A 60,948-nucleotide genomic window follows, 5' to 3' on the forward strand; every position below is an offset into this window, starting at 1 on the left:
TTCAGATTGATTTCTGACCAAAAGGGGAAACTGAGGATGGAAAAGGGGCCACACGTTAAACCTGACAAGCTCAGGAGACTGAAAATAACCACATAAGATGGTCTGAACATAAAAATTACTAACCAAAAGCGAGTCGTGGCCAGTAGTCACGTCCTTGGCCTGTAGCTTCCTTAACAAAGGTCAATCTTTACCTTAAGTGAGCCTGTCCCTCCTTTTTTTGCATCTAAGATAACAGACCCCCCGAGGGCATAACCCACCACACCAGAGCAGGAAACTACAAAATCCCTCATTGTTATCTTGTTCCCCCAATACCATCTCTATGTGTTGTGAAATGCTATTAACTATCCTGTACCCACCAATGTAAAAGAAGTGTGTCTCTCCATTTTATTTTTTATCTAATCCCATAGATTCCCCATTTGCTTTCTTCACCCCCTTAATCTACAACCAATGGATTTCATGTAACTCTCCTCCTTTGATTTTTTTAAATTAATGTTTGTTAGGGTGACAATTTCCTCCTTTGATTCTAATGTATAAAATAAGTTGCAAAATGGCCATTTCCCAGAGCATTTTCTCAATCCATTGAGACTTTGCTTCCCGGCAATTGTCTCAGTTTAGCTCAAATAAACTCCTACAAGCCTTTTCCTTAGGCTGGATGTTTTTTTCATTAATGTGCCTTTACAGTAAGGTCTGTGTTGCATCTTCACTTAATTTTCGTATATGATGTGACCTCTTCCCTTTTAAGGACCTTTCTGGGAAATGGCATACACCACTCTACCTTCATTCACCAGGCAAAGCTAAGTTACAGGGCAATACCCATCTGTGTATGAGACAGGAAAATGTGTATATCAGGCATCCGATATCAAATTTAGCAGTTGATAAACCTATTCAGCCATAATCTTAATCCAAGCGTCAATTCTATTGCTTCGTTTTTCAAATAAATTTACTTGCTGACTTTCACCCATAAGGATTTAGCGGGACGACGTAGCGCTAACCGCCTCTGGTTCTCATTCCCTCGCGGACCCGCCGCAAGGAACACGGTCCCCAGGGACTTACCTGCCCTTTTCCCCAGAGAATGTGGGCATTAGGTATTTTTCCCTTTGGGGAAACGAAACCGTGCACTTCGCAGCTTCCCGATTTCCCGCGTGTTGCGGGTGGCCGGGGGCGCCCCCCGCGGGTCCGCCCCTCGCCGCGCCCACTCAGCCGGGGAGCCGCCCTCCCTGCGGACGATAACACACGAGGGTCACGGCCACAGGCAGAGCAGCTGTGCGCCATGGCTGCGTCCCCTGGAGGGACCCCGGCCCCTGCAGTTGAGCCGCTGCCACCCCAGCCGGCAGCGCACACCCCGGAGCCTGGCTCGGTGAGCGCAAAACGAGGAGCGAGAGGAGAGCCTGGGGTTGGAAACCGGGCGGAGAGGGGTCGCTGGGGTCTGGCGCTGGGGTCTTGCACCGGGGCTTGCCCCAGAGACCTGAGGGTGTCTGATCGCAGCCGTTTAACCAGCCAGGGGCAGCACTGCGGGAGGGGGGGTGTCCCCCACCCAGCCTTAGGCTTCTGAACTGCCCCTAGTGGAGTCAGACAGTTGAGAGCCCAGAGGCTGAGGATAATTCGGGAGCCCCAAAGAGAAAAGGATGGAAAACAAGTCCTAGACAAATGAGTAACTTGCTGAATTCGATCAACTAGTCAGAAGCAGGACCAGTCTCTGGTCTTGATTCTCAACCTAGAGCTCTTGTCCAATCTCGCCAGGTCTTCCCAGAGATCTCCTGAACCCTGAGCAGGTAGGACTTGCAGTTGTGCCTGAGGACACAGGAGCCTCTCTCCCCCAACTCCCAGGCCGGTGGTGTGGGCTTAAACACCCTCTCAAACCCTGGCCTTGTCCAGGCACCGGGCTCTCCTTTGGGAGACTACCCCAGAGCTGCACTTCCTGGCAACCAGGCCCCAGAGTGGGGGTAGATATGGCAGGTTGGAACCCAGATGGGGCTGGGACTCATGCCACAAGGGTGGGAGTAGTGGAGGGGAGTTAGCACCTCTGAGCTGCCTGCTGAGCGCAAAATCCATTCTCCCCTCCAGGTGAATGCATTCACCCTGGCTTCACTTCACCACCTCAATTCCCTATGCTTCCTCTCAGGCACCTCAGAGCAAAGGATAGTGGCTCCCAAGAAAGTTTGATAAGGAGTCTCTCTGGGACTCTTATTTCCCCGTGAAATTTAGAAATTCAGGGTGAGATTAATGGCAAGAGGGAAAACTAACATTGCCTATTAAGTGTCATTTAATTCTCATAACAACTCTATAAGATTGTAAATCTCCATTTAACATGTGAGAAAACTGAATCCCAGTTACGTTAAGTAACTTGCCCTGGGTCACACAGCTAGAAATGGCAGATGCAGAATCTGAATCCAAGTGTGTCTAACTCTAAAACTTGTGCTCAGTCAACTGTCGAGGGCTTATGATTTAAGTACTTAAAAAACTGTCAAGATTCCAAGATTGTATCATAAATGCAGTTTCAGCTGGAATTTCTTTTTCTATCTTTTAAGTGCCTTCTATATGCCAGAAACTTGCTAGGCATACAGAGGGTACCAAAAAAAATGTATACACATTTTAAGAAATGAAAAAAACTGTATTAAAAATTGTAATACTCAATATACATTGATAATGAAAAGATGAATACAAGTCATGTGTATACATTTTTTTTTTTGGCATCCCTGGTATTTAGGGGGAAACAAGAATCCCATTATGGTGTGGGGTGGGGAGGGCTATCATGATGGATTCTGTCTATTGTTAAAGTTTTCTAGAAGTGAAATAATGCTCACACAAATGTCTGAAGAGGAGACCACATCCTGCCTTAAGTGTGGTTTTCTTCTGTGGTTAAGAAGAATGTGCAAAGGATATGATAAACCCTTATCTAGGAAGACCTTCCCTTCAAAAGAGCCCATCTGGGTGTCCTGCAAGATACCAAAATGGGTGAAGCCTTAGTCTCTCCACTTCCTCAAAGCAAAAATGAGAAAGAAGGATTCCCAGCATCTTTCGAAGAAATCTAATTTTACACAATGTCTTCATGGCATTATTCCTTCAAGAAATATATACTGAGCATCTACCATGTTTCCCCCCCAAAAAAGACCTAGCTGGACAATCAATTCTAATGCGTCTTTTGGAGCAAAAATTAATATAAGACCCGGTATTATATCATATATTATATTGTATTGTATTATATTATATATATCATATTAAAGACTGGGTCTTATAGTAAAATAAGACCGGTTTATATTTTATATTATATTATATTATATTATATTATATTATATTATATTATATTATACCCGGTCTCATATTATAGTAAAATAAGATTGGGTCTTATATTAATTTTTGCTCCAAAAGACACATTAGAGCTGATTGTCCAGTTGGTCTTATTTTTGGGGAAACATGGTACTATATGCCAAGCATTGTTCTGGGTACTGGGAACACACTGGTAAATAAAAATAATAGGTTATGCTCTCAGAAAACTTATATTCTGATGAAGAGAGGCAAGAAATAAATAAGAGTATATCAGGTAGTAAGTACAATTGAAGACGAGACTTGAGTGGCCAGGGAAGGCCTCGCTGAGATGACATTTTGGCTTAGAATTGAATGACAAGGAGTCAGCTCTGCAAGGACCTGAAGGAAGAGCCTTCCAGACAGAAGGAATAGGAAGTGCAAAGACCCCGAGGCATCAACGAGCATGGTCATTTTGAGGAATAGGAAGGAGACTCCCCTGGCTGAGGACAGCTATTTGAAGTGAAGTGGGAAAGGGAATGGGGCGGGTTGGGGGGTGCTTGTAGACTATATGACGAGGACTTGGAGTTTTACTCAAATGATAATGGCAAACTGTTGAAGGGTTTTAAGCCGAGAGGAGACAAGATTCTATGTCATGAAAAGGTCACTTTGGCTGGAGAGTCGATAGTAGGGACCAAGAACAGAAGCAGGGGAGCCACTTAAGAGGCTCTCATTGATGGGTTAGACGGGGCCTGGGAAAGAGGAATCAAGGCTGACTCCTGGGTTTGTGGGCTGAGCTGCTGAGTGGACCTTGGAGTCATTTCATGCAATGGGGACAACAGGGTTAGGAGTTGGTTGAAACAACGGGCTAGAAATCAGAAGCTATGAGTTTGACCGTGCTGGGCCAAAATGTCTGTTAGGCAACCATGTAGGGCTGAGAGTAGGCAGTCGAATATTTGAGTCTGGAGTCCATTGGATATCTTAGGGTTGATATATATATATATATATATATATACACACACACACATTTGGGATCATAAACATTTCGGTGGTGGGCTGGTAAACAGTCTTTCCAGAAAAAAATTAAAAAGCTCTGATTTGTAATGTTTGCTGCTTTCTATGGTGTAAATACTCTCACCATGGCTGATTTCAGGCTGCTAGTCATTCAACAACTGGCTGCAAAAGTCCCTGGAGCCATTGACTCATCAAAACAAAACAAAACAAAAAAACCAAACCTGTTAAGTTGGCAGGACTATTACATTTGACAGATGAGGCTTGGAGCTAGAAAGTGGTTTATTCAAGGTCACACAGGGAGATGGTGGCAAAGTTGGGGTCTCCTAACCCCCAGTTCACTCTGGCTTGCTGACTCAGAAAATAAAACAGACTACAGCAGAAAGCACTGAGGGGGAAATATAAGGAAGAACTTCCCCCTGGAAACGTTTAGAGGTCATAGTTTAGGATTTTTTTTTTCTGTCTCACTTCCCTTTAAGCTGACTTGGGACAAATTAGGACTGAGAGGTTGCCGGAAAAGCCTTCAAGACATAGGGACCCTGGATGCTTATGGAAGTCAGGGAAGTGTGGGGAGCTGTTGTGTGTCTGTGGAGCTGGGGGCTTAGCTCCTGTGTCTCCCCCAGGACAGCAGAGCTGGTCGCCTCTCATTCTATACGAAGGTGTGCTATGGCATTGGTGGCGTCCCCAACCAGGTGGCCTCCAGCGCCACAGCCTTTTACCTGCAGCTCTTCTTGCTAGATGTGGCACAGGTGAGTATGGGCAGCAGCCCAGGGCTCCCTATTTCCATCCTCCTTGGTGTCTGGTCCTTCTATCACCACCATCCTAGACAGGTAGCACTTTTGACGTAAGCCAGACCAAAAAAAAAAAAAAAAAAAAAATGCTATTGAGGCCAACCTCCTCAAGGATGTTTATTGCAGGCTGTTTGTAGTGGAAAATGAGAAACAATGTGAATGCCCAACAATGTAGAAGCAGTTGGATAATAACTTTTACTATACCCATATAATGGACTATTATGTAGCCATTCAAAAGAATGGGTTAGATCTATATACCGGTTGACTTGGAGGGATTTCTGTGAAGCACTATCAAGTGAGAAAAGTTAGTTTTAGAGAAGAGTATATAAAATTACCCCATTTTAGCAAAACAAACACATGCCCCATATATGTATGTGCATGTGTGTCAGTACATGTTTTAAAATGAGCATGGAGAAAATGTACAGAAAATTACACCAGGCTGTTAATGTTGGCTATACAATGGAATGGTGGAGGATACAGGGTAAGCGAGAAAAGAATTTTTAATAAGTTATTCATGATTTTTTCAAATGACACTGATATGGTTGCATTTATATACAGTTATAAATTGCAAGTGTATGTATATAAATGCATGAAACTGATCATCAAAATGCCTCTGGCAATTGTCTCAGGGTGGTGGGATTTCAGATGAGCGTTGCTCAGTATTTTTCTGTACTGTTTGAATGTTTTTACAATCAGTGGTATCCTTTATGTAATCAGAAAATTCAATAAAACATTTTCATTATGAAACGAAAAGTCTACCTCTGCCTGTCAGGCTAGGTGCATCCTTCTTGCCCTGAGCCACCTCAGGTGAGGGTCTCTCGTGTCTTCTCCAGAAGTGACTGGGCATAAGTGTGCCCGTGTGCGGCTGTCAACTACTCCCGCCTCCTCTGTCTTCACTAGTACAGCTGCCCTGAGAACCTTCTGGATTAGTGTCCTGGGAAGGAGGCTGAATAGACCTTTACACTAGAGCTCTAGCCCCAGCCAGGTCCCCAGATCTCCCTCCTGGGGGGTGGGCAGGCCTGGGTATGCCCTCTGACTCTGCCAGGCCTTGGCTTTCGCCTCCCTTGTCCATTTCAGATCCCTGCTGCCCAGGTGTCACTTGTCCTGTTTGGAGGGAAGGTGTCTGGGGCAGCTGCTGACCCTGTGGCTGGGTTCTTCATCAACAGAAGCAGGAGGACAGGGTCTGGACGACTCATGCCCTGGTGAGCAGCCCAAGTCCTTTGGATCTGGCACCCACCTCGAGCTTGAGGTCACTATGTTTGTCACAGTCCTGCTTCTTAGTAGAAAACCCTGTGGATGGTTAGAGGGCAAAATTGGACAGTAGGTGACGGGACCAGACTGTGAGGGCAAAATTGGACAGTAGGTGATGGGACTGGAAAGTAGGTGACAGGACCAGACTGAGCCATGCAGGAGTTAGACATTCCTGGGGACTTCCCTTCACCAGACGGCTCTTGAAGACTCCCAGACCTGACCTGGAGGGTGGGCTGGAGGCCATGGAAGGTCTCAGAGTAGGTAGGCCTCTTGTGCTCCAGGGTTCTTGATACAGGGCATGGAACCGCCAAGCCCCCAATTATTCTAGAGTCCCAGCCCCACGCCCAGCTACCTCCATGTACCATTAGCCACTTCTCCCACTCCATGGCTCCCACCCTGCCAGCCCCAACCCAGGGCCTTTTCAGGGGCAGAGGGCTTATGCCCAGAGGGGTGAGGTTGTTCCAGGCCCTGCCTTTGTGTCCCCCAGCCTGGTGCTGCGGGCACCCTACCTCCACTGTGCTCCCACAGGGTGCTGGGCTGCACGCCCTTCATCGCCTTGGCCTACTTCTTCCTGTGGTTCCTGCCCCCCTTCACCAGCCTGCGAGGCATTTGGTACATAACCTTCTACTGCCTATTCCAGGCCCTGTCAACGGTGAGCAGGTGGCCCCCCCTTCCTGGGCCTAGACCACAGGAACCTCATTGCTGGCCAGTGGCCACTCTGAAGTGTGTGTGTGAGACAGGGGTGGGTGTCCAGGAGGGTCCCACTGCCCACGCCTTCTCACCAGGACTTGCAATCTACCATTAGCTCCCCAACCACTGGGCTCTGGGCTGGGCGACGCCTCCTGCTCTCAGCCTCTGACTCCTGGCTTGAGGGGATTAGTGGGGATATGCCAGCCTGGCACAGGGATTGCGCTGCCACAGGGCGCCCTGGTTGGCGAGCTGGACGGAAGGGGACCATCTAAAGTCTGCCGGCCATCCCAGTTCTTCCAGGTGCCCTACACGGCGCTCACCATGCTCCTGACCCCCAGCCCGAGGGAGCGGGACTCGGCCACCGCGTACCGTGAGCACCGGCATCGGGTGAGGGTAGGGGATGGCGCTGTCCTGGGCCCCGCCAGCTCGGTCACCTTGAGCCCTCGCTCTGTCCCAGGGATGACCATGGAGATGGCGGGGACGCTGATGGGAGCTGCGGTCCACGGACTCATCGTGTCGGGCGCCCACGCGCGGAACAGGTGCGAGGACGCCGTGCTCCTAGGGCCGGTGGCGATCTCCCCCGACGCGGTGAGTACCCACACGGCGCGTCCCCGCCCCTCCCACCCAGGACCCCTCTACGGGGTCCCCTCTTTCCTCTGGAGTCGTTTGGGGCTCAGCTCTGCACACCGCGCCTCATTCCTTCCCTTCCCTTCTCCTGTAGCTGAGCCCATGAACTAGTGAATCCCCGCTAGACCTGCTTCTTCGCCCGGGTGCCTTCTAAACATAAACGCACAACGGCTCAGCAGGCCATCCCGAGGGGAGGGGAGGAGGCAGACCCCAGAGCATGGACCGGGTTGGGGAAGCACCACGTGCAGGGGCAGGGGAGAGGGCAGCAGGAAGGTAGAGCCCTGGGAGTAATTTTTTATTCCTCCCTCTCCCCTCAACCCTCCACTCCATCCAACTTATTACCAAATCCTGTCCATGTTTTAGGCCAAAATCTTCTGCACACACTGCCATATCCTGGCCCATGCCTCTACAAGCCCATTCCCTTCACTGTCAGGGTGGAGGAATGGACGGTGGCAATGGCCTTGAGTTGGGGAGGGGGAGACCAGCTGGGGTGTGAGGTATGTGGTGCCCAGAAGGGGGAGCAGAAGGCTGAGAACCCACCCCGGAGGCCAGGTAGTGTTCAGGCACCTCTTGGTAGCTCCAGCTCTTTTATCGCATCGACTTCACTTATAAGACACAAATTCATAGCAAAACTCAAGAACTTCAAGACGGCGACAGCATTACCCTCCAAGCAGCCCTTCTGAGCCTGGGGCCCTGTACACCTGTGCTGGACCCACCCCTGTGAAGACTGCCCATCTCCCTCTTTCCTCCTGCCCCGGAGGCAACCTTTATCCAGATCTGGGTGACAGTGCCTCCCACACGTCTTTACATGTATTTTACACACTTGTACCTTCCCCTGAATGATAGAGAGCATGGTCTCTGTTTTTGACATTTATGTGGGTCACCGTGCATCAGACTGTGTTGTAACTCTGCTCATGGATCTGCCTTCCTCCCACACTCCAAGCTCCTTGTTGCGGATGTACAGAGTTCACTTACATCCTCAGCGTCTAGCATACAGAAATCAGCAACAATGAATGTTTGTTTTAGAAAATGAAAGCATGCGTGTGCGCTCAGACCCCTGGTAGCATGGGTGCACGCAGGAGGCACGGGGTCAGCAGAAGGACCACCCTGGGCCCCCAGCTCTCTCTCTCCTGCTGGGCTAATTGGGAGGAGGGACCCCCAGCTCCCTGAGTCTTTGGCTGAGGGTCCGTCTGCTCCACTGAGAGGTGCTCCTGCCCAGCCCCTGGATGTCCCTACCTGAATGGGTGGGAGACATCACCCCCACCCCCGTTCTGTCCTGTCCCACAGACTCGTCTCTACTCCATTGCAGCCGCTGTGGTTGCTGTGACTTATCCTGTGTGCAGTGGCGTGCTCCACCTGGGGGTGAAGGAGCAACCAGGTACAAGGGTGCAGGCAGTGTGGGAAGCAGAAGCTGGGGGCCAGGCTCCTCTTGGGTATGAGTTTTGGTCTGAAACTTGGCCAAGCCGAGATGTCACCTTCCTGTGTTGCAGAACCCTCTGCCCCAGCCTCCAGCCAGAGCCTGGGCTTCCTGGCTGGGCTGGGCCTCACTGTCCGGCACCCACCCTATCTGAAGCTGGTGATCTCCTTCCTGTTCATCTCAGCAGCAGTTCAGGTGCTTCTGGCCAGGCCAGTTCCTATTGGTTCAGTTCAGTCTCTCATCCCCACCACACCACAGTTAGACTTGAGTTTCAATGGGCAGAGACCAGCGGCTGGCATGTGGCCTGGAGAGGCTCGTGCTGGGAAGAGAGAGACCTAGCTAGAGCTTGTGGTTTGGGGAGGGTCAGAGCCCAGACACTAGGAAAACAGTGTCTGGGATGAAGTCCACCCATTCTTAGCTGTGCAAGGGGAGGAATGGTCTTTATACCTGTGTCAAGGATGGGTGTCCTTTGTAGGGGTGGAGACTGCATGATGGCCGCAGCAACAAGAGTTCAAGTTCCCAAAGGGGAGGCCAGACTTGAGACCTAGGCCTTGCCTTTGACTTCTGAGATCCAGCCATTCCCTGTACACAACCACTTCCTGTCAACCTCTTCAGGTGGAGCAGAGCTACCTGGTCTTGTTTTGTACACACGCCTCCCGGCTACACAACCATGTCCAGAGCCTGGTGCTAACCATCCTGGTGAGGGGATCTGGGGTGGCAGAGCCAAGGTCACTTGGAAGCCTGAGCTGGGGACGTGTGGTCCTTGACATGACACATGTGGCCAGAGTCCTGGTGGTCAACATTCTGGACTTGGCTGTGGTCTCAGTCACCTGCATTCCAGCAGACGGTGGAATTGGGGCCAGGGTAATAAAGTTCAGAACCACTGGTTCCAACCAGGAGGCAAGGTTGTGGTGGGGAGTCCCACCTAAAAGGGCTTTGAGAACCTGGGCGGAGGTGCTGGCAGCACAGCCGGCCGGTTGTGAAAGTTTTTTCTGCTCACAGGTCTCTGCTATACTGAGCACCCCGCTGTGGGAGTGGTTTCTGCAGCGATTTGGGAAGAGGATGTCAGCCTTTGGGATCTGTGTGAGTGAGGCAGGAAGCAAGGCCTGGGCTGGGGGGCGGTGACCTTGGAGTCTGAGCCTCCTGGGGGCCAGCAGGGCGGATCTGTATTCACTTGTGTCATCAGTGCCCAGCATAGGACCAGGGCTTGGTGTGTTAGTAAAGCCTAGTGAATGTGCACATGAAAGAGCAAGGAGGGAGGGCAGGTGCAGGGAGCAGCTAGTGTGTCTGTCTCCCCAGGTGATGATGCCTTTTGCAATCCTGTTGGCTGCTGTGCCCACAGCCCCTGTGGCATATGTCGTGTCCTTTGTATCTGGCGTGAGCATTGCTGTCTCCTTGCTGCTACCCTGGTAGGCTGGGTGAGGGGAAGGAACATGGGAGCTTCACGTCCCTCCTCATGGGTCTGCCGTCCTTCATATCAACCTGCTGTCCCAGGCCCCTTGTGCCTAGCACGTGCTGGGGAGCCACTCTCCCACTTGCAGGAGATGGAGGCCACCAGCTCCATCTGGGAGCCCTCCTAGAAGAGCACCAGGAATGGTGGGCAGCCGGGCGGGGGTGGAATGTAAGCACACACGGCCTGGCTCTCTGTGGGCCAGTCCCAGGATGACTCTGACATGGTCTCCATCAGAGCTTGAAGGCTGGTGCCTGTCAAGGGGACAAAAGGGGTAGCTCTGCAGCCCTCTCCCCAGGTCCATGCTTCCAGATGTGGTGGATGACTTCCAGCTGCAGCACCAGCACGGCCCAGGCTTGGAGACCATCTTTTACTCATCCTACATCTTCTTCACCAAGATTGCAAGCGCAAGCGCCCTGGGCATCTCCACACTCAGTCTGGAGTGAGTCCTAGAGTGGGGCTTTACCAGATGCACAAAAGATTGTGGGGTGGGAAGAAAAGGGCAGAGTTTCCCACCCCAGCCAGCCGGGGGCCACTCATGAATCCGGGACAAGCTCTGCTCTTTGGAGAGTGTGGGGGAACCACTTGCCCCAGGTTTTCATGTGAACATGACTGAGAGGGGTCTTTCTTGGGGGCCATACCCCTCTGAAGCCTCAGCTCCCACATTCTCAGTTCTCTTCAGAACACCTCCCTGACCAGGCTATTCCCTCAACACTCCCTTCCACCACAGTTAGGGTGATCTGGCCAAGAAATGAATCCAAGTTTCAGGATAGTGTGGAGCTGAGGGACCTGGGACCCTCCCCCAGGAAGCAGGACTCAGGAGGATCTGAGCTGAATGCATGGGGCACCTTCTCCAGGTTTGCTGGGTATGAAGCAGGAGCCTGCAAGCAGGCAGAGCAGGTGGTGGTGACCCTCAAGGTCCTCATCAGTGCCGTGCCCACCTGCATGATCCTCACTGGTCTTTGCATCCTCCTGATTGGCCCTGCTCCCAAGCCAGGACACCTCCCGCCAAGCCAGGACACCTCCCGCCAGCTGAGCCTTCGGAGGTGAGCACCCCATGCACACAGGTACACACAGCAGGGCTACCAACTCCCAGGGGGGCACCCAGATGTGTGCTGGTGTAGGACTAACCAGTCTGCAGGTCTCCCTGCGGTAGTAATTCCACCATTCAACAGTCCTGCCTTTGGAGACTCTTTCCTTAGCTTCAGTGATGCTGTCTGCTTCTGGATTTTCTTCTGCTACTCTGGTCATCCCTGCTCAGTCTCCTTTCTTCCATTGTCTGTTGGGTGGTGGTACGGGAGGGCTCCCTGTTCACCCGTTCCTTCTGCTTGCTCTCCATAATCCCAGGCACTCATCTACTTGCTTGACCTCGAACACCTCTTGTGCTTGGTGACTCCTATAGTGGCCCCCCTCCGGCCCCTATCCCCCGGACTTCAAGTTCAGGTCTACATACATGTCTGGCTCTCATTTGGACATCTCCACCTGATATCCCACAAGCATGGCAGGCAGTCTTAACGAGCCCCAAACTGAATTCACCTTCTTCCCCCAATCAGTTTCTCCTCTTTGCCCCCGTCCCAGTAAATGGCACCATCCTCCAGCCTGGGAGTTGAAACCTGAGGGACGTCTTCCACTTGTCCCCGCACAGGCTGTGCTGAGGCTTGTCCTTCTCCCTTCCAGAGCACCAATCCCGCTGCAGGGGACGATCTGCTCACTGTCTGGCTTTCCCAGTAGACTGTGGGGACCTTGAAGGCTGTGGCTGTGCTTATTCACTTTTATGTCCCAAGAGCCCAGCACAGAGCCTGAGGCCCAGCAGGGGCTGCAGTATCATGTCTGGTCCAGCGGACTTTTACGAGCACATGTGTATGTTTTTGCAGATGCTCGCACACTTACAAACGTGAGCACACAGACATACAGAGGACCACAGGGGAGGAAGAAGTGGCATTATTATCAGTCCCTCCCTGCTCAGTGTGGCTGGTCTCAGACTCTAGCCAAGTAATGCTGACGTCAAGCGTTACACTCAGGGAAGGACTTGTGGATGGGGAAGTGCGTGATGGGACTTGGGGAAACAAGCCTTGGAGCTTTATTCACAGGGTGGTGACAGGGAGGATTTCCTAAGAAGACATGAGAATAGCCACTGACACTTCCACAGGGGTGTGTGGCAGGACAGAGAGCCCACCCCACCCTCATTCTTCTCTGGCTTCTTTCCCTTCTTACAGGAGGACCAGCTACAGCCTGGCTTGAAGTTTGAGCCTTCTGTGAGTTGGAATAGCAGGAGCCAGCGTCTTCCGGTCTCCAAGTCCCACTTTTTTCTCAGCTGTTTAACACTCCCACTTCGCAGCTTACACATGACCTTTCCCCGGGGATGTGGAGTCTTCAGCGGCCTCTCCAGAAAGGACTGGCCTTGGCTCCCCGTCATTTCTTGCCTGTTGACCACAGAGCATCTGAGAGAGGCCTGTGGCCGGCTACCAGCTCCAGGCAAACTTTGACCTGGAAAGCATCCCAAGAGCAGCTATTCCTGGAAGGAGAAAGCCCTAACCGGCCTGGCATGCAGACTCCCCACGGGAGCACCAACAACCTGCTGACATGACAGGACAGACATACAGACCTCTTGTTCCTCCTGACACTCCAGTGGACATCTGAGAGACAGGCTGACAGACACCTCATAAACGGGCAGAGGGGGGACAGGTGGACATGCTGGCGACGTCCAGTTAGGAGAGACAGACAGATGCAGTGAGGCCAGCAGACCGCAGAGGGATCGAATGGGGACACCAGTGGGGTTGAGAAGACTGAGCAGGGCATGAGAGGTATTTCTCAAGCTTTTCCCTTTGTTCAGATAGGTTGGCGACACTCTGCTTCTAGAAGTGGACACAAGCCACTGAAGAGCAATCATTTTTATGAACAATACTTATTTGTGTGGAACTATTTTTCCGAAATTTTATCTTGTAAAAGCACAGGAACCAGTTTTCTAGAGGTCATGCCTCTGGGGAAGAAAGATCCACTGAGATTTGTTTTTTCAAAAACAAATTAAAGGGTTTGTCTTCTACTGAGTCTGTAAAATGTGACTGGCCGGCCCTCTCATCCCACCTCCTGGGAAACCCTTCCTGAGGAGGGGAGGGGAAGGGCCTGATGTTACTGAACCTGGCTACCGTGTTTCCCCGAAAATAAGACCTAGCCGGACAATCAACTCTGTCTTTTAGAGCAAAAATTAATGTAAGACCTGGTCTTATTTTACTATAAGACCGTGTATAATATATAATAATATATAATATAATACAATACAATACAATACAATACAATACCAGGTCTTATATAAGACCGGTATGTCCCCTCAGCCATATATCCCTGACTATGCATCTCCTCAGACCAGCCAGAGACAAACAAAACAGCCTTTTCCTGTTCCCTTCGCTTTCTCCTCTCCAAATACTCTGCTTCACTCTCCCCCTTCTCCCTGCCACCATAGCGTCGCCTCATCCTTGTCTGTCGTTCCCTCCTTACCCATTAAACCTTGTCTCGCCTCCTCACTGAGGAGACGGTGCAGCCTCGCTGGGGGAACGCCAGCACTGGTGAAAAGGAGGCTTGGTTTTGGTGAATGGATAGATGCCAACATAATTTACTGAAAATGCATGAGGCAGAGCAAGTGTGGGGAGATGACGATGGGTTCCACACTGGACATGTTTTAACTGCCCGAAGTAAGAGTCTGTATGTTGCTTTCATCTTTTACGTGTGTGATTAATCAGCTTAGTCAACAAATCTGAGCTTCCGTTATAGAACAAATGTCTATACCATTACCTGCACCTCGGGAAGGCTGTAAGGATTGAGGTTAATACCTGACTAAGGAAACCGTCAATGACTGGGAGCCATTAATGCTGCTCGCTCCTTTTCAAAACTCGTCCCTTGGCTTGCGCGACCCCATGCTCCTCTACCACCTCTAACCACTCATTTCGTCTTTTCCTTTGCTGCGTCTTCCTGTGCTGTTCTGCAGTGGTGGCAGATTCCCGGCGCCCTGCGACCTCATTTACCATCAGCACCTACACACCATTCGATTTCCCGTCCTGAGCTCTTTGCTGACCTTCAGATCCTCAGAGCCAAAGATCAGATGCCCCTCTGAGGGTTCTTCAGGCAGTTAAGACGTCTTGTGTCCAAAGTGGAACCCATCATCTTCTCCCCATTCTTGTTCTACCTCCTGCGTTTTCAGTAAATTATGCTGGCATCTATCCAGTCACCCAAACCCCAAAACTTGGTGTCTTCTTAGTTTCCTCTCTCCCCATTCACCCCACCACCTCATCCCCATATACACTGAGTGTGGACTAAGCAACAGAAAGAAAGGGTTGCAGCTTGTGGGTTGTTACCAAATACTAGAAGTTATCTGAAGCTGGACAGAAAGTTTAACACTAGATATGGATGGATGTGGCTCATAACAGAGTGAACTCACATAACTGCTAGATGCTTGAGACATGTATGTATGTTTCTGTATTCCTACGGGACTCAGTTCAGATGGGTACAGTTTTCTGTGTTTGCCTAATGTTTCTTCAGGATAAAAGTCGTGGATAAGCAACAGGAAATTCATGTTATGCTCTAACTGTTCCCTAATACAGCAACTGTTCCCCAAATAGAACAAATTTGTGTTTTTAAAACAAGCATTGTAACAGAATTGAGTATAGATGTGTGTGGGTATAAATATACAGAAATCCTACATGGTCCCATAAATATTAAAGGAATGAAATAAGTATTTTAAAACATTCCCACAAAGAAAACACCCAATTCAAATGATTTTACACAGTTCTATCAAACTTTCAATCAAGGATCCTTCCTATCTCATGAAATGTCTTCCAGGGAACAGAAAAAGACACATTCTGCAACTCATTATACCAGGCCAGAATAAGCTTGACACCAAAACTAGACAAGTAAAAAACAAAGGAAATTTATAGGCTAATCTTACTCATGAACATAGAAGCAAGAATCCTAAACAAAATATAAGCAAACTAAGTCTGGCAATGTCTAAAAAATAGATACATCACGAACATACTGGGTTTATTCCAAGAATGCAAGATTTGTTTAATGTTAGAAGAATCTATCAAGCGAGACTGACCACATTAACTGATTAAAGGAGGGGAAAAAAGTATAATCTTGAAACAGAAAGAATCATTTGATAAAAACCTAACACTCATTCAATAATAAAGGTACTCATGGAAGAAAAATTTTAAATCTGAAAAAGGGTATCTACTAAAAACCTGTAGCAAACATCATTCTTAGCAGTGACGTGAGGAATAAGGCAAAGGTACCACTCTCACTACTTCTGTTCAACATCAGGAGACCTAGCCAGTACAGTAAGGTAATAGTGTAAGAATTAGAAAGAAACAAGATTATCAGTATTTGTAAATGATATTATTGCCTACATAGAAAACTGCAAAGAATCTACAAGTAAATTATTAGAATTAATAAGAGAGTACATAGCAAAGTAGTTGGATATAAAATGGACAAAAACAAGGTGCACTCTTATATGCCAGCAACAGTTATAAAACACAATTTTAAAAAGATAGCTTTAAGAGTAGGGACAAAAAATATAAAGTACCTAGGAATAAATGAACAAGATGTGCAAAGGCTTCTGCTTCCGGTCATGATGGAGGAACAGAGACCAGATCTAGCCTCTTGACTGAAACAATAAGAAAAACTGGACAGGATATATGAAACTAGTTTGCAAGACACTGAGCATCAGGGAACGAAGGAGCAATGTCTGAAAGATGGGAAACAAATGAGGTGAATCAGATGACTGCCCCAGCTTACTGCCTTGAGAGTTTCCAGGTGACAGTGAAGAGAACCCTTTGGAGCCCGGAGGAATCCCGGAGCTGAGATGAGTCTGGGGAGACCAAAATGGCTCGAGTTTACAGGACAGGACAATGGAGAGGAGTGAGCTAAACACAGAGAAAGCGGGACATCTCCAGAGGGTCCCCTTAGGTACCCAACAGAATATTGATTAAAAAATCCTTACAACTCAACAAGAAAAAGACAACCCAATAGGAATTTGGGCAAAAGACACAGGTATTTCGCAAAAGAGAAAACTCAAATGGCCAATAAACACATGAAAGATGCTTAGTTTCATTGGTGGTCCAGAAGTAAAAATTAGGACATCAACGAAAAACCATTTAAAACTACTAGAGTGTCATAAACTAAGAAGCCTTGAGCATTTAGAACAACCGGAGCTCTGTTACACTGCTACTGGCATAACCACCTTGGAAAATAATCTGAATTGACACAAACCCTGTGATTCATCAATTCCGTATCTAAGTAAAAGACCCTAAAGAGACTTTTCGAACACTTGTATCAGGAGGTATTTAACAAGGATATTCAAAGCAATATTGTTTACAACTGCAAAACAAAACCAGAGAAAAATCCAAATGTTGCACAGCAGGAAAATGGATAAATTGTAGTAACTCAAAGCAGTGAAAGTAACAGAACATAGACATAACAAGTATGAATCTTAGTAACAATATTGAGTGGGGAAAAAAAAGCACATCACAGAAGACTATAAATGATATAATACCATTGTATAAAGCTCAAAGTCAAAGGAAAAAAATAAACACTATATTGTTTAGGCCAAGTTGTTCACTTGTAATGAACTTCCTTTTTAAAAAGAAAGAAAAGGAATGAAAAATGGTAATTACAACAGTCGAGAGCTTAGCTAACTCTGGGGTGGAATTACTCCTATGGGGAATGCTCCAGGAGCGGCACATGAGGAATTTGAGCAGTGTCTTATAATGTTCTGGTTCCTAAACTAGCTGGTAGGTGTTTCATTTTATTACTGAGCTTTCCTGTACTTTATATCCACTGCATGCATCAAATAACACCCACACAAAATTCAGAAAAATTTGGGCCCAAAATGGGATTTGTAAATAATGTCTTTCCTTATGCAAAACATTCTCAATATCACATTAAACAATAAATTAAAGAATCTAGTTCTTCTCTCCCTGTCTCCAAAGCCAGCAAATACTGGATTGTCTTTTACTGTTCCAATGACTATAATAATATCAGAGGCCAAGGAAACATCTTTTTTATGACAGTTGTCATGGAATCAGATTTGTTGTAAAGAACAAAATAATTTCTATCTTGGACTGTCCACCAGAAGAAATACAGGGACAAAGCACACATACATGAAATCTAGAATATTTCTGTATACCAGCAATAATCACAAAGAAAATACCATCAAAACATTCACAACGTCCACATCACCCATGAGTGATTTTATTGAAGACTCATCACAGGATTCTGATTATTCCAGGGTCCCTCAGGCCCCCTCTTCAGGCTTCACAGTCGAGTGCTTTCATCCCACCCAGCCGCTTCCTTCGCAAGTGGAGCCAGGCCCCAGGCTGTCCTCAGCCACTGCTCTCAGGCAACTGATTACAGACAAGAGGCCTCCACTTCCATTATCCCAGCAGCTCTCTAATGCATTTGAACCACAAAATGGGCCTTTCCTTGCTTCTTTCCTATCCCAGCTTTATCTTCATAAAGTGTAACAGGCAGACAGGAGTCCCCAAGGGTACAAAATATTTCTTTCCAGATAATTTTAAAGGGAAGGGGGGAAATGCCTGTGTGCTAATGGGGCTTCTATGGCTGAAAAATGTATCTGTAGATGTGCCCTGACTAGCCAGCCACAAAGTGATCTATTGGTTATGCTGCAGTAATTGTAATTTATAATTGTGTTTGAAAGCAATGAGAAGTGCTGTGTCTATGTGAAGTTGGAATTAGGGATCTTTCCACCATACTAAGCTGGCACTTTAGCCCATAATTATAATAACTAGTGCTTTTTAGAACTACCTCAGATTCAATGAGATGTCTAACTTTCTGAAATACTTTCTCTCATAAACTATTCTGGTCTCTAAGACTGGAATTGAGGGAAATAAAAATATCAAAATTAAAGTGACAATTTAACTAAAAAAGTTGATGACAAGGGGAAACGTAGATTTTTATAATCCTCAAACTGAAAAAAAGGCGTTTCAGGGAGAAAATCCGAGTGGCAACAGCACAAAACCATGCCTTAGACCTCACCAGTGCTGGGCATTGCACTAGTAACACCAGCACATGCTTACGTGGGGCCCAGAGGGGTCAAAGCACTTGAAACGTTATTGAAATCTGCCCAGGGCCGGTTTGTAGGAGTTTCTGGACCTTTTTCAGCCAGAATTTTCTAAGGAAGCAAGTGGATTAGGTTTAAATTCTAGGAGGTCCAGCCAAGGATAGAACTACTTTCTGTTCTAGGCAGCCCTGGGAGCAGGTCAATTGGGTTTTTTTTTGTTTTTTGTTTTGTCTTCCTTTGAGCTCTGCTGATTCCTGCTGGTTTGGGGGTAAAAAGGTCATGCTGGCGCATATGTGCTCCAGCACTCCTTACCCTCATCTTTTAAGCCAAGAGAAAGATCTAGACAGCGCTGAGGTACCTTTGAAGTGCTTCTAAGACAGCTTTAACATAGTTTTGGGCAAGGGACAAAGCCTAGGAAAAACCATAAAACACAATCCACATGGCACCATAATATTGTTTTGTTCTGGGAATTCTGCCCTTAGGAAAAAAACCACGCAGTCATGAATACATAAACCACCACTTTCTGAGCCATCTAACCAAGATGGAGCTCTGCTACAGAGCAGTGAGCCTCCGCCTGGGGGAACGGAGGGAAAGGCAGCTGAGCCAATCATGGCAAGTGCGGCACCTCTGTGCAACAGTGCAAATCCCAGCTGTGGAGTCCACGGCCATACACAGATCTTGTTTGCAAAGGTCTCATCTGAACAGCGACGCAGCAAATATTCTACAAGAAAACATCAGGCCTTACTGCCTAACTGGTTAGAACAACCAGTGGCGTCTAAACTTTGGGCAGTAACGTCTCTGAAGACTTAAAAGACAAGGAATGGAATCAAGACTCTGAGGCAGAGTCGCTGAAAACATTTGACATGGGTCTGCCATCTCTTATGATTATTTCCTGTGTGGCTGTGAAAGTTAGTGGGATGAAGCCTTCACTATCAGTAGAGAGAAGGATCCAGCGGGAGTCTGCAAAGTAAAATAAACACATAGGCAATTTAGGATATCTCACCTTCTTCTATGAAGAAAAACAACAAATGTGACTTTTTGAGGGGAAGAATATAGTAGTTGATGACAGGGAACCTGATCGTCACAAGACTTCACAGAGAATGCGGAGATGGAGGGACTGTCACGTAGGGGCTGGTTACATGGCAGGAAGGGGTGTTGATGCCTTAGGCACAGCGAAGGGACATACATTTTCACTCAGGCGAGGCATTTATTACTCAGCAGTATGCATGAGCTTGTGTCTGCACACATTAGGGGTCGTGTGTGAAGTATCCCTACCTTATCTACACGCTGTTAAGCAGTTTCTCCAGAAAATATGTGAAGTTGGGAACAGCCACTCTCTGGAGGAACCTTTTTATTCTTTACATCCATTCCAACCTCTAGACACCCAAGGAGGCTGAGGTGACTAGAGCTAGACTAGAATGGCCCAGGTAATCCTGAATGCTGCGTTCCAGGGGAACGAAGGGCCACTAGCGTAACACATACCTGGACCTTCTCTGCTTCTTTCAAGTCTACTGTCTTACCTTTTGACCCTATAATTTTATTTCTGAAAATCTATACTTTCCAAAAAACAACATGTGAAATATGCAGAGAGGTTTTTATTATTGTTATTTATAATGGTGACAAATTGGGACCCACCTAAGTGTCAAAGAAGACAGCAAAGTATAATATGGTATACCTCAGAACAGAATGTTAACCCCACCCAGTACAAATACAATTATGTAGTATCATAAATGTATGTGTCAAAATAGAAAAATGCGGATGCTACAATGTTAAGGGGGAAAAATGAAATGAAATTTTACGTTCAATGTAGTGGCTACTATGACAAGAATGAGGCTAAGAAAACAACCATCTGATGCAACGTGGGCATGACGGTCAGTCCCTCGCCATCTCCGAGTGTCCTTCGTGTCCACATGTTTGCTGAACATTAAAACCACTCCTTTAAGGAATATTCTCCAATGCTACTATGATCTTTATGCTTTAGTGAGACCGGTATATATAAGGTTTTTATGTCATTTCTTTGCTAGTTGTTATATGTGGCTTTGTAACTCTTTTCTAGTTTTTCATGTGCATTAGGTTTTCCAGCTAGGCTGTAAGTTCCTTAAGAGAAGAATCTGTATTTACCATGTGTTTGGTGTATAATACATTATGGGTATATACTAGGCTTGGGTATATAGTAGACAATTCATAATACTTGGTAGCTGTCTGGGGGACCACTGAATGGTTGGTACACATCATTTTCATTACCAGTGAAGGTTACAAAATAGATGGTGGAGGGAGGGGGTGTTGGGTAGGGTGAATTGCTGAATTTTACCTACCATGCAGCATTTCAATAAGATGGAGGTCAAAAGTCTGCTGAACCGTACTGAGTCTTAGTTTGCCATTGCAGAGAAGCACATCTCTTTTTTGAACAACAGAACCTACACCAAAAGGTTTCTTCAAAAATAAAAATAAATGTTGTTAAACCAATTGCAGAAGCAATGGAGTTACCATTTCTTAAGAATAGAAAACATAAATAGCTTTTTTTTTAAAATCCTTAGATATTAGACTTCAGTTTTATATAAGGAGCTTTTTGCTGCATTATTTAACACAACCAAAGGGTCAGAATGAAACAGAACTCCTGATTTACTCTTGCGTTTGCTCGGCTTTTTCCCTAGGGTTCTGTCTTTATTACCAGGAACTGGCTTTCCTAGTATCTGACTAATAGCAGGATGGTGGATGGCCATCTGAGAGGCACAAGCTGATGGTGAGGAACAGGTGCTTGGCTATTTTAGGTATGACTACGAAACTTCATGTTTTCTTTAATGGGGAAAAATATGCCAAGAAAGACTGCCCTAAGTGGTACAGTAGTACAGGATTTGCACAAGTAAACAAACTGGTCAAAATTTACCTAACTTAGAAAAAGTACAAATGAAAATGATTTTTAAATTTTAAACAGTCATGTTAAACATTAACTCTCTTTAAAAATGGTTTCAACTATCCTTAGAGAAAGAAAATATAAAATAATTACAGCTCTAATTTAAGTCATGTTAAGAGTCTAAAGGTATAATCATAGAATAAACATAGAATAAAAAATATAACTTCTAATTATATATAATTTGAAACAGTATCTTCATGTAAGCATTTGAAGGAGAGTTTTATTAGTAAGTTATATGTCTAACTTATTTTGTTGTTCAAATTATCACCACTCATTTTTTGACTGCTGAGAAATATTTTCAATGATGAAAGATAAACTGTACTACACTTGCTGCAGGATGAACTCAAAGAATATGTCTACTAGTAACATTTTAAAAGATGTCACGTTAATAAAGTGTAAGGGCCAAAAACAACTAATCATTTACTTAAACTCATGAAAAGTGGCTTCAGAAATTATAGAGGAAACTCTTCCTTGCTTCTGATTATTTTGTTTTCCTTTTCTTTTTCTCATTACAAAAGGATTACATATACTCAATATAAGAAAGTAAAACGTAACTTTATAATGCAGAAAGTTAAGTACCCCAAATTCTACCCTTCAGAGGTAATTACTGATAACAGCTTGGTTGGGTTAGTTCATTATAAACTGAGAAAGTGAGGAATTGAAAAGGCAAAAAAAAGCACATTTCTTTTACTTAAAAAAATTCAGAATTTCACATTTACAAATGTTTAAAAAAATAGAAAGATATGTTATTGTTTGATAGAAAAAAATACAGAAGTACTCACAACTAACGATATTTGTGGTTTTCTCTAAGGGTTGGGTTATGGAGTCTTTTTACTTTCAACATTAATTATTTCAGTATGATATGGGTTAAATTTTTTTTCTCAATAAGTATATATTACTTTTGTAATTAGGGGAAAAAATACTGTGCAGCTGTAAAAAAAAAATGAAAAAGCTCTGTATGCTGATATGGAGAGTTCTTGAGAATATATGCATATTCTTAAATGGAAAAAGAAAGATGCAGAACTCTAGATACTTTTTGTGTAACAAAAGGAGAAATAAAAATATATAGGAAGATCTGCTAGTGTCTGCATGAAGAAATAACAATGTTACCAATTAGGGGATGAGTACAGCACATTAAACAGAGATAGGGTGCGAGTAAAACTCCCAGTATATATCTTTTTATTAAAATACTGTTTTGCTTTTTGAAACAAGCAAATGAATTACCTATTCAAAAAGAGAAATAAAAAAGGAAAAAGAAAAACTTATTTAAAAAGTCATAGAAGGAAAAAAATCCAAACTAAATTTCACATTTGTAAATACTATAATTTAAAAAAAATTTAAAAATCTATTTACTGAAAATATACAAAAAACTTCATGTATTTATAGAAAACCATTTAAATAACTGGTTTGGATGAAGACAATGTGACAAAAATCCTCTTCAAAAATCTACACTTGAGATATTAAATGTTTATAAACACGTGTTTCAATTACCTCTGGTACATGATATAACTAAGATTCTTAACATAGTTGTGAAATTAGTTTGAAAAAAATTTTAATCAGTGATTTAACTGATTTTTAGCTGGTTTGTGATTTAACTGGTTTTGGGGAGAATTGGGGGAATCTGACTAAAGACTAGGTATTAGATATTAGATAATGTTATCATATGTGATAATGTGACTGTAGTTATTAAAGCAAATGTGCTTACATTTTACAGCAGCATCCTGAAATATTCATGGATAGAATACCATGTCTCTACTTAGACTATTTTAGATAACAAAAAATATGAAGCAATTATGGCAAAATGTTAACAACTGTTAAATCTAGGTAATACAGAATTTCATTATGTAGTCTTCCTATATGTTTACAATTTTTTTATTTTTTTATTTTTTAAGTGTGTTTTTCCAGGACCCATCAGCTCCAAGTCAAGTAGTTGTTTCAATCTAGTTGTGGAGGGAGCAGTTCACAGTGACCCATGTGGGGATCAAACCGGCAACCTTGTTGCCAAGAGCACTGCGCTCTAACCAACCGCTGCCTCAACAATTTTTTTTTAACAAAAATGCATTTTATTATGTGTTTCAATTTTTTCATATGTAATTGTTTTAAACTATTCTTTGGTTCTTTTAAAAACTTTCATCCTTGCGTGGGCTAAACAGTAGTAGTTTAAAGAAAAAAATGAATTAAAATACCTCTTCTTGACCATTATTTAAATAGTAATTTACATGTTATTGATCACTGATTTCAATATCAACTTTCTGCAAATATAATATCTTTTAAAGCAAAGATGTCTGCAGTAATCAAATCTGTGTGGCACAGATAAAGTTCTGGGTAAAGAAATTAGCACTGCAATAGCTACAATATAGAGAATCCAGAATTAGACTCCAGTAGAGATAAGTTTATATATGATAAATGTGATAGATCAAGTACAGTGAGATAAAGGTAGATTTTTAACAATGCTGCTAGCACAACTGGCTATCTAACTCTAGCTAATACACAAAAATTTAATTAAATATTAAAAATGTAAATGTAAAAACTAAAACAACAGGATGGCGCAAGAAAATCTAGACTATTACATATATATTAACTTCTGCAATATACAAAAACCTCTTGTACAGATAACCCAATAGGAAAAAACGAACAATAGGCAATTCATTCATTGGCCCCAAAACATGAAGACATATATACTCAAATTCACTAATAGTAAAAGAAAAAGAAATTAATAAAAGCGAAATACCACTTCACATTGTTATCAGATTCATGGGGATGTGAAGGAAAGGACAGCCTTACAGGTTGCTGAGGACCATACACTGGTAAGAGTTGAAAGGCAATCTGGCAGCTCTTTTAAAAGTAGAAACATATTCAAATGGCACTTCCACTTCTGGGAACCAACCCAACAGAAATAAAAGTACAGATACAAATGGACACATACAAGAATACTATTGCAGCACTATGTGCAGTGGCTAAGAACTGAAAACAAAGTGAATGTCCATCAACAAGGGAAAGCCTGAATAAACAGCACACTCTCAGCATGAAGTAAAGAGTGCACCATATGACCCTATTTTTGTAAAAACAGTAACAAGCCACCCCCCACCTGTATATCTACCGTACAAAGATCGGTCTGTGTAAGACTGTATGCATATGACGTAAACTATGGAAGGATCCACATTAAGCTGCTAGTTAAAGGGGGAGGAACAGAGCCAATTTCCATGGGGAAAGGAAGTGTTCCTGATAAACACAGATATGATAAGATCCCATTTATGTAATATTATATATGTGCATGTGCGTGCATAGACATATTAAAATGTTTAAATAAATATAACCTTTCTTATAAATGAGAGGGTCTGCACTGCAGAAGGAAAAATTTTCACAATGAAATAGCACGATTAAAAAAATCTTTTTCTAAATATAAACTGCCAGAATAAGTGCACTCATTCATGTTTTCACACCATGCATTTGATGAAATCAGTGTATACTGCTGTGTGCCCACGTGGTTGGCAGGCAACCAACCTGGAAAGGTATAACAACTTGCCTGTTACAACATGCCCAGTTCAATTAGAACACCCTCTTCTTCACCAATTAGTTTTTCTGGCAGTACCCACTGGCTGCAGAAGCTTTTATGCACTGGGGTAGCGCCTCAAAGGAGATATTACCTGGTAAATGATGCGGACATAAGGCAGATCCTGTGAGAGTGGATACACTGGAGAAGATTTCTTTCCATTATGTTGGAAGTCTGTGAGTTCAGAAAGACATTGCTGGACTTCAGTCAGGTTCCTAGATATAATTTCCAGTTCCTTAGAGAGATGATAAAATCCCTTTTGTAAGTTCTCTCTTTGAGGGAAATTAGGAGGTTCCGGGGTGCTGGTGTGGTCTGGTGTGCTGCTGGGTCTGGGCGGTGTTATTGACCGGTTCACAGGCTCAGCATCTAGAGTTTCCAGGGCTACGGGGCCATCACAGACACTGGAGGGAGGCCTTTTGATTTCTTGAATAAGGGTACCTCCGGGCCTTCCACTTTGACTACTGTTATTAGCTGTTAACAAGAGACCTCTGTTTATGTGACAAAAATCTGGGGAAAGATTTTCAATGAGCTTTTTTCTCTCCGATTTGTTTAACAGAGAGCTGAAAGTAGAGTAGCCACTCAGGTTTTCACTCAATGTCACTGGAAACTCCTCTTCCAACATTACTTCTCTAACAATCAAGCGTATGACATACTCATCAGACTTTGAAGAAGGAAGAAATGTCAAATCAGTGGATTTTTGTTTTCCTACCAAAATTAGTAATAATTTATCTGTCAAGAAGCATATGCCTTTGGGTCTTTCACTACTCTCTAAATGAATTTGCTGGATGTTTGGCATAAACGATGGAATGACAGAATAGATAAAAATTGTATTACATGCATTGGAAGCCACTGCCACGACCTGTGCTTTAAGATTAAATGCGATTAGATCAGGAACCAGAATGCCCGGAATGGTGACTTTTCTGGTCTGGGTAACCTCATCCTCAAAGGTCACAAGGATTAAATGTGAAGAATCTGGACCAGTTCCTGTCAAGTAGTCCTTTTTTCTTAGACAAATAAGATCATTACCCTCAGACTTAGATCTATTGAACATTACATGAGTTAGATCCAGAGGGTCTGAAGAGGAAGAAGAAAAGGGAGAAACTGATGTCTCAGAAGCAATTGCCCCCTGACACACAGAGGGCACATCATCAAAAACCGGTGAAGTACACAGACAAGAGTCTTCGCTACTAGGTGGAACGTCAAGAGTTTCAGATGCCTGTAAGCCACAGATCTTAGCTAGTGGCAGTTCGGTGGCTATGGCGACCTGTGAGGCCACAGTGGCTCCGATGGAGCGTACACAGCTGTCCACATCAAAGACTGAGCCGGAGGAGCACCTGTGGAGAGTCTTCTGAGCACTGTCCCAAATGTACGCATGCAGGCTGCTGCCTGCCGCCACCACTAGCCTCTGGCCGTCCTGGGTCCAACATGCACAGTGAATAAGGCCCTGGGCATTGTGGTCTGCTTTTACCCGCGAACTGTCACAGTCAATGTTGTGGCAAATGGAGACATCCAGTGCAGTCAGCACAGCCAGGACAGCAGTGTTTGGGTGCCACACACAGCCCTGGGGAAGGAGAGCGGATGATTCTCTAATCTCACAGGTCTGAGACATCAGCCATCGGCTTGTCCCTGTAGGACGGGGACGCAGCTGCCACACAGTGACGTGCTGCTTGTGCTGGACAGCGAGCAGAGCGGGCACGGCAGCTGTCCCCGGTGGGGCCCACGACACCCCATACACATGTTCAAAATGTCCAATGACCTTTGAGTCCCCAAACACGGCCTCTCCACCGTGAAGCTGTACGTCAGTCAGGACTACCTGATTCCCATCGGTCCAGGCGAGGCCGTGAATTGGGTGTATTGCTTGATACAATGCATTAAGCCCAGTCCTGAGAAGTTTTCCTTTTCCCAATTCCATCCTTTCTGATAAAGGTTATCTGAAATAATTAAAAAGGAAAGCTATACCCTGAGAATATAATCAGACAAATCCAGAATGTAGGACAACTGGTTTACACATTTCACAGGTCAATATTACAAGGGGATAAAAGGATAGGAGGAATGTGGCAGATGAAAAGAGACTACTGAGCCATAAAAAGCAAATGCAATGTATAAACTTTGGATCTTAAATGGAGGAAATAAAATTTCTTACAAAAATTTTTTTTTAGTACTGGGGCATTGGAATATGGAATGGATATTAGAAGATATTGCAGAGTTAATAATTTTCTTAAGTGTGACCATGATATTGTGGTTATGTAGGAAAATGTCCTTATTGTTAAAGTATGCATGCTAAAGTTTGGGATAAAGGGTCATGATGCCTACAATCTACTTTCAAATGCTTTAGCAAGCAAACAAACAAACAACCCAAATTTTACATAGATAGCGAGCTAAAACAAATGCAGCAAAATGTTAACAACTGCTGAATCCAGATCGAGACTATGTCAATGTTATGGTACTTTCAACTTTTAAGCAAGAGAAGTTTCAAATTAAAAAGTTGAGAAAAATCTCCTTCATCATCTAATTTCTATTCTTCTTTCACTGCCAGATCAACGAATAACTGATACTCACATCCCTGACTTTATTAGCACTTATTTCCTCAACTCCCTTCAAAATGGCCTGTACCTCTATACTGAAATGACACTCAAAAGTCATTATTGCTATTTCTACTTCATCATATTCAAATAACACTTAATTTCCAGAATAATTTGCACATTCCCTATTGCATTTGCTCCTTGCAACAATCTTTCACAATGTAAAGCAGGTTACGCAAGTATTACCTTCAACTTCTTCATTCTTAAGTTTTTTCAAATACTTAGATTACTAAAGTACATGCTCTCTGCAACAAAATTCAAGCAAACCAGAACTGCCTAAAGTAAAACAAAATATTTCCTCTTACCCCGTGCCAACCCCTCTTTCCCACCCCCCCACCCCCCCAAAGCTCAAGTTCATGACAAAAGCACTGTTAACAATTTGGTGTGCAGCCTTTGAAACTGTTAGAGAAACACAGACAGACACACACAGAAAGGATTTTATATATGCTAAATTTTTTTCTTTAAACAAAAAATGGGGTGTAAGTCAGAGTTCCTGGGTATTAACAACAGAAACCACTCTGGCTAACTGAAGTAAAAAAAGAAGTCTCAAGAACCAAGCTCAGAAAACCAGCAGGAACGCAGTGAGGCGATAAATCACTGTGGCCTCTCTCCACTCAGCAGCAGGGGAGACTTTAACTTCACTGACCCCTCACTTGATGGCAACTGCTTAAAATTCAGAAAGTGGGGAAGCCTCCCACCACTTGAGACCAGCTCACATACCCTCTGCTCTAGCAGCCAGGAGGGGGACAGGGAGGGTTTCCCCCTCCCTGTAATAGGCTTCTGTAATAGGGGATGTGTTCTGCCTCCCACTAAGACTCACACAAAAGGAGATTCTCCCCAAATTTCGAAGGTGTTTTCAAAAAATGACCAATTACCACAGGGATCATATGTTACATATTATTCACTAATTTATTTTAAATCATAGGCACCTTTCCACGTCACTAATATAGACCAGCCTCAATCTTTTAAGTAGCTGCATTAGTAGAAACGAGGTGTCCCATAGTATGTATGTATCATAATGTACTCAATGATTTGTCGTGTTTCTTATTTCTTACGTCTATCCTGCACATTGTCACATGAATGAGTGCTGGCTACATACATACTATGGGCTCTGCTTGTTTCCGATTTTTATCTAGATGTGGATAGAACCAAAAAGTTTAGTACTCAATTCTCATCACTTTTCTCTTTTCCTTCCTTCCAATGTCACCTACTTTCATGTTTTCAATTATCATCTATGTTTACTTCTCTCAGATCTGCATCTCTCTTCCTGGCTTCTTTGCTGAACTTACATCACAATTCAAATATATGTTAGGCTTTACATTATAGCTGATATTAGCCCTGTCCATATTCATTACAAACTTAACATACCTCTTTGCTAGCTTTGTCCCTGCTCTTGGAATCTTTCACTATGAAGAACGGTCTGCAATGCTCCTGATTAACTGGTTCTCTACCGGCTTGCAAATGCAGAAATACGTCCCCTGTCATTACTAATGAAGGAAAGTGCCATCTCTATCCCACTGGTCTTATATAAGATAATATATGGTTTCCCCTAATATCTACTTATGTACTTTTGAAAGACTTTCATTGCTAAATAATGCATGATACATTTTCGTGGGTGGAGAAAATTCCTAATGCACCAATTATATCAAAGGCATCTTACATGTTTTAAGCCACCCAAGTCAGGCTAATGTCACTGAGGGTGTGTATGGCCAGGGATAGCATAGGATCAGGATTTATGAATAAGGGAAAAACAAACATAAGGTTACTGGAGCTTTAGAAGAATTTTAGTATTTTCATCTTTAGTAACAAGAAATTTGGCATATTTTTCTCAAAAACTTAATGATAATTACAACAATCTGCTCTGACCCTTTCTCCTCCATTGCTGGTCCAGGTTCTGACCACCTCTCCCTTAGGGTAGGACGAGGAGAGGTCCTCCTGATACCAGTCTCTTCTTTCCCACAGAGCCTGGATACTACGCATGGTTGGACAGAATTATCTTTGAAAAGATATCACAGTTCTGGTCATTTTGTTGTTCTGCTCAAATACTTTTGGATGAGTTTCCACAGTCTATCTATAAAAAGTTCTTTCAAAACATCTTAACAAGGCATTTAAGGCCTTATGTTATATGATATTGATATACATTTCCAACCTTATCTCCCTGATCATAAAGGGACTGCTGAGAAATTTGGGGGAACCAGCACACATACATGTGACAATGTGCAGGACAGACCTAAGGAAGAAGAAAAGCGACAACTTTAATAAGGGGGCATGAAATAGTTTGATGGTCATAATAAGAAAGTGAGCCAGGTTTGTAGATACTTGAGCAGAGAAAAAAGGCCAGATTCAAGAGCTATTCTATTTCTAAGGCAAATGGAATAATGATATCGAGTAGGATGAGAGTGATGAGGAAGAGAGAATTAAGGATGACACCCAAATTTTTTGCATGGGAAACTGTTAAACCATTAAGCAGAGATACACAAGGCAGCACGTGCTTCAAAGGTAAGAAGGATGTGTAGTGTGTGATACATTTATTAGATGAGCTTCATTTAAAATGTCTAGAGGGTAACAAGGTACCTTAGGCAGTCAGAGGTTAAGGATTTAGAAATTAAAGCCAAAGCAGTGGACAGCCTCACTGTGAAAGATCACAGAGCCAAGAGGAGAAAGGTTGAAATGACCTTTAGGTCTCCAATTATTTTGTATCTTTAAAAATATTTACATTTTGCCCCAAGCTAAGAGTATACCTGTTGGTCTCTGAACCCTTAGACTTAAAGAAAACTTAAATCAGAAGCCATAGGTGTTTTAGGGAGAGAAAAGCCCACTCAGTTCAGGGGAGAGGTGACCAGAACCAAGAACTGGTGCTTAGTCTATGACCATTTAATTCCTCTAATCTTCTTTAAAAAATCATGGTGAGAATCAAGGGGCTTAGGTGAATTGGAGCACTCTCGGTAGGTTTAAACAGAGGTACATACCCACCAACTTGCTTGTCTAAGTTTATTGTGTTTCACTATAAAATAATTACAAGTTCTTTACATTTACTTTAAAAAACTAACACACAAGAAAGCTTAAAAACCATCTATCCAAAGATGGTTTGACTACATCCCCCCAGACTTTTTTCTATGCACTTTTGGTTAAACTTTTTAAATTATACCGTAGAATTTCATATCACGATTTTTTCACTTAACATTATATAGTAGCATTTTCCCGTATTATTTAAAAGTTTTGTAAATTATTTTTAGGGGTCACTTAACAATCAGTGAAGTTACATTATTTTTCCTTACTGTTAAGACACCTAGTTGTAGCCAACTTTATCCTATTATAAATAACGCTGTGATACAGGTCTTTATGCATAAAGCATTGCCTTCATTTTGGATAGCTTCCTTCGAATATGTTCCTAGAAGTGCCACTCATGAGTCACCGGGAATATACTGACTCGTTTAAACCCACGCCGGCTCCTCCACACCCGCCAACCCTCGCACGCAGGCCCCTCACCCTTCTTCCGTACTCTCCGCACACCTGGGTGTCTCCCATCCTTCCCCCAAGTGCCGGTCCCTCCACCTGCCTCCCCGCTCACCCACAGACTTCCTACACCCGCCAGACTCGGCAGCAGTGGAGACAAAATAGCTTTGGTCTTAACAGCCTCACAAAAATCACACTCCCCGGGAACCGCCCAGACTCACCCACTTCGGACCGAAGTCCTCACCGGGTACCGGAAGCATCGACTCCAAGGCCTCTGATAGGTCAGCGGTGGTCGGGTAAGCTCGGCAATGCGCTCTACCTATTGGCTTTTGCACAGGTCACGTTAGGAGAGGGTCCGTCCCACTGGCGAATAAGCTCGGGCTTTGCCGCACAGATCTTTGGGAGTTGTAGTCCCCATGAAACCACAGCCCGTAAGTTTCCACAATTTCTCCTTTAAGAGGTTTAGCGTTTCCCCGACTTCTCATTGGTTCTCTTATTCTAAGAAGGCGTACAGGAGCCCTAGAGTCAACACGGTTTCTTAACCCTTTTTTCAGGGGAGGAGGAGTCGGGGATGGGAAGGGGTCGAGGACCTCTTTAAAATATAAAATTTCCTCAGAAAAATGTTCTTATCTGTACACAAAGTATTGTGCATTCAACTGAAGCCACTCCATTGACCTGTCCCGGTTACACACCCCTGTTCTACACGTACCCCCAAAGTGCCTGCCCATGGCCATAGCCCATGGGCTAGTGCGTCACTAGGCTTCTTAAGAGCAAGTTACACTCCTGCGAGACTCGGGGCCACGCCTTGGAACAGCCCATGGAGAATTTCAGGTCCTGCCCCTCATAATACAGTTGATCATCATCTTTCTTGGACAACACAGCCAATCCCCCTTCAGCGATGCCGATAACCTGAAGTCTCTGACCCAGCCACCTGGGAGCGTTGCGGTAGGGAAATGGGACGAACATCTTTAGGGTCGACTCTGGACATCTTTGCTCGGCTTTTCTGCCCATGCCTACCTTCCAGGGGCACTTGTTAGAATCATACCTTCACACAACGCAGGGGAGGATTAGACAAGAAAAAAAATGTAAAGAAGAAATGTAAAGTCCCATTCATTCTTCAAGCAAATGCTACTTCCTCCAAAACTCTTTACAGATTCCTGGATCTCTTTTGAGTGGAGGAGGAACTCAAGGTGGCACTCACGCATTCATCCCACAGCAGAATTACTCCACATACTGTAACTGTGTCCCTCTCCATCACAGATTTGGTTCCTTGAGGATAGTGATTCTGTCTTAATTCAATTGGTATCCCCAGGGTGCAGTTTTTCTCCTGGAAGGTGGGAACGCACCTGTGCAAGCGGCGGAGCTACCTGGGATGGTGCATAAAGGCTTAGAGTGGGTGGAGAAGGGTCAGCAATGACCCTTTCCTCCCTCCCACCCCACCCCTCCCCATCTCCCAGCTTGCTCCTGCAGATCTGGGCAGCCCAGCCAAAGCAGGTAGCTCTCTGGTGCTTCCATGACGTTCTGAACCCCATGGCAGTGACAACATTTCATTAAAGAGTTGGTTTAGTTGCTGGCCTTCCCCTAGTCTGTGAGACCGCGTGGATTCCCCAGAGCAGATAAATAAGTGTTGAACGGATGGATAGATGGGTGAGTGGGTGCATGCGCGAGTGTCTGCATTCCTCCCTCAACGTTCTCCCCAATCAGCGGGTCAATGGTCTTCAGCCTGGTCAGGCTCCGGAGCAGCCGCTTCAGGCCAGGGTCCCTTCCCCAGGGCCCCGCCCCGGCCGCCCCCACCTTTCCGTGCTGCTCCGCCCCGTCGCCCCCTTCCCCGTGGCCCCACCCCGCGCAGGTCCCGACTCCCGCCGCACCTCCTCCGGCTCTGCAGTGGCGGCGGGGAGACGAGTCGGAGCGCCAGCGGGGCCGGGGCCGGCCAGCCAAACCGGGGTCGCGGCAGAAGCGGGGACCCTCGGAGGCGGGGCCAGGGGGACTGCGATGGGCGTGGAGATCGAGACCATCTCCCCAGGAGACGGTACCGGGCGGCCGAGCCGGGGGAAAAGAGGGGTCTCGGGGGTGGGGAGCACGAGGGGCGGGGGTCTGATTCGAAGGTGGCGCGGAGGGTGTCCGAAAAGAGGGGCGGGCCTAGGATGGGGGCGGCGGCAGGAGACCCCAGACGGAATCGCTGGAGGTCTAGGAGACGATCCTCCGCCATCCCCTCCGCGCCGGCTTACCTAGGGGAACGGAGGCGGCGGCCAGGAGGCGGGGGTCTGCGGCTCGCCACCGCCCCGGGGGCCGCGGGCTGCCGCTGCGGCGGCTGGAACCACTCAGTTATCCGCTACCGCTGATTTCCCAGGGCCAGGTTTTACCTCCGCTTCCCCTGCCCTGCTATGTGAGCTCAAGAAACACGGGAAAGGACATGCTTTGGGGTCTCTTCTGCTCGGGACAACCCGCTTCTAACGCCGCCCCCGCTAGGCTGGAGGTCGGGCGGCCGCCTGCGGGCTGGGCGACGAGACGCGGTGGGGACCGAGGCAGTCTAGGAAAGGAGCTGCGTTCCCCCCGCCTCTGCATCTCGCTTTATCCTCCCAGCCCAACTCATCCTCTCTGGCCATCCTGTCCACTCCACTCCCATGGCTTTCAGTATCGTCTGCAAACCGATGGCCTTCAAACTTAAGCCTCCAGCCCAGACCTCTGACCTGAGTTCCGGGTGGTCCATCTATCCAACTGCTGCTCAACCTCTACCTGGACGTGCCACCGATACCTCAAAGTCAGCAAGTCCAAAACAGAACTCTGTGTTCCCGGTTCCCTGCCTCCAGGACTGGCACCACTCATTTCCCAAGCCAGACACCCCAGGCGTCAGTCACCCTTGTATAATTGGGTGTGGGTGTGCAAGGAATAGCTATGTCTTTATTTGTTAAACAGAACTTAATTCAGACTGGAGCCCCTATTTCTGCAGGATTTGACAGGCAAACTTCACGTCAGAGATTACTGACACTCCCCGCCCCCCGGAAATTACTTCCAGACCACTCCTTATAGAAAGGCAGCCGTCCCTAGAAGCCCCAGCACCACACAGGATCATCCGTAGGGTACAGCTTCTTTGCCCACGCTGGCAACCATGGTGCTGGGTCCGGAAACATATCCCTGAGAACTTGTCACCCTCCCAGGGAACTGCCATACAGGTCTGTGGGGGAGGTGGGGGAGAATGGAGATCTCTTCTCCTTTCTCTGGCTCAAAGAAGCCTTTAGAATTTTCTCTCCTATTTTTCCCTCCCTGGCCAGGGACAAGGGGCATTTCCCCTTGAGGCGGATTCGATTTTTAGGGAAAGTCTGGAGGAGCTGTGGCCTTCTGCTTTCAGCCTGGTTTAAATCCCTGAGTCAGGGAAGCACAAAAAGGTCAGACAACTGTGCTGTAACCCAGGAGAGCAATATGCAGATGAATATGTCAGCACGTATGCTGCCCTGCTGGGGACACCTGTCTTGATCAAGCCCCACACCAAGCCCTGTCCACTCCTGCTGAATCTCTCTAGGCACCATCCCCTGCCTTCGTTCAGGCTCCCATCATCTCTCACCTGGATTTCTGCACAGCCTGTAGTCTGGTCTCCCCACCTCACCTTCACTCATATTCACAGCCTGAGGACTCTTTCAAATGCCTTTTTGACCATGTCCCTCCCCAGGCGTCAACTATTTTAATGAGTCTTCCATCTCCTTCTCCAGGCAGATGGTGACGTCACCTATTTCTTAACTTCCACACTACATCCACATCTCTCACTTCCAGTCCCTACCCCCACTACCAACTTTTTCTTCAGCTTTAGCAAGCTGCCTGTAAGTGGTTAAACACACCAGTCATTCAGCAAATATTTATTGAACATGTACTGTGTGCTGGGCCCTAGGGTTACAGCAGTGAATCAGACAGGGCTCCCACTATGCTTGACTCTAGGCGTTTGAACACGTTGTCCACTGTTCCCACATCATCTCCCTTTACTTCCTTTGGCAAGCTACTCATCTTTCAAGACCCTGGTTTCACCATGATCTCCTCTCTGATGCTGTCCCTGACACCCACAGTTAGTTGCTCCCTCCTACAGGTTCCCATGGAATCCCCTAAGTGTTGGCTCAGTTGTTAGCCCTCCCAAGGCATTGTTATCCAGCCCCATGGCTTTAAATTCCACCCAGATTTATACCTCCAGTGCAGACTCTCTATCTGACTATTTGCAGTGTAAACTCAGATGTCTAATAGGCATCTCAAGATTGCCACCCGCACAAAGCTGTTCCTTCCATCTCAGGAATTTACTCCACCATCCAACCAGGCACCCAAACTAAAAACCCAAGCATTGTGCTTGATTTCTTCTCTCTCATGCTGGACCCCATGTCCACTCCATTAGCATACCCTGTCAGCTCCACTTCCAAAATATATCTCCAATCTCATTTGCTCTCTTCTCTGCTGCCACCACGTTAATTCAAACCATCATTGATTTCCTGCCTGGAAAACTGCAACAGGCGCCTGGCTGTCCATCCTCCACACAGCAGCCAGCGTGATCTTATAAAATCTTAATTCAGATTATGTCATTCTCGCTTAAAACTCTCCAGTGGCTTCCCATTGCACTTAGAATTAAATCCAGTTCTGCAAGGCCCGGCATGGTCCTCTCTTTCCCACTCATCTCCTCCCTTCTTTCCAGTCACCTGGCCCCCCTGCCAGTCTACAAATGCACTGTTCCTTTCCTGTCTCATGGCCATGCGCTTGCTGCTCCCTCTTCCTGCAGTGCTTTCCCCAGCATTTTGCATGTTTTTCAAGTCTCAGCTCAAATGAGAAGCCGTCCTGGACCACCCTTTCTAAAATGTCTTGTCCCACGGTATCTCTCTTTAATTCATCTTTAGAGAATTTATCATAACCCATAATTATCTTGTTTATTTGAGGATCATTTGTCTCCCTCCATAAGAATGTAAACTCCCAAAGAGTAGGGATTTTGTCTGTATGGTTCACTGCTGTACCCCTCAATAAGGCCCAGGCCTTGCACATAGTGGGTATTCCGTAAATTTTTGTGACTGCTTGTGTTTATTCATCCTTGATCCCAGACATCACCCTGCATTAGAATCTACCATTTATGTGTCTGTTTCCCTAACAATGTATGAATTCATACATTGCTCTGTGTTTCTGGCGCATAGTAGGCTGTCAGTGAATGTTTGTGGAATGGATGAAGGAAAGTAAAAGGAGTAATTAAAGAACGGAAATCAGGAGAGAGTGGAGTTGAGGAACCCAAGGGAATAAAGTTGAAATCAAGTCCAGAGAGGTGAAGTGACTAATCTGGCTCATACAAGGCACAGAGCTGGAACTAGAGCCATGGGCATCTCCCTGGTATGGAGGGGATGTAGGCCAGGGCTCTTGGTCACAATCACACCTGAATGTCCCACATGACTTTTTCTAACACCTTATTCACTCATCTGCTCTCATGTCTCCTTGCAGGAAGGACATTTCCCAAGAAGGGCCAGACGTGTGTGGTGCACTACACAGGTAGGCCTTGCTCCCTTAACCTTCATCAGACCTGCTCCTCCAGAGGTAGGTGTCTCCTCTGATCCTCCTCTGCAGAGTTATCTGCTCCCCCAGATCAGGCCCAAAGCCCAAGGCAGCCAAGTCTCCCTGGAACCCAGCTATCCCCCACTTCTCCCAGCCAGCCTTGTGGGAATGAGAAAAGGGGCTTACAAGGTTAATCCCTTCCCACTTATACCAGTAAGAGTCATCGGCGGTGCCAACCTCTAATGAGTCAAGTCTCTCCATTCCTCTTCCCTCTGTTGTGGGCAGAGTGGAGCCCTGGCCCTCCTGGTTGTGTCTGATACTTGGAAATCCCTTCTTGCAGCTCTGAGAGCCCTGACCCTCCCTGTAGAATCCCTTTTGATCCTCCAGTATTATTAGAGAAGAGGAGGGTGGCTTCCTCAGACCTTCCTTTCTGTTTTCAGAAACAGACTATTCCATTCAGCCTACTGTTATTGAGCACCTACTGTGCACAAGATGCCATGGTGGGCACTGGGGGCACAAAGATAAAAAAGTATTCCTACCTTCTTTGGGGCTGTGGGGGCTTGGGGCAGGCAGACAAGTCACCCAGAGGCTCCGGTGCAATGAGGGGTGGGGCGACAGCAATGCTTGTCTCAGTGCTGTGGGAGCCGGAGGGCCCCACATCTCTGCCAGTCCCTCTTGGATGGTCTGTATTGGAAGGCCAGGTGGGCTGAGGAATATTCTAGATGGAGTTCCTGAGGACTGCTGACCAGAAGATCATGAGCAGGTGTTTTTCCAAAAGCGGGGTGAGTGCTCTGCCTTGTGACCTGCTTCTCAATGTGGCAACCTGGTGACAGCCACTTAGCAGACAGTGAGGCCAGTTTCAATCCTAGGGCATATTGAGATGGGGCCATTTTTAGCAGTCTGGGCCAGTGTGAAGTGCCAGGTTAATTCTAGACAGAGAGTGTGGGTATTTCTCCACTGCTGTGTTGCCAGTCGCTGACGTCAGCTGGCTGGTGCTGTTTTATCTCCCGGTGATGTGGCCTAATTACCTTGAGCCTTCTGGGGCCTCTGACCTGTGTAATTGATTTATCTGTTGTACATGTGGCAGACAGATCTATACTTATCAAGTTACTGAAACCACAATATCCTTTTGCAAAGACTTTGCACAATACATACAAAGAAGAGACAACATGCATTAAACACTGACACCAGCCCTGAGTGGCTCTGTCTCATCAAACACAACAGGCGACTTTATGGGACTTTTTGGTAAACTTTTTTATTAAATATAAATACAGTAGAGAACTTAAACCTAAGATGTACAGCTCCATGAAATTTTTCAAAGTGATTGCACGTAGGTAACCACCACCCAGCTTCACATCGACATTTCCACATCCCGAGTCTGCCTCTTGCCTTCTCCCAGTCATTACACCTTCGTAAAGATAAGCAGTGTTCTGACTTTTGTCTCCAGGGATTGCTTTTGCCTCTTTTTGAATGTCCTATAAATGGAATTACAGAACATGAACTCTTTTGTGTTTGGCTTATTTCACTCAATATTGTGTCTGTGAGATTTATCCAGAGTAGTTTGTTCTTTTTTATTCTTGTACAGTTCATTGTATGAATATACTACGATGTCTCCTTTCTATAGTTGATGAGCATTTGGGTTGTTTATAGTTTTGGGTCATCATGAACAGTGTTGCTTTGCAGTCTTGTAGATGTCTTTTGGTGCACATCTATACACATTTCGGCTGGTATGTATCGGCCGTGGAATTGCTAGGGCGCAGGGTTCTATCTGCTCAGCTTTAGCAGATATTGCAAATAAATAGGTTACTGAAGTGCCAGTCCCCACTTCCACCAGCAATGTTGGAGGGTTCCACTTCTCCTACTTCCTCATCAACACTGGTATTACCAGGTTTTGTTTTGTTTGGGGCCCACTCTGGGTGCCCAGTGGCATCTCATTGTGGTTTTGACTTGCATTGCCCTGATGACTGACGAAGTTGAGTAGCTTTTCATGTGCCCTTTCGCCATTTGGATCATTTGAAAAAAATTTTGTCCATTAAAAAAAAAAAATTAGGTTGTATTTTTCTCTTGATGTATAGAAATTCTTTATGTACTCTGGATATGAGTGTTTTGTTGGTTATACCTATTTCAAACATGCCATGCCTTGCTTTTTTACTCTATTGGCATATTTTGAACAGAAGGTCTTAATTTTCATTAAGTCCCACATATCAATCTTTTTCCTTTGTAGTTGGTACTTTTTGTGTTCAGTTCAGAAAACTTTGTCTATCCCTAGGTTATGAAGATATTCTTCTATTTATTATTTCGTAGAAACTTTATTATTTTATCTTTCATATTTAGGTCTATGATTCATCAGGAATTGATTATTGTGTGTGGGTGAAGTAGGGGTCAATGTTCATTTTTTCCCTGTATGGATTTACAGTTGATCCAGCAACACTAATCCAAAAAACCATGCTTTATCCTCTGTACTGCAGTGGCACCTTTGTCAAACCCAGTATCATACACACGTGGGTGTTTCTGGATTGCATAGTTTTGGCTGAACATGTAGCAGTAAATAACTGTATATGAATTGAAGTAGATTAAGTCATATGAAACCTGAAGAAATTGGGGAATGAGAAAGTCAGTCTTTAAATGGAGTGTGTGAATGTATATGTGTGCCTATCCACATATGTCTGTGTGACTCTATGTGGATCTGTGTATCTAAGTATTTTCTTAGCATCTGTTTGGCCATCAGGGTTTTTCTTCAGAGTACATGTGCCTAAGTGCCTGTGAGTATGCATGAGTTTGTATATGATCTCTTTAGTATCCATCTGTATAGCTATAGCGTTTTATCCTTTGCCTGATTTAGTACCCAGGGCAAGAGCCCAATTTATCCTACTCAGAAAATAAGTGATGACTGTCCGCTGTATACATTTAAGTTGTAGGAATTCGGAAGAGGAATCACAGATGCCCAGACACTGGCCCACACCTCCTATGTTAAACATGGCAAGTCCCTGAGAAAGGAAATGATTTGCCTAACTTCACACAAGGAGTTAGTGCCAGAGTGAAGGCAGAATCTTATTTTACTATAAGACCCGCTCTTATATTAATTTTTGCTCCAAAAGACACATTAGAGCTGATGGTCTGGCTAGGTCTTATTTTCGGGGAAACATGGTAGGAAAGCAGCTCTTGGGCCTCAGGCAGCTGGACTGGGACAACACATGTACATCAGGGCTGACCAGGCATCTACAGCTGGAGGGATGCCCCAACTGCTGAAGACAGCAAGCATGTGCGTATTCCGGGCTCAAACAGCCTTGTTTGTATGGGGTCTGGAGGCCGCCACTGATGGGCTGAGTCACCTCCCACTGTTCCTTTGGGTTTTGCATGTTGGGGGAACCTTGGGAAAACCAGGTGAGGATTCAACCAGAAGAGAAAATGCCTGGGGAAACAGCTTCAGGATGAGGAAGGAGCCTGAAAATAGTTGTAAAGTGCAGAGGTATTTGAGAAAGGTGTGACCAGAATAGGGCAGGAAGGGGAGAACTGAGGGCTGGCAACAGCCAGATCTTGAAGCACCTGTATGCCATGTAGGCATTTAGGTTTTGCCATGGGGAGCTACTGAAGTGTGCTAAGCAAGGGAGTAATATCAGATGTGTGTTAAAAAGAGAAAACAGGTGATCCCAAAAATATAGAGGACTTGGTGATAAGCTATACGTGGGGTAAGACAGAAGAAGAGTCCAGGTTTCTTGTTTGGGCAACAGGACGGACAGGAAAGATGGGAAGAGGAGGTTTGTGCAGAATAGGAATTCCTTCTTAGAGATTTGAAACCTGAGCTGACTCAAGAGCACAGTTCTTTTCCACTTTATTCTTGTTTTCCTAGGAATGCTCCAAAATGGGAAGAAATTTGATTCCTCCAGAGACAGAAACAAACCTTTCAAGTTCAGAATTGGCAAACAGGAAGTCATCAAGGGTTTTGAAGAGGGCGCAGCCCAGGTAGGATGAGGACTCTGGGTGAGGGCGATCTGAGGTGTCGGGCGTCTGGGCTGGCAGTCTGCCCCCCCCCGCCACACACCACTACTGCTTTGTGTCCCCACCCTGTGTGTTGCTAGCATGACTCCTTTGTCACTGGGGGTTCTCATCCCAAGCATATCCCCCAGGCTTGCTCACAATTAGCTGCGGAGGCCTGTGAGCTACCAGCTGTCCAGGACTGAGGCAGCAGAACAGTGCGGGGGGGTGGGGTGGTCAAGTTTATTTATTTAGTTTTTAACTTAAAAAGTTTAGATTTGCAAAAATATTGCAGAAATACTAGAGTTGCCATATGCTCTTTACCACCTCCCCCAAATGTTAACATTTGACATAATCATGATCAAAACCAGGATATTAACATTGATACCACACTATTAACCAGTCTATTCAATTTTTCGAGTCAGTTATTCAAAATTTTAAATCCCTTATTTCAAATTTCACCAGCTGTTTCACTAATGCCCAGCCAGTTCTTGGTGACCAGTCATGAGTCCTTGTTTAAGTTTTCCTTGGTCGGTGGTCAGATGACGCTCCCTGAGAGCAGTTCTCTTACCCGCCTCCATCTGGCTGTGGCCTCTAACCTCTAACCTCTCTGATGAACTGAACTGGTTTTGTCACCTACTTGAGTGTGCGTGTGCCCTTTTATACCCTCTATAGGCTTCTTTGGAAGAGAGTGAGGAACAATTATGGACAAATAGAAGTGTCCGGGTCATACACTAACCAGCAATGTTTGTGGATGAATGAATTTGAGATTACTTTGTGGAAGTGACTGTCCCCCAGTTAAGTTTCTGCTATTCTGAGGCAGAATCTGCATGTGTTACAGCTCGTAGCACAACTTCAATGTGCCACGTATAAGAAATTCATCTCAGATCTTCAGTTACTATGAGGATGGTTTGGGAAAATGCCATAGTTACCTTACTTTTTTCTTTTAAATCAAGCTGCGTCCTCTTTCTCCTCTCCCCATCTGCCCCCATCCCTGCTAGATGAGCTTGGGGCAGAGGGCGAAGCTGACCTGCACCCCTGATGTGGCGTACGGAGCCACAGGCCACCCCGGTGTCATCCCAGCCAATGCCACCCTCATCTTTGACGTGGAGCTGCTCAACTTAGAGTGAAGGCAGGAAGGAAGTCGAGGTGACCGGACAAGGCTGCTGCCCACCCTCCTGGCCTGCCCCGCCACTGGGACGGCTCCGCCTGCTCGGGGCTCCTGATCAGTGTGCTTACCTCACTGCCCCCCGGCGCGATCCCTTTTCTCTGCCTAACTCGCTCTGTATGTGTTCGTCATTGTTCACGCGTATCTTTGCTTGAGGACACTTCGGTTGCGCAGATGGAAACGTTTCAGGTTGTGCATTTTGCGTGATGCATGTAGTAGGCATTCCTGAAAACAGATTTCTTGTTTGCACAATCTGCACTGCCTTACCTTCACCTAAGCCAGACACACAAGGTGCTCAGACATGAAATGTACATGGTGTACACAGAGGGACTTGAGCCAGTTACCTTCGCTGTCACTTTCTCTCTTAGAAATTGTTGGCTGCTGACTTCCAAGATGTCCTCTTTGGAAATTATATGTAAAATAAAGGCTCTGTGCTTGACAAAGTCCTGTCCATCCTTATTGTAGGTAGGAAGGGCTTGAAGGGCCACATAAGCCAGTTGGTCTATGGGAAAAAGACTGGAAAGGAGCCTTCCAAGTAGCCAGAAGAGCGATAACAAATTTAACAGCTACAAGGTATTGTACATGCTGGGCCTTGTTCTATAGATTTTTATACAAAATTACCACCAATCCTTTAAGCAGCGCTATACAGTAGGTATTACTTGCCACGCATCTCACATGCTCAGAATTCTCCCCTGACTAACTAAAAGGAATACATTGTGTTCAAATCCTGTAGCTTAGCAATCAAATGTGGGATTTGAGCACTTTGTGATCTTACAATCTCTACTTGTTTGGACTGACAGGGATCTGCTCTCCTCACCTGGATGGAAAAGAACACTGTGCGTCTGAATAAAGGAAGGTATGGTAGGCCTGGGAGCCACACGCTAATTCGCACTGGGACGTCACTTTGAAAAGAATGTGATTCTGAACGTGTTTTCACATTAACTGCTGCGTTTCATCTAGATTTGCTCTTATATTGGGGAATTACTTCTGAGAAGAATGCATCACTCTGAACTTGTTTCTACTGTTTAATTTCATTGACATTTACAGTAAATCATGGGGATTCCCAGTTAGGTTTTAAAACCACCCCACTTATTGGTGTGGGTTGTGTGCTCATCAGAGGAGCCTAGGACAACGTGGCTAAGAGAGTTTTCTTTTAGCTGGCCTAGAGGAGAAAAGCTGTTAGCCACTCAGTGTTATTCTGTCAGCGATGGCTTGAAGTTGCTAAGATTGAGGAGGGGCTTGTAATGGTACTGTTAGTTTCCTTCATAGACTCATTGATACATGTCACATGTCATACATACGGATGAGGCCACATCATCTTGGCCACTTCATCTATCCCTTTGTCTCCAGGAAGTCGTGGTGTATTCCTCTGCTGAGGATTGAGGAGTTAAGAGGCAGTGCTTTAAGATGGAGACACTAATGAGAAAGGGGCTGCCTTGGCTTTAATCACCCAGTCCCTGGGCTCACTTCTGCTGTGGGACTAGACCAGCCAGAGGGTGCTGCACTCACTGCTCTCTGGGGTGTTTCCTTCAGAATGTCTTAGCTCCCAGCTTTCCTTGATGACACAAACGTCTATGACAATTTATCAGAACTCAGCCTGTACAAAAGACATCTTATGTTTTCCACTGTGACACCAACAGGACAACTAAAGACGGCACCAAGGACCACTGCAGGTATCCACTGTGGAGTCATATAAAAGATCTTAGAGTATTTATAGCCCAGGTGGTAAAAGGAGACAGCCAGCAGGAGAACCAAAACAAACCAAAAAATGCAAATACCTACTGGCTAGCACCTGGAGAGGATATGCTAGGCTTTGCAGGCCCTGCTTTACTGGAGCTCTTAAGACGATGCAGAAAATCATGATTCAAAATGCTGACAAGTTTGGACATTGTCCTGTGAGAGCCACTGAAAGCTGTTAAGCAGGAGAGTGATGATGAGACCTATGTCATTTCAGTCACTTTCAAACTTTCAGTCAATACATGCTCTAGTCATAGAAAATATTTCTTAGAAACTCAAAATTTAACATACGAGAATGTAAAGCAGCTCTGGAACACATGTATGCACATACATATGCATGGAAACAATCAACCCTTGCACGCTTAAAAGCAGTTTGAAAAACTGAGCCTTAGATACCTGATACAGAGAACCAACTGTAACTATAGCCTCAGCGCCTTGGCCCACACTGCCCTGGCAGACTAGGTAATCTATATTTGTCCACTGAATTCAAGTTCTTACAACTTAACAGGGACAGGCTACAAAAGTGTCAAACAGAGGAAATTTTTTAAACTCTTTAACTTTAGGTTGTGAAATTCAGCTGACAGATACATTAATCCAAATGATGGACCGGCCATAACTGTCAATAGTAGGAATTTTGCCTTGTTATTACCTTAAAACAACTATATTACAGGCAAGCGGGTCTGCCACTTAGACAAACCACATTGGAAGTCCAATTTGTTTTCCCCTCACAAGTTTTTTAGAAAATTCTTTTTATGTTTGTAAATACCAAAAGGCACATCACACACTACAAAAGTTAACGAGGAATTCACAAAAGCACGCATAAGAAAATTACAACTGTGGTTCCTTTGTCATCTGCCTATCCTTCTTAAAAATGACTCTTTCTAACTCTTTTACAGTGCTTTCAAAAAGCACTCAGACATAATAAAACAATTATTTCTTCATTTTCAATAGTAGGCTTTGAGAGGACAGTACAAAAAGTATAGAATAGCCCATTTTCTTAAAGTAATGATAGATTTCAAAGCTAAATGCATTTAAAAGTACAGTAGATACTCTTTGCCCATTTAAATGATTCAGTCCTTGTACTCAAGTTGGTTTTGAGTTATAGTTATATATAAAACAATTAGTCCATATTTTTCCATTTGGTCCATGCCTAGACTATAAAAAGAAAATTAAAGCTATCTCCTCCAAGCTGCCAAGCTATGATGAATGTGGTAATAATCATACTATTTCCATGCCATGGGAGCTCATGATTATAAGACTAAGCATTAAGTATTTCATATGGCAAAGATACACTGTGAACTAGGGTCCAAAAATATACAAACACTTGTTAACTAAATGGAAAGACTACATAAATACAATCATAGACACGTAACAACCAACACCACTACCCACATCAGATTTCTAACAATGTGCTGTCATCTAAATGGCCACTTCTGGAATAGACCTCTAAGGACAAGGGTACCCACACTGACAAAGGTGTATGTTAATTGTAAAGCAAGTATTATTCAAATGTACTAGCCTGGTTAATAACTGGTTGATGTTACAGCATCTTTTAATGTAAGCATTTTATTCATTTATCCAACACAGTGAACTCTGGTTTCTTTATCTGCAAAAAGGACATACCTACCTTCACTGAGTTGTTATGAAGATTTTTATTATTAATAGATAATCAATAATGATAACACTCTAACAAGTTCCCCTGATGGCTAAGCACTGGATGGACATTGGAGGCATTCAGAATACAAAAAGGTCCCTGCTCTCAAGAAGCTCAGTCTCTAGGACTACCTACCACCAAACAATTCCTGATAAGGTTCAACTGCTGTTTTTTTTCTGGTATCAAACAGGAGGGGAAAGTTCAAGAGAAAACACGTTTTACAAAAAAGCTACAAGTTTACTAACAATATATTCTAACATGTATCAAAGTTTCAAGCAGATTATTTCGAATCTGGAATAAGAAACCACAATATTCAGTATTAATTAAAAACTGGAAAAGGGTGGTGGTGAGTCACAGGTTTCAGTCCAAAATGCAAATGCAGAAAATGTTTACTTTGGTGGATCTGTGTTGATGCCATATTTCTCCTTGAGAAGCTTTAACTGTTCTTCCTTCTTCTTTGTGTCCATCTTCTGAAATGCCTGAAAATGTGGTAAGCACCAAAATCAACAGTTACCAATCTACAGTCAAATGAATTTCACTAACAGCACTGGCTAGAAAAGAACTCGGCGTATACATCTCCTCATCAGTGCAGTTCTGCACTAATTCTTACATGTGCTCCCCACTCCCTAAGAAGCACGGCTGTACTTACCCTGTTGGCGTTATAGTACAGAACCACAAGGTATCTGTTACACACATTGAATCCCGACAGGTGATCACATGCGTTCTTGGCATCAAAGATGTCTTCATAGACCACATAAGCTGTTCCTCTGGTTTCAGGTGTATTCCCCCTGCAGAGTTGAATCAGACTTAATTAAAAACACATTTACCCGAAAACCATTAGGAGAAATAAACATTCTGGATAGGTATGCTGGATAAGCCTGCAATTTCCTGAATTAGATAATTTTTGTTTTTATTTTAAGTAAAATAGCTCTAGGTTAAACTTATTGTGATGCAGTCTCAGCTCCCGGCAGGTGAACGCAGGAGACGTTGAGGCCGAACAGCAACGGAGCCATGGATAGGGGGTTCATACCACTATAGTCTATTCTTGATAGCGGCTGGTTGAGACACAAGAAGTGAGTATCTGCCAGTCCCCCAACAAGGGGTCTTCCTGCACCACAGTCTCGCTGGTGGCCCGCGAGACACAGAAAGTAGGGTCCACGCGATCTGCACTACCTGCAATCTGTGCTTGCTAAGGTAGCCACAGCAGTTATATACAAAACAGTAGTGGCTAATGGCCAACTGGTTACAGCTGAGGGCCATCTAATAACCAAGCCAGCACCTTTCCACATGAGGCCGAGAGCCTGCACACTGCTCTCCTGGGACTCCGTCCCAACACTTATATCAAGAATACTAATACAGCTACTAAAGCAATAACAGCAAAGAACTAGCTTGAAATGTTGTCACTGTCTTCATGTTCTAGTTTTTCCAACTTTTCATACTAAGACCCAGTTTTTAGCCTTATACCGGAAAGTACAGTACTGAGTGATAGCTCCTACTAGTCAGCAATGTCTAGAATGGGGTTTTGGTTTTCTTAACTGTACATTTATGTAACAGAACCAATACTTTATCACACTATCTCCTAGAAATTAGTCCCTTATCTCTAAAGATTTAGATCCTCCCACCATGATTGAATTATAATTTCAATTCTTAAAGACGATCTCCATCAATGTAGGAAATACATTTGTGGGCAATATTTTACAAAGGTTTATCAAATCCATAAAAATAAAACCTACTTTGTGTCTGTGGGTGGTGGGTGGGAGCGAAGCTCCTACCAAGAAGATGGAAAAACTCTAAACGAGATACATAGGTATAAGAAAACAGTCAACCATCATCCTTTATGGCCAGAAAAGGATGTCTGCCAATGTAGCGAGTTAATGTAGTTTCTTCCACTTAGAAAAATCTTTGCCTTTTAAAAATGCAATACAGTCAGCCCTTTACATTCTTTTTTAATACAATTGGCATTGTCATGAATTAAAATCCCTTTTGGCTGGGGAAAGGGCTGGGCGTCTGCAGAAACTGGGGTGGAAGTATGCTTTTGGGTAGGGTTACCTGCGGACTGGAGCAGAATGCTGGAAGGCAGCTGGAAGGAAAAACTGCACCTTGCTCACCGATACAAGTCTGTAGGTGTTCCTGGCCACCTCACCTCACCAGTTTCAGTCAGGGGAGGAAGTACCATAGGGAAGTGTGAGGAGAAACAAACTGCAGGCAGCAGATGGCCATGTGGTCGTTAGCAGGGACAGTGGGCAGACAGCCTACTCAGCTTCCGCTCCGGTGTGATAAAGAGAGACCCTTGCTTCCATCTGTGTTCCAGCCACCAATGCAACTGTGGAATATGGGTTATGACATGGGCGGCCATAGTCCCGGCATACGGTCAAGGAAAGGGAGCGGGCCATGGGAAGCGAAGGGATGAGACTACAGTCCCGGGCCTCAGTCAGAGCTTGTGCTTCCTGTAAAGGGGGTGGGACAGGCAGAGTGCAGGGATAGTTGGCGGGTGCCAGTGTCACTGAATGCTCTCTGTCAGCTTGCATGGGCCTGATGAGGGATTTTATAATAAATACTCTTTACTCTCTGGGAAGTCTAGCAATGTTCAGACTTGTCTTTTTATCATTTTCAAGAATGCATCAAGTATGAAAGAAGGGGACTTCCCCACTCCCAAAACCTACCTAAGTCTACCTAATTTTTCCTTTGGAATAAAACATAAAAAAACTTACATTCCTTAAAGGCAAACATGGTTTTGTATTTCATTTTACTCCCACAGTGCTATGTATACTGCACGTGCTAATAAGCAAGTGCTAACAAGCATTCTCTCACACATCACACATCCTTACTCCAGGAAGCTAACAAAACAAAAGCACCTCCCTTTCTTCCTCTTACATATTCTTAGGAAGAATAGGGATAGGCACTACCCCACGTTAACAGAGTCTCTCCCTCTCAGGTGTCCCAGCCTTAATTATCAACCCATTATCTTGAGAAACACATTGTAATTGTAATTTTTGAAAAAACGTACTTAGGCTATTATATTAGGTACTAAGCCATTATTTTCTTGATTGGTGGTAAAAGCTTAGAGCAGAAATAAGAAAACCTAATCATGTAACTCAAGCTCTCTGAGCTCCAGTTGCTTCACATGTCAAATAATGACATCAGACTCTATCACCTGCTCTATCTTATGTGTGGTTTTAATAATCAAAAGAGGAAACAAGTGTGAAAGGGCTTTAAAAAGTTCAAAGCACCAAGTGTCTGCTACATGCCAGGTAAGGTGACCAATCATTTCCGATTGCTCAAGACCATCCAGGTTTTAGCATTGGAAGTCCACGTCCCAGAAAACCCCTGGGTCCTGGGCAAACTGGGAAAGTCGGTCACCCTAGTGCTAGGTGCCAAGTATGCCATAAAACATGAGCTCAGCAATCGGACAGAAAAACACCTGTTTCTTGATCTATGATTTAGACCCAAGTTCTTGCACACCAAACTTTTCTCTTAACTTTGTTAATGTAACCATCTCTTAATGGTGTACTATCAATAAAATCTGTATACCTTCATAAATTAATCACAGCCACACTACCGTTTTGTATTATTATTTACTTACTTATAGAGGGTGGTTAACGTGTATCAGGCACGACAAGAGCTGTCAATACAAAGTGAAAAGAATAATGGTACCTGCCCTGGAGGAGGAGCTCACAAGCTGGCAGGACAGACAAGTGAGAAGAAACAGCAAAGCCACGTGTTAACTAAGGAGATGTTCTGGAAGGTGCTACGGGAGCAAGAGAAGGGTGGCTAGGGAAGGAATTACTCAACGACAAAATGCTGTCATAAGCACTATCAATTTGATCCTCCCTAAAATTCTTTTAAGCGAGCAGGTCAGGAAAACTGTATTTCACATAGAGTTGAAACTTAGAGGGGTGAAGTATTTTGCCTAGTTTCACAAGACTAGCAAGTGCCCAGTTACTATTTGAACCTAGATCTTACAACCACTTCAGTAAATTTAGAATGCTGCCTCCATGTTAAGAGCCGAAAAGGCATCATCAGTCCAGATTATTTTGCTTGTGAGGAAACAGAAAACCAAAAAAGGAGGGCAACCTGCCTAAAGCAGAATCTTGTCTCCTAATCCCCAAGTCAGGGAGCTTCTGGGCACCATTCTGTTATGTTTAGAGAACAGGGTTTCTTAACCTAGAATCCATGTCCCCACTGAAATCATATGTAAAATGTGTGTTTTCTTCTGTGAAAAGGGTCCAAAGCTTTCATCAAATATTCATAAAATATTCAAAGGATTGAGACTTCCTAAAAAAGGACAGCTGGTCTATACGACCTTCTTTTCATCCCTATTTGAGTACCAATGATGACATATTTCTAGCTTTTGGTTCCTGGAGGGATAGCGATCATTTAAAAGGAAAAGCCAAGAAAGAGCTCTCAGGTCACAAAAGAAATGTATTAAGAAAGAGATATTCCAACTGAAAATAAAAACCTTAGAAATCCTCTCAGATGGACTCTTAGGTAATCAGCCCATTTATACTAGTTGCTGGCTTTCACGGAGCTGGATCACGGGTCTCAGATGATATTTGTACTTTACAAAAAAGTCTCAGCTTCCTGATTTCAATCTATTAGTCTCTAAGCTCTCAGTTAGGCCTTGCTGTCAGCTATAATTCCAAGATTACAGATTATGCAATCATTTTCTTTAAATGACAATTCAAAACTCTCAGTAAGACTCACACTCTGATTTGCCGAATAGGTCCATATTTTCCAAATATATCATACATTTCTTCAGCTGTGATTTTGTAGGGCAAATTTCTTATATACAAAATTCGATTTACTTCAGGTGGAAGTCGAATCTAAAATGAGAAATATGTGTTATCATTATAATCAGGAGGAAGAGGGCTACAGTTTTAAATAATTCTTATAATAATTATCATAATAAAAAATGATACATTAAAAAAAGCCAAGAACAAGAATTATAATCTAATATTACTAAAAATGGCATGCTTTTTGGAAAAGCAACTGGACACTGGTTTTAGGAAAGACTATTCGTAGGAACTAATAAGGGGCTACTACAAAACCCAGGCTTTCTGTTACTACATTGAAACAAGATTTCCAATCTCATTAAAAAGTCCTTGATGCTTCACACACATGTGGGGAAGGATGAAGAGAACTGTTCCCGTTTGCCAGACGATAAAACTCTCACTGATGACCCTTCTCTGATCTTCTCAGGAACTTGTTACATCAACAATCTCTTCTCTCTTTTGAATTTACAGGCTTTCCCTCACCACTCGTGTCTTTTATTCCTCAGGTGAGCAGTTGCTTATGTACTGCCAATCATTACACAAAATACTTATTTAGATGCCTTTTCATTCAACAAATACTGAGCACTTCTTTATGTATATGCCAGTCTAGATAGTATTAGGATTACAGTGAAGGAAAAACAAACCAAGGTTTCTGCCTTTACTTATTATTCTTATGTGGCTCTTTTTTTTTCTTTTAGTCAAGCCTCTGGAAAGAGAAAGTCTACACTCACTGCCTCATATGCGTTATTTCACTGACACTCACCAACCTACCACAATCTAACTTCCACCCCAGCACTCTGATGAAAAAGTGCTTTTACACACTAAGACATTTCACTTGCAGTGTTCAATTCTTATTGTACTTAACTTCTCCGAGCCTCTGACGTTGTTGACTATTACCTTCTTGACACTCCTATTTCCTTGGCTTTCTCCTAATTTTAAGGCTAGGTCTTCTCAGTCTTTTTTGCCATTATAATATGCTCTTCCACAGAATTTTATCTTTAGACTTTTTTTTGACCCTTTGTATCCCTTCTTTAATTCTATGGTCCTTAACCACATACATAGTTTCCACATTGAGTTGATGACTTTCAAATAGGTATCTCCCATTTAGATTTCACTCTTGTGCTCCTTCTCTTCCCTGCCCATCCTAGGAAATGACCTTGGCTCTTGCTTATGGCAGAAAATAGATATGACCAAGTGGTAAGTACCTTATATTACTAAACCCACCAGTCTACATTCATAGGAGTACATATGCACCCACTTTCCCTTTCAGTACTATGCTTCAGCTACTCCAAACCACTCCTGAACTTAACCCATCTTTCTCCTGTATCATCAGTTTCTCCCACTTACTGAGTCATTGCCATTGGGATACACATACACCTAGTATCACGCATCTTAAAAAAAAAAAAAGTCAACTATCATCCAATTTCTCTTCTCCCTATTTACATGAAAACTCATGCAAAAGAGAAGTCTCCAGATTCTCCACTTCCACCTTCTTTTCATCCCACCACAACCAAGTTTTCATCCACTGAAATGATCTCATTGAGGTTACCAAAAGTCTTCATCTCACCATGTCCAATTATCTGTCTTCATCTTACTGTACCTCTCAGCATCTTAGAGTTCACCACTCTCTTTCTTGAGACCATTTTTTTAATGGTTTCCACAACACCTCACTCTCTAACATAAGAACATCAGCAATAGGGCTTTTTGTTTTACTCACACTACTGTATCTCCAATACCTAGACTAGTGTCTGGCACGTACGGTTGTAGGTGTTCAATAAGTATAGCTGATGAATTGTTTCCTATCTCAAGACTAGTACATAGCAGGCTCTTGTTGATTGACTATTATTTACTGGGGACTCATCTGTGCTACTGACTTTTAGGCCGAGAAGACCCTGGTGCCAGGTGCCAGATGCAGATGAAGCAACAAAGGCTGTAGGGTTAACGCTATCACTGACACTAGGATAAGAGACTGAAGGAACTCTCAAAAGGGGTGGGGGCGGACGTGTGACTCAAAAAGCATATTCCTAAGGACGGGCCTGGATGAAATCTCTGCCAGGACAGTAACTTCTGGGCGTCCCCACCCTGGGGATGGAGGAGGACCAAGAATGCTCTGATCCACGCCGCTGAGCAGGTCCAGCAGCGAAGTCCCTCCTTCTCGGCAGAAGTCCCCGATACTCACGTTCGCTCTCTTGGCCGCTTGCATCGCCATCTTCGCAGGCTGATGAGGTTACCGCAGCTAATACTGGAAATCCTCCGCACTCCCGGGAGCTCGCTCAGTTTCAGCGCAACAGGGCGTCAAAAGCAGGACAACAACCAGGCTCCGCCGGAAGCTGTTATAACACGCCGGAATATCGCCGTCTCACGTGGAGACGTGCTGACGTATATCCCCTTTCGAAAAGACTCCGGGGCAAAACGAGCCTGAGTTAGTTATGAGGCCGGAAGGTTAAAAGGCGAATGTCCAAGACGCTTCCGGGCTCTGACCGAAAGGGGCGGGGCATCGGCTTAAGAAGGGGCGGTGTTCCGGTCGGGGCGGCCCTGAGCAGAGGAAGCTGGCGGCCGGGGGGCGGGGCTGAGGAGAGCGGCGCGAAGTGGGGCGGCTCTCAGGTGAGTTCCGGAAGGAGGCGGGGCCTCGTATGGGTCCCCAGTGTGCGGGGTGCGTGTGGGGCAGGTGCTGGGGACGTGTGAGTGGGCCTGGGCCTGTGGCAGTGCGTGAAGCGGAGCCTACAGGGTTGTCTCCGTACCCGGAACCCTGGCGCAGCCTCTGAAGTTCGAGTATCTGCTGATCCGGCCTCTCCGCCGCGACGCTGGTCCCGCCTCCCAACTCATCCCCACCCCTGTGGCCTCAGTCGGCGCGCTGGGGCCGCCCACAGTGAGCCGGCCGCCCTTTGACTCCACTGTTTTCTTAGGCCGGCTTTACAGGGATCATTTGACGAGGACGGGGAAAGACCAGTGGATTACAGACGGGCCTGCAGTAACGTCGGAGCTCTTGCCTGCCTACAGTGAATTTTAAATAAATTTGCCCGGGGAAGGCCTGAGGTGATCGTTTTCTGAACTACTGTTACTGAACTTAGGGGGTTCGTTTTGCCTGCGCGCATCAAAGCCACAGGAGACACCAACAAGCGTTTGCAGCAAAGAAAGTAGAGGTTTCTTTAAGGAAATGGCACCAAACCCGGAGACAGTGCTCTGAATACCTGGCTTCCCAATGGCTTGTAGGTTACAGACTATATGGGGCCAAATCGCAACACTCCGTGGGTTGGTTAGAGGCTCGGGGTTGTGTTGGGATCTGATTGGTTGGAGGTGAGGTAAAGGTAAGGCATAATTTATTCAGATCTTGATGACTGTTCTGAAATATTTTCCGGAGCCCCTCTGTCCAGTCTCATGGGAAAGTAGCCAAGGGCTTAGGAACTGAAACATAACTTAGGTCAAGATGTTATCGTTAGCCTGCTAGAGGGCTGGGCGGTGTGACTATTATTAAGGTCCAGGCCACCGTCTTCTGCCTCAGGGGTTACTGATTATGGGGGTGGGGGGTGGGGTTGGTCTCTGAGGGGTACACAGAGAGAGGGATATGATTTCTAGAGCTAGAATTTAAAACTAACTTTAATCAAAGCCATAAGGACCCTTGGTTTCACTGCCTCTTCCACCTTCATTGGGGCAATTCCAGGACGATTTTTCCCATGTGCTTGTTACTCTCCATGTACTTATGCGCCTCTTGGATTTCCGTCAGGGGGTAGACTCTGTCTAGAACTGGCAATAGACGTTGGGGCCCTTCTGTGGAGAAGTGGGGCAGAATTTGTTCCGTGAAAGCCTTCACCAGCATTTCCTTGTACTAAGAAAGGAAAAGAAGACCATCAGCCTTACCTTGCTACTCCCCATCCTGCCTAGCCTTTGTGCTCTCTCTGAACCATGTATACGTCAGAAAAAGCACTCGGGCTACCTAACCCCTTCACTACCAGCATTATGTGCATGCCCCACATACGTAACCTCTGTTCTGTACCAGATAAAGACTGAAGCCTGGAGTAAAATATTAGTGTCACTCACAGCCTAAGGACTATTTTTAAATAAAGGCTTTAAGCAGGAGGCAGCCACAGACAGGTCTTACATAGGCTTAGTTCAAAAGGGATTGCTTAAGCTCTGCTATCCCCTGGCAGGTGTGAAACCCTGTATTGGGAAACAGTCCCAAAGCTGGCGCCTGCTACAATACCACACAAGATTTCAGGTTGAATGCTAACAGGCTTTCTTAACATACTGAGAAGAGTTCTTCCTTTCAAAAAAAAAAAGTCTTGTGACTATTAGAGGTGCTTCCTAATATGGTCAATGCTTTGTTCATTGTATTAGAAAGACTTCCAAGGTTTCATATAAAATGTTAGCTACCCCTTTTCCAAGATGTTGAAGCTTCTATTGACCAATTTGAATTACTTCTGTGAAATTGGGTTAACTTTTCCATGGGGGAGAAGTGGGGCAGGTTTCTACATAGGCTCTCTACCTTAAAATGTGACAGATCTTCCCTTCTTTGGCGTTATGGAATGAATCACATTTCTCTGGGTAATAGTTTTCACTCATCACTCACCTTTTTGTCCCTAGATCTTAGCAGACTGGTGATCAGACTTCCTCGTTTAAAAAGAAGCTTTGAAAACAGAGGCCCATTGACGTCAGCTCCTCCCATCAGACCATAGAGAACCCAGCGACCATCAACAGCCAGGCAGTTGACATTTTTCTCCCAGTAGGATCCTCCTATGCAATCTATGATAAGGTTGACTCCAGTGCCTTCCACATGAAACACAAATTGTGATGCTAGTCAGACATAGAAAGCTTGGTGCATAATAAGATCCCATGGTATATGTGTGGATATATGGGTATAAATAAATATAGCTGCAAGTGATACATCTATAGATTGGAACTAGAAACATTGCTCATAGAAATATTGTTGTAAATGGAGTTTAGGTAGCTGAACTCTATCATACATGTGTAACATAGTTCATCTGAGAACCCACTGGTATCGGCGTGAGAACAAAACAGGGGAGGCCTATCCCAGGCTACAGGGTTATGAAGTGTCTGCACTGGGTTGTTTGAATTGTAGTTTTGCTAGCTTTGGTTTCATCTCTCCTTTTCCACTCATGTGAAAAAAGAGTGAGCCAACAATATTCAGATTAGGCTTTGGTATACAGAGGCTCATCCATTTAGGAGGCTGACACCCCAACCCTACTATGACCTGCTCCAAATTGGTCTCTGCCTCATGTCTCCTATTAATGCACTGTGGACTGGCTAGTTGGGAATAAGAGGTCCTGGATAATTCTTGACCAACTCTGTGTGATTATCCAGTTTCTAAGACATGTATGAATCATACCACTTACAAGAATACTCATGAAAGCCATCTTAGTCCTAAATACTCCCTGCCTGAGTACTAGAATTTGGCCAGGGAAGCTGTTGCACATTTAGCAGAGGCAAGACAAATCTAGAGCACTGGCAATCTAGAAGCTGGTGAGGATTTTATTTAATCATCTCTGAAATTCCTGCTGAGCTATATAAGCTGTTGTTTACCTTTGGTGAATTTCAGTGTTGCTTCAGAAAAATCCTCTTCTTTGTAATTGAATCCACCAGCTGCTCCAAGTTTTTCTGCCATTTGAAGCTTGTCCTGGGAGCCAACTGTGACCAGAGGAATAGCTCCAGCCATCCGGACGAGTTGGATGGCAGCTGTGCCCACCCCACTTGATCCTGCATGGATTAGCACAGAGTCTCCAGCCCGAACATTTCCTGTGACAGAAAGTACAGGAACCATTCACTTTACTTTGCAATTGCTACAGATTTTTTATGTAGGCATATTCTATCGTGATCACCTGGCCTGGGGACCACCAAATGCCAACTCTCTTGCTTTCTTAAGAGAACATATTGACAGTTCTTTTTTTCTTTTTTTTGGTCTTACTGCCTCTGGTCAAAGTGGGAAACAACTTTTTGAAACAGTTATTAGCCGCCGCACTTGTAATCTGTGTTTTACCTATGAAATAAACACACAACTCTGACCTATTCCTGAGTAAGAATAATCACCATTCCCATTGTCACCACCATAAGCTACTCTCTCTTCAGTCTGAAACTGGCCTTCAGCTGGTCTTACGAATCCAGGCACCATACATAGCCACCAAGCTCCTACTCCTAAAATGGAACTTTCATTATGTCACTTTCTCCTCAAATTGTAACGTGGCTCTCGATTGGCTTTTGTATAAAGTCCAGACAGCCTGCAGTTCAAGGCCACCACAATCTAGTCCCAGTGTCATTTTTCACAAATGACAACTGTCATCCTTCACTTCTGAGCAGAGCAGCTAATCTCACTTTTCTCTCTAAGAAAGAAAAAGACACTCTTTCTTAGGCCACTCTGGCCTGCCTTCTGTCCATCACAACTTCACCCACCCTTGATGTTCTCTTCCAGAAAGCCTTCTCTGACCACTTTTGCCTACACCAAATTTTCCCATCATGAACTTCTATTATACAGAGCCAGCCTTTCAAACTCTATGGTTGTCTAATTCTTGTGCATGTCTGTCTTCCCAGTTACACCTAACTCCCTAAAGGCAAGGACCAAGTCTTCTTAGGCTCCCTCACATGATCTTTTGGGCGGCTCAGTGGGATTGGGGAGGAATAAGAGTTGGTTGAATGGCTCCTTCTGTTGCACTAGGGCTCCCAGAGAAAAGCTCAGCATGACTTTGAGAAGCTGGGACCACTGGTGGGCCTGCAGTATGAAGACGTGCACAGGCCTTCTATCTGATGACCATGATTTTCAGCTTCAACATCAAGCTTTGGCTAATAGGATATGAGGACCTTCTACTATTGGTGGTACAGCAGGGTAAGGTGCTGGGGTTGGGTCTGGCTCAGTGCCCTGGAGAACTACTGGGTTTTGAGATGGCTGAGTCAGGAAGGAATTGAGCCACGCTGCATGGAGTGAGCATGTGGGCGGGCCTCCTCACCTATGAGATGTAACAACTGGAAGGCTGTAAGCCAGGTCTCTGGGATGGCTGCTGCCTGGGGCAGGGTCAGGCCTGCTGGGATGGGCATGAGGAGCCCTTCAGGGACAGTGACATATTGAGCCTGACCCCCACTGGGCAGCAGAGCCATGGCTGGGTCCCCAATCTTCCAGTGCCCCTGGCAGCCAGGTCCCAGCTCTGCCACGTGTCCAGACGCCTCAAGTCCCAGAATGCTGCTGGCTCCTGGCGGTGGTGCATACTGGCCTTGTCTCTGCGGAGAGAGGAATGCACGAAGTGGGAAGTATGATCAGAAATCTGTGTCATCATCCCTGCTCCTTTTCCAATAGTTCTTTTTTTCTGACAAAAAATTCAAAATAAAATCAGTTTTTCTTAAGTCAGGAAAAGAGTAATTTGTTTCATGCAAATAAGACATGGTATGTCATATAATCATTCATGCAAATAAGACATGGTATGTCATATAATCAATCAGTGGATGTCATAACTAGTAAGGCCCTTAGCTTTTTTCCTCATCTAAACCCCTTGTTTTACAAATGGAGAAACAGGCCTGGACAGGAAAATGCCTTGTCTAAGCTTGCAAAGTAAATTAGCAGGATTAGGAACGAAACCATGGACTCCTTAATAATTTTCCTGTATCAAGTGCCAGGCTCTGTATTTACTCATTGCAATCGTCAGTAGCCTCTGACCAGGGCTTTAGACCAGAGGAACTGACCCGGAGTGTGCACCACTGGAGGGGCTTTTTCAAAGTACACACTTGCCTGGGTCCTGGTCATGTTTATTTTGAAGAAGCGCCCCAGGTGATTCCGGTGCACATTTCTCAATTACCCCAACCAATGCAGCTGGTCGGGTTAGCGCTTCAAATAGCAGAAGAAAATTCTTACAGTACTGCTCCCAGCTCACTCTGGGACCCTCAGAGGAGGAAGTGCGGCCTTTGGAGCCACAGAGACCTCAGTGTGAATCCCAGTCTTCTCCTTCCCCCACCCGCTCCTGCATTATTAGTGTTGTGGTCTTGGATGTATTGCTTAACTTCTCTGACCCTTAGTTTCTTTACCTGTAGACTACAAATGATGAACAGGGTGGCCTGCAGGGTAAATGAGATAAAAAGCACAGCCTAACACACTCACACCGCCTTCAACAAATGGTAATCCCCTTCTTATCTGAAAGCCTGAGCAGACTGGATTAACTCCGTGTGGACTCTGCTTTGCAAATACAGCGCGCAAGTATTTTGTGTACACTAAATGGTTCTACCTCTCAGAACCCCCAGCACACCCTCTGCACACACTGTATGATGAGTGTTACAGGCAGTACCCTAGGTCATTCCTAGGGCCCTGAAATCTCGCCCTGCCCCACCCAGCCCCTGCCTGACCCCTCGGTACCTGGAGTATGTCGGCTCGGTTCAGGGCGCTGGCCGCCACCTTCAGGAGGACTTCCCCCTCTCCGGGGCTTGGCTTGGCCACCTCCTTCAAGTAGAGGTTTTCTGGTCCTCCCGGCTTGTCAAAGTGCACAGCTAACATGTTACCTGAGGACACAGGGCAGAGAGAAAGGGTCTTCGAGGACACGGCGCTCAAGCCTATGGTGCAGCGCCCCCTGCCGGCCAGTGGCCTCCCTCTATCGGTCGCCACGAGGGCTGGCCCCCCTCCCGCTTTCGGAGGTCCACGCCGCCTCCAAACGGACCCCGCGCAGAGGAAACAGATTGGGACTGGGGGAAGTAGGGATGGCTGAACCCGGTTGGATGCAGCGCAGCAGGAAAACGCTGAGTATGAGGCATATTCTACTCCTGAGTTGGATTCTCCCACCCGGCCCGAGTCACTGGAGCCGATGTTACTCACCAACTTAGGGCCCGGCCGCTCGGCTGCTCCAGGCTGTGTTGCGTGGTCCTACTTTCTTTGCGGGCACTTGAAGCACAACCCCGGAGCACTGGTACAGGGCCCTGACTGACCTGTCGGCCGGAATCTGGGGAGCGCAAACGGTAGGGCTGACTAGAACCAACCCCGCCTTGACAAACCTGGCTGGCTGCAATCTGGGCAGCGCAAGGGGTGGGGCTGACCGGAACCAACCTCGCCCTCTTTTCCTCCTTATATCTTGTTTTTTGTGTTTTTTTTTTTTCTTCCAGTTTTATAACTTTATTCGCCATTCACCATTTAGTTTCCATCTACATTAGTGTAGATTTCTGAAAGTGGCGACAGGTACATATGTAATCAACGTAGAGAGCTTGTTTGGTGAATCTTCATCCTCATTACGTTTTCTGGCTAACAGCACCCGGCCCGGTATGGGACATTCCTTATTCCTTTGGCACAGACAGCTTTGCTGAGTCTGGTGTCGATGTGCCCATCTGGAGTTCCATCTCCATCATGGCAAATTTCTGCATCTTTCTCAGTGCGGGAGTGGCACACTTCTTGAAACCCATTCCATGGATGCGCGTGTGACGGTTTATGGTATATTCTCTGGACACTGCCTCATTGATGGCAGAACCACCCTTCTCACCACCCTTCTTTGCGGGAGCCATTCTGTCCAGCCCAAGCTGGAAAGGAAGCACCTCCTTCCCCCTTTAAAATGCAAAGCTAGTGACAGCAAATCAGATTTCCTTTTTCTTTGAATGCCTGGAAACTAGTCTTTCTCTGAGAAAGCTGTTCCAGCTCTCACTGCAAGAGAAACATCCCTCTCTGTAGGGAACTAGACCTGAACTCGGTGCATTTCTCCGTCAAGCCAGGCTTTGAGACCATTTATGCTTTAAGTCTGGCCTCTTGCCCTTCCTGTCGGCCGGCATCTCCATAGGGTGGACAAGAATGGTGCTGCTGAGACAAAAGAGAGGAGCAGCAGGGGGGACAGGGGAAGGTAAAAGCAGTCCTGTGGTCCTTATCACTTCTGCTCTTCCTCCTGACTTTCCTGGGGAGGAGGAAGCGGCTCCAGGAAGATGCTGCCTAATGAGGCAATTTAGATTGGTTGAAAGCTGCATAAATAGGCTACTGTAGGGTTTCTCAACCTCGGCACTATTTGCATTTTGGACTAGATAATTCTTTCTTGTAAAAGACTGCCCTGTGCGTTGTGGGCTATTTAACAGCATCCATGGACTCCAGCCACTAGATACCAATCGTGCCCTTGTCCAGTGGTGACAATACAAAATATCTCCAGACATTGCCAGATTTCCCTGGGGGAGGGGTGGGAGAGGGGAATTGCCCTTGGTTAAGAACCACTGGGTTAGTAGAATACACACATATGTGCTCCACAGTACTTTTGTAGTGCTGTATAATGTACTACCTTTTCACGTGCATTGTCTTATTTGATCATCACAATACTTTACCCAAAATGAGTCGAGATAATAGAAAGATTAATTTGATTTTCAAGGGGCATATATCTAGTGAGTGTCAGAGCCAGGAATCAAACTTAAATTTCCTGGATCCTGGTCCAGGGCTCTTTTTACAATAGCAGACGACCTTGTGTAACAGTCGCTCCTATTAATTGCAGCCCCCCTTTTCTCTCTTAATTTACATCCCTCTGCTGAGCCTACCTCTTGCAAGGTTACCCAAATCATCTATTTTAATAAGGCTTGCTTTCTGTTTTACAAAAATGTCTGTTCTCTTGCCATCTATAACAAAACCATCATTGCAAGGAAAGGCTAAGAAGCTAGTGTATTCAGAGAAAGTCAGTGGGAGGCCTTTTCTAGAACCTGTGTGTGGGGATTTCTTGCTACTTCTGTGGGTAGACTCTAGTGTTTCAGAGGGAGCATGACCCAGGGAAGACAGGAAACCTCTGAGGCTGGCTCTCTGGTAATTAAAGCATAAGATCCAAGCTCAGTAACCTGACACTTAAGGTCATTCTCTCCCCCCCCCCCCCACCCTCCCTAGAGAAAACCTACTCATCCTTCAGGGTCTGTTATGCATCTCCTCTGAGGATTCTCCAGAGGGCGTCTTCTCACCTACCCTTCCCTCTTTGGCCTGGGTAAGCATCTGAAGAACAATACCAGAGCTTCTGGACAAGGAATGGAAAACAGTGGATCCCGGGGAAAAGCTTGACTTGTTGAGATTTATAGGAAGGTGAGTATCTCATGGGAGTATGCCAGGTCTAGTCCACAAGGGGCTCAGATGGAGCTTAAGGGGTGGGCTGAGCCCTCCCTGGTCC

General features: G+C 45.1%; 5 protein-coding genes, 1 long non-coding RNA gene and 1 pseudogene across 11 annotated transcripts; 3 read left to right on the forward strand and 4 right to left on the reverse strand.

Moving 5' to 3' along the window:
- Positions 1-1,203: 1,203 nt before the first annotated feature.
- MFSD2B (MFSD2 lysolipid transporter B, sphingolipid) lies at positions 1,204-13,524 on the forward strand. The gene is made up of 14 exons (XM_019712704.2): positions 1,204-1,357; positions 4,878-5,003; positions 6,123-6,247; positions 6,825-6,948; positions 7,278-7,356; positions 7,444-7,574; positions 8,901-8,991; positions 9,104-9,225; positions 9,646-9,729; positions 10,033-10,113; positions 10,330-10,439; positions 10,779-10,922; positions 11,338-11,526; positions 12,697-13,524. The coding sequence occupies exons 1-14, from the start codon at positions 1,271-1,273 to the stop codon at positions 12,719-12,721; spliced, it is 1,518 nt and encodes a 505-aa protein (XP_019568263.2). The 5' UTR covers positions 1,204-1,270; the 3' UTR covers positions 12,722-13,524.
- A 4,168-nt stretch (positions 13,525-17,692) lies between these two features.
- WDCP (WD repeat and coiled coil containing) lies at positions 17,693-31,661 on the reverse strand. Of its 4 annotated transcripts, none has more exons than XM_019712769.2 (4): positions 31,275-31,661; positions 25,110-26,946; positions 20,864-20,981; positions 17,693-19,508 (listed from the first exon to the last, which is right to left on the reverse strand). In XM_019712769.2, the coding sequence occupies exons 2-4, from the start codon at positions 26,925-26,927 to the stop codon at positions 19,375-19,377; spliced, it is 2,070 nt and encodes a 689-aa protein (XP_019568328.2). In that variant the 5' UTR covers positions 26,928-26,946; positions 31,275-31,661; the 3' UTR covers positions 17,693-19,374. The 4 variants fall into 4 exon arrangements, with proteins under 4 accessions (XP_019568328.2, XP_019568329.2, XP_074187853.1 ...); XM_019712770.2 differs by having other exon boundaries at positions 31,279-31,307; XM_074331752.1 differs by lacking the exon at positions 31,275-31,661 and adding an exon at positions 31,169-31,264.
- A 1,128-nt stretch (positions 31,662-32,789) lies between these two features.
- Positions 32,790-42,141, forward strand: FKBP1B (FKBP prolyl isomerase 1B). 2 transcript variants are annotated; one of them, XM_074331754.1, is made up of 4 exons: positions 32,790-33,082; positions 36,505-36,552; positions 40,406-40,518; positions 41,487-41,623. In XM_074331754.1, the coding sequence occupies exons 1-4, from the start codon at positions 33,046-33,048 to the stop codon at positions 41,529-41,531; spliced, it is 243 nt and encodes an 80-aa protein (XP_074187855.1). In that variant the 5' UTR covers positions 32,790-33,045; the 3' UTR covers positions 41,532-41,623. The 2 variants fall into 2 exon arrangements, with proteins under 2 accessions (XP_074187855.1, XP_074187854.1); XM_074331753.1 differs by having other exon boundaries at positions 32,870-33,082; positions 41,532-42,141.
- A 2,844-nt stretch (positions 42,142-44,985) lies between these two features.
- SF3B6 (splicing factor 3b subunit 6) lies at positions 44,986-52,207 on the reverse strand. The gene is made up of 4 exons (XM_019712736.2): positions 52,041-52,207; positions 49,794-49,912; positions 45,739-45,877; positions 44,986-45,568 (listed from the first exon to the last, which is right to left on the reverse strand). The coding sequence occupies exons 1-4, from the start codon at positions 52,068-52,070 to the stop codon at positions 45,479-45,481; spliced, it is 378 nt and encodes a 125-aa protein (XP_019568295.1). The 5' UTR covers positions 52,071-52,207; the 3' UTR covers positions 44,986-45,478.
- A 177-nt stretch (positions 52,208-52,384) lies between these two features.
- LOC141571513 (uncharacterized) lies at positions 52,385-57,205 on the forward strand. 2 transcript variants are annotated; one of them, XR_012496274.1, is made up of 4 exons: positions 52,385-52,465; positions 54,443-55,624; positions 56,526-56,693; positions 56,985-57,205. It is a non-coding gene; the product is annotated as an uncharacterized LOC141571513 (long non-coding RNA). The 2 variants fall into 2 exon arrangements; XR_012496273.1 differs by lacking the exon at positions 52,385-52,465 and adding an exon at positions 52,472-53,070.
- TP53I3 (tumor protein p53 inducible protein 3) lies at positions 53,441-58,788 on the reverse strand. Its single transcript, XM_019712725.2, has 6 exons — positions 58,659-58,788; positions 58,206-58,348; positions 56,815-57,082; positions 55,400-55,612; positions 54,429-54,625; positions 53,441-53,687 (listed from the first exon to the last, which is right to left on the reverse strand). The coding sequence occupies exons 2-6, from the start codon at positions 58,341-58,343 to the stop codon at positions 53,505-53,507; spliced, it is 999 nt and encodes a 332-aa protein (XP_019568284.1). The 5' UTR covers positions 58,344-58,348; positions 58,659-58,788; the 3' UTR covers positions 53,441-53,504.
- A 198-nt stretch (positions 58,789-58,986) lies between these two features.
- Positions 58,987-60,661, reverse strand: LOC109435125 (large ribosomal subunit protein eL31; annotated as a pseudogene).
- Positions 60,662-60,948: the final 287 nt, after the last annotated feature.

The sequence above is a fragment of the Rhinolophus sinicus genome, linkage group LG05 (genome assembly GCF_036562045.2).
Source record: "Rhinolophus sinicus isolate RSC01 linkage group LG05, ASM3656204v1, whole genome shotgun sequence".
NCBI classification, from domain to species: domain Eukaryota; kingdom Metazoa; phylum Chordata; class Mammalia; order Chiroptera; family Rhinolophidae; genus Rhinolophus; species Rhinolophus sinicus.

Bases quoted from the DNA above. Each gene is read 5' to 3' on its own strand.
- TP53I3 (XM_019712725.2), bottom strand. From the start codon at position 58,343: ATGTTAGCTGTGCACTTTGACAAGCCGGGAGGACCAGAAAACCTCTAC. The intron at 57,083-58,205 runs GTACCGAGGGGT...CTCTCTCCGCAG, and splicing joins ACCGAGCCGACATACTCCAG to AGACAAGGCCAGTATGCACC. The intron at 53,688-54,428 runs GTGAGTGATGAG...TTCCTTTCTTAG, and splicing joins TAAGATCTAGGGACAAAAAG to TACAAGGAAATGCTGGTGAA.
- SF3B6 (XM_019712736.2), bottom strand. From the start codon at position 52,070: ATGGCGATGCAAGCGGCCAAGAGAGCGAAC. The intron at 45,878-49,793 runs GTGAGTCTTACT...TCAACTCTGCAG, and splicing joins CCTATTCGGCAAATCAGAGT to GGGGAATACACCTGAAACCA. The intron at 45,569-45,738 runs GTAAGTACAGCC...CCACATTTTCAG, and splicing joins TGTACTATAACGCCAACAGG to GCATTTCAGAAGATGGACAC.
- WDCP (XM_019712769.2), bottom strand. From the start codon at position 26,927: ATGGAATTGGGAAAAGGAAAACTTCTCAGGACTGGGCTTAATGCATTG. The intron at 20,982-25,109 runs GTAATATCTCCT...TTATTTTTGAAG, and splicing joins ATGTCCGCATCATTTACCAG to AAACCTTTTGGTGTAGGTTC. The intron at 19,509-20,863 runs GTAGGTAAAATT...TTTACTTTGCAG, and splicing joins TCTTATTGAAATGCTGCATG to ACTCCCGCTGGATCCTTCTC.
- MFSD2B (XM_019712704.2), top strand. From the start codon at position 1,271: ATGGCTGCGTCCCCTGGAGGGACCCCGGCCCCTGCAGTTGAGCCGCTG. The intron at 10,114-10,329 runs GTGAGTGAGGCA...CTGTCTCCCCAG, and splicing joins TGTCAGCCTTTGGGATCTGT to GTGATGATGCCTTTTGCAAT. The intron at 10,923-11,337 runs GTGAGTCCTAGA...CACCTTCTCCAG, and splicing joins ATCTCCACACTCAGTCTGGA to GTTTGCTGGGTATGAAGCAG.
- FKBP1B (XM_074331753.1), top strand. From the start codon at position 33,046: ATGGGCGTGGAGATCGAGACCATCTCCCCAGGAGACG. The intron at 36,553-40,405 runs GTAGGCCTTGCT...TTGTTTTCCTAG, and splicing joins GTGTGTGGTGCACTACACAG to GAATGCTCCAAAATGGGAAG. The intron at 40,519-41,531 runs GTAGGATGAGGA...CATCCCTGCTAG, and splicing joins TTGAAGAGGGCGCAGCCCAG to ATGAGCTTGGGGCAGAGGGC.